Genomic DNA, 72,089 nt, shown 5'->3' with positions numbered 1-72,089 from the left:
ATAAACTTTGATATCAATCCCATCTTTTCTAGTTCACTCGTCTCTTCTACTTTGCCTTATTTTCTTTTGGTCAAATTCTCAAACTTCTTAGTTTCTAAGAATGGATAGGAATGCATTTACCAACTCAAACGCTCTTTGTATACAAACACAAAAATAACAAATTCTTATTCACTAAATTTGTATGTGGTTTAAGGTAGAGCCTATAATTAATTTTACTTTCCTCAAATTTCTATAATAGATAATGTATACCACAATTTTCTAGCAAATGGACAACAACATAAATTCCCTCAAACAATTGATCAAAAAGATTTAAAAAAAATATATTAGTTTTCAAATTCTCTCGTGTTACTCTTCACTTTTCTTAGGATCTCATAAATTTTTTTTTCTTATCCAAAGAAATATATTAATTAGAATTAATAGTTTTGGTTTTATTATTATTAGTGTATATAAAAAGTATATCAAAACTATGCGAACGGAAAAAGTTTTTCTTTTGTCATTTTTAGCAATATTGGTCGGTCGAGGCCTATCCATATCCAATTGGTCACTCGGGGCCTGTCCATTTCCAATCTTAATGGACAAACCCTTGATCCAATTTTCTCTCAATTCTTCACATGTCTTGTTACGTGATTTGATATAGACACACTTACCATATATATATATAGAACTAGCTCCATAGAATTTGTAATCTATTTTCTAAAATCAGCTCTAGAATCACCTTCATTCAATGATACTATCAATCGTCATTTGTGCCATATAAATGTATAGAATTGTATGTCATTGATTTTTTTAAAACCTCTATCGTGACTTAACTACAAAAGAAGGGTCTATTCTAATAATACGTGATTTCCTATTTGTTTTAAAATCTTTATAAGGAACTTCTCCAACGTCCTTTCTTCAGAGTTATTATGTAGTATTTTAGACGTTAATTTTTAAAGATTATATTCATTTTCTCACCATTTCTTTACCAACCTTTTTTATATTTCATAATTCATAATCAAATTCTAAAACAAAAACATAATTTTCTACCGTCTCCAAACTTTGCTTGATTTTAAAAATTCTTCTTTAATAAACAAAGAAACTCGTAAAGATAAATAGCTCTTATAAACTTAAATTTCAAAATCCAAAAACTATACTGTTAACCATTATCCGATTACAATAACTAAAATATATTTCATAACTAATTTATTATAATATATTCTTCAAATATTATATCTTAATAACTAGGTGAATATCACGACTCAAACTTCAAGATTTGAATCTTGAATCTTGCATAAAAAGATAAATATAAAAAATAAATTAATTAAAATATAAAGAATACAATCAATTTTAAATCAAACTAGAACAAAGATAATCTTCAATCTTGCCTAGGAAGATAAATATAAAAAATAAATAAATTAAAATATAAAGAATACAATCAATTTTAAATCAAACTAGAACAAAGATCACCATAATTAAATATTGAAACTCTTACAGGACTGCATTGTTCAAATTTATTACAAATAGGAAATCGGGTTTGAGATACAATTACATAACAAAAAATAAAGGACTTAAAATACAAAGATGGACAGATACTCTAGAACACACCATCTAATAGCAAAGCTCTAAAACGCTCTCCACCTCTACTGAAGTGTGAGAATACTGACAAAAAGGGAGAGGGGTGAGTATAAAAATACTCAATATGCTTGTTGGTTCTCGTTGCAGTAGGTATCTCTACTACTATCTGAGCATTTGGTGAGGCCTCAAAGTTTAAAGGTGTTCTTTAGATGTTCAAACATCCGCTCTAGGTTCGAAGGTGGTGGTTCACCTTTTTTTTTTTTTTTTTTTTGCATTATGGGTCTATTGGGTAACAAATCTCTATCTCTGGGGTGAACTATCTTTCTTTTCGGACTTAAACAACTTGCACATAGCTTGAACATTCAATATATTGGGTTGAGGCGCCACCACATAAAATCTATTAGGATATTATGACATCTAGTTGGTCTGAACATCATTATCATCCATGAAAGGTTAGTTGGTAACCCTTCCACATTGGGCATAGAGTCAATCTGAAACTAAGGGGAGTGACCACATGTGTCCGACAACTACTAGGTTATATGCTAGGTTATATGCATGGTCCTTTGTCCCCTCTCATAATAAGTATACAATGTAGAGGTCTTATTCTGGAGACCCCTAGACATTTCCACAAATGATAGTGGCACTTGGATGATCTTGACGTGCTACATTGTTTGACCTAGGCCTACCTCGATGGTACATGTACTTCAACCGTTAGGTAGGGTGTGTTAGAGGAGATAGGAGGTGGATACTGTAGTGATATCGTCACAATACTTCTGGTCATGTTAAGTTTCCTTAGTTGTCTTTTCCCTGGAAGTACTAGGTTCTCAGGGGCATATAGGCAGTTCAAATCTCATCTCACGTTTCTTGGACTCTCAAGATTAGCTCCTCTAGATTAATTCAATTTTTGGTTGCACAGAGGTTATGATCATAGAGTACATGGTCTACTGAAAACATACTAACCTAGGTCCACGTGTAAATTGCTTTAGATGTAGTGTCGTAATCTTAACTTGGTTCACTCATGCATGCCTATTATGGAGATGTTTATATCAATCACCGAAAGTACAAAACACATATTCTAAACTTCACCTTGGTCTTCCCTAGGTACTGAGGAGGTCTACTAGGTTCCTAGGGCAGTAGGTGGTTTAACGAGGACTTTCAACTCCAAGGTACTTTACCCTCTAGCTGCTCATGATTAAAAAATGCTTAGTCTACCTGAGGCATCCTGACTTAGATCATTGTCTAACCAATCTGGCTCTAGCGCCCTAGTTATAGCTTTGTGAAAATATACACGCTCTATAGGGAGAACACACAATCAACCACCTAGAGCTAAACAAACTATATCATGCATTCATACAAGCTCAACAAGATGTCATCTATCCATCGCATAGAGCGCATATCACAATATCTCATCCCTCATACTACCACAATGAAAACATTAAAATAGACATGCATCATAAATTTTCATCCTTGGGGCATTTCCATAAATTTCCTTAACATACATGCATTCTAGCCCAAAAATACTCAACTAAAGTCCTAATCATGATTTTCTATCCACCTATGGTAAGAAATGCTCAAATGCTAGCACGTTCGAACAGTCACTACAAATATTGCTTGAAAAAAGTTCAAATAGTTAATTACTTGGATGACGCATGCCTCCCCGATCTAGTTTTTCCTTATGTTAGAAGCTCTAAATTTCCTAAAATTTCTATGACAGGTCCTAACTCAAGCATCAAAATCAGGAGGAAAAACATTTGAATAGAGGTTGAACGGATAAACAAGAGGGAACTCACTCGCTCCTATGCGCGATTGGAAGGTTTCCACGCACAAGCTCATGCGCAAGTACAAACGTGTGTCTGGGAAGGAGACACATGCTCCCTATATGGCATGCATGGATGGCGCTTCTGTATTGGGTTGGTTGAGGTTGGTTGGGTGAGATCATAGGCATGCAGCTTTGATCACGGTCCTGGAAAGACGAGTCGGGTCGGATCTTCGTGACGTGTCCTCGCTAAGCATAGAACACGTGGCTCTAGTCCCTCTACAACCTGTGTCTTCTACATGGCTAGACGTGCTTGCTACTCCACCATCTAACACACGTTCCCCTTTCGTCTGCCCATTCAATTTTTCAGATTCAATTAGTTTTTCGATTCTTTTCCATTTTCGTTGGATTTTTGTATCTTATTATATAATATCTAGAGTATATATTATTTATAAAATATATCTTAGATATTATATCATAATATTCTTTATTTAAGAATATTATGATTTGATTTACAGTATATTTTATTTTATTCTTAATATTTAATTAGTATTTAATTATTTTATATGTTCCTAATTTGTACTTCTTGTATCCTATTTAAAGGATATCAATATCAATCATAATACAGACCTTTCCAATTCTATTTTCTATCTCATTCTTAACATGGTATCAGAGCACCGATCTTGGTATTCTTAAATATCAAAATTTTCTCTATGGCGGAATCAGCCAAATACAACTTCAAAAATTCGGATGTTGATTCAACGCATCCTTATTATATTCACCATTCTGATCAGCCAGGATATTCACTTGTTCCAATCAAATTAAATGGAACAAATTATCAATCCTGGAGTAAATAAGTTATGCATGCTCTCATTGCTAAAAAGAAAATTGGCTTCATTGATGGCACAATTGAAGAACCGTCTCAAGATGCAAATTCAATTGAATTTGAACTATGGAATCAGTGCAACAGTATGATAATATCTTGGTTAACTCATTCAGTTGAAGCAGATATCGCTGAGGGTATTATTTACGCCAAGACAGCTCGTCAAGTGTGGGTTGATCTTCACGATCAATTCTCACAAAAGAATGGTCCAGCAATTTTTCAGATACAAAGGTCTATAGGAATGATGTCACAGGGAACCATGACACTGTCAGTATATTTCACCAAGCTCAAAGCACTCTGGGATGAATTGGAAGCATACCGCACACCATTTACCTGTAATCAACGTCAAATACATATTGATCAACGCGAAGAAGAAAAGTTGATGCAACTACTCATGGGACTCAATGAATCTTATAAAACGGTGAGATCTAACATATTGATGATGACTTCATTACCTAATGTGAGGCAAGCCTATTCATTACTTGTACAAGAAGAGATGCAGCGTCAGGTGACTTCTGAACCTACTGAGAATTTCTCGATTGCATCAGCAGTGCAGAAGAAAACAACATATTCAAAACTCGCGAAGGATAAATCATGTGAACACTACAATAAAAGTGGTCATACAATTGATGAGTGTCGATTCCTTAAGTTTCACTGTAAATTTTGTGATAGAAGGGACATACAGAATATCAATGTCAACAGAAAAATAATTCTAGAAGGGCAGTATGATTCAATCAACACAACAATCGAGGATATCGATCATCTGCAAATATGGCTGATGTTTCTCAGTTGAATATAGAAGAACAGTCACCTAATTCCACCCCAAATTTTTCTTCTGGACAATTACAACAGATTGTACAAGTCTTATCTGCACTCAATCATCGTCCTTTTGGTAATTCTGATAATAACATCAATGTTGCAGGACTTGGCTTCTCCTTCTCGTTTTAAATTTCTAGCTGATCAATTGCATCTTAATAATGCTACTCTTTCTCATAATTGTAGTATTTGCCCATTAGCAAAACAAACTAGGTTGTCTTTTCTAGAAAGTTCAATAACAACCCATTCTACATTTGATATGTTACATTGTGATGTTTGGGGACCACATAAAATTCCAACCCATTCTGGTTTGCGTTTTTTTCTCACTGTTGTTGATGATTTTACCCGATGTACTTGGGTTTTTCTTATGCAACACAAATCAGAAGTACATCATTTGTTAGTAAACTTTGTTAAATTCGTTCAAACTCAATTTCATACTACTATCAAGATAGTTAGATCAGACAATGGGACTGAGTTCCTATCTTTGCAACCATTTTTTACTTCTTGTGGCATTCAATTTCAGCGCACCTGTGTCTATACTCCACAACAAAATGGAGTCGTAGAACGTAAGCATCGTCATATCCTAAATGTAGCTAGGTCTCTTCTTTTTCAGTCACAGGTTCCACTTAATTTTTGGAGAGAATGCATTTTAACGGCTGTTTATCTTATAAATAGAATACCATCACCATTGTTATCTAACAAGACACCCTTTGAAGCACTCTACAAACGACCACCTACATTTCACCATCTTAAAGTTTTTGGTTGTAAGTGTTATGCAACTGTAGTACATCCTAAGCAAAAATTTGAACCTCGGGCAATTCCTTGTGTTTTCATAGGATATCCTTGTGGTCACAAAGGTTACAAGTTGTATGACATGCAATCTAAAAAATTCTTTATTAGTCGTGATGTTAAATTTTGTGAAGATGATTTTCCTTTTTCATCAGCTTCACAGACTTTAACATTAGCTCCTTCAACTCCCATTTTACTATTTCATGATCCACCCTACTCAAACATCCATTATGATCCTTCGTCGTCTCCTCCGCCTCCTATTCCTTCTCCAAATTCATCAGTTCCAGATTCACCCACTAAATCTAATCTTATCCCACCTGATACATCAGTTCCACTCCGACGTTCTACTCGTACCAAACAACTTCCAGCTTATTATAATGATTACGAGATGTCTTCGAGAGTCAATCATTTAACCTCTAGCTCAAGTCCCAACGCTGGCACCAGGTATCCCCTTCATCATTATCTTTCATTCTCTCGTTTTTCTCCTACTCAACGTGCTTTTCTAGCTTTTATTACAGCCCAGACAGAACCTAAAACCTATGATGAGGCAGTTGGCAATCCACTATGGCAGTAGGCTATGAATGATGAAATTGCAGTTTTGGAACGTAATCATACTTGGTCTCTCGTTCCTCTACCACCTGGCCATAAACCTATTGGCTGTCGTTGGGTGTACAAGATTAAATACAACTCTGATGGTTCTGTTGAACGTTATAAAGCTCGATTGGTAGCAAAGGGATACACTCAGGTTGAAGGCGTTGATTACAAAGAGACATTTTCTCCTACAGCGAAACTTACTACACTTCGTCGCTTACTCACTATTGTCGCTGCTCGAAAATGGTTCACTCATCAGTTAGATGTTCAAAATGTCTTTCTCCATGGTAATCTAGACGAGGAAGTCTATATGTCTTTACCACCAGGTATTCGCCGACAGGGGGAGAATACAGTATGTCGGCTCCATAAATCTCTTTATGGTTTAAAACAGGCTTCTCGCAATTGGTTCTCCATATTCTCTACCACTATACAAAATGCAGGCTACACTCAGTCCAAAGCAGATTACTCTTTATTTACTAAGAGTAAAGGTACTTCTTTCACTGCAACTCTTATCTATGTTGATGATATTCTGTTGACAGGCAATGATCTCAAAGAAATTCAACATCTCAAGACTAGTTTACTCGATAAATTTCTTATCAAAGATTTAGGGAATTTGAAATATTTCCTAGGTATTGAATTTTCTAGGTCTAGAAAAGGAATCTTTATGTCTCAAAGGAAGTATGCTCTAGACATTCTTCAAGACACAGGTCTTACAGGAGCACGTCCAGAAAAATTTCCTATGGAGCAAAATCTGAAACTTTCTTCAAGAGAAGGAGAAAAGTTGAATGATCCAAGTAAATACAGACGGTTGGTTGGCAGATTAATATATTTAACCGTTACTAGGCCTGACATAGTGTATTCAGTTCGTATGCTTAGTCAATTTATGCATGAACCAAGAAAACCACATTGGGAGGCAGCTCTTCGAGTTCTGAGATACATCAAAGGTACTCCTGGTCAAGGACTTCTACTACCATCTGAAAATAACTTGAGATTACAAGCATATTGCGATTCAGACTGGGGTGGTTGTCGAACTTCCAGACAGTCTATTTCTGGGTTCTGCATTTTCCTTGGAAATTCAATTATTTCTTGGAAGTCAAAAAAGCAAACCAATGTGTCCAGATCATCAGCAGAAGCCGAATATCGAGCTATAGAAAATACTTGTTTAGAGTTAACTTGGTTAAGATACATTCTCCAAGACTTGAAAGTTTCACTGTCCGAACCAGCATTATTGTACTGTGATAATCAAGCAGCATTACACATAGCAGCCAATCCAGTTTTTCACGAACATACGAAACACATTGAAATAGATTGTCATATAGTTCGAGAAAAATTACAAGCTGGAATCATCAAACCGTGTTATGTTTCGACTAAAATGCAATTGGCAGATATTTTCACTAAAGCTTTTGGAAGACATCAATTTTATTTTTTGAAAGACAAGTTAGGTGTGATTGACATACACTCTCCAACTTGAGGGGGAATATTGAGATATAATATCTAGAGTATATATTATTTATAGAATATATCTCAGATATTATATCATAATATTCTTTATTTATGATTTGATTTACCGTATATTTTATTTTATTCTCAGTATTTAATTATTTTATATTTTCCTGATGTGTACTTATTGTATCCTATTTAAAGGATATGAATATCAATATCAATGATAACATAGACCTTCCCAATTCTATTTTCTATGTCATTCTTAACATATTTTATGTAAGTCGAATCAATTTGGTTTCTTCACCAAAATTGTAGTGTTTTAATCCATGTTTCTAACAAAATTATTTTCTTACTATTTGGGTAACTATGATGAGAAATAACCGCATTCAAAATTGGTCCAAAATACATAACTTATCGTTCTTGACAATCACTAGAACTCCAACTTCGATTCGATTCTCCTTTGAGTTTCTGTATGAAAATTTTACAAAATCCCCTCAAGAACGGCACACTAAAATATGAGAACCTAACTCTTCCTAAATCTTATAGATCTTAGGAAAAATCAAGATAAAAACTCAAAAATCTTACCTCTCATGCATTCTTCTTCTAGAATTTTTCTTAGCTTTTTTCTCTTCTACATCATTTTGATATTCAACTTCTAAGTCCGTCACTAAATCTTAGAAGTTCAAATTTAAAAGAAAAAACTGATATATTAATTTTCGTCGGGGCTTTGATGTTACAATGCGACAGAAACAAAAGAGAAACACGGAAAAGAAATCGAGGAGAAGGGATGCACCAAGCCATAAGGACCGAGTTGGAGGCAACTAGGGATTTCTATGTGAGGGGAAGCCAACCCAAGTTCGACATTTATAAACTCGAAGCCTTGACCTAATTTGATGAGACTCAAACTAAGTTTGACTTTGATCAAGTAAAAATCCTTAATCACCATCAAATATACGCTCGAATTTTTCCTTGACCTTGATTTGACGAGCCTCACAATTCCGATCAATCTTGATTAACAATATCAAGATAAAATATAGACTTAAATTCTAAAAGCTAAATTATAACACTATCAAATAATTGAGAGAAAAAATTAAAATAGTATCCGTACTTGAAACTCGAACATTATATAATAGAATTATCATTACAATCAATGCTCATTATGCACCTCTTCCATCCCAATTACTTTCAAATAATTGAAAAATGATTAAATTTCTCTTGAGAATGATATTTGAAAAGATAGAGATACAATAAGAATCTAAATTCTATAGTGTTTGTGAAATTTGAAATGAAAATACATATATATATTCTATTTCTAGACTTGAAATTATTTATTTAAATGTGCTAGTAGTTATATATATTCTAAAATTGAGAAATAAGTAAAATACAAGAAAACAAAAATGAAATTAAGTATCCACCCACTTGTTGACTATTTTTCTTTTATTTTATCTCTTAAAAATTTATTTTCCACCAACCAGGCACGAGTGTTCATGGGTTGAGTTATTCGAGTTGAAACATTTTTTAAACTTAATCTTTAAACTATGAATGATCGTGGGTTGAGTTGAGTCGAGGTGGAACATTTTTTAAACCCAATCTCTAAATCAGGAGTGTTAATAGGTTGAGTTGAATTGGAACATTTTTTAAACCTAATCTAATTGGTAAATTTTTTTGAATCTAAATAACTCTAGTTAAATAATGAACCCGACCTAACCTAACCACAAATTTTTTGAATTGGGTTGGTTCGGGTTAGATGTTTATTCAAATTTTATTTTTGAGTAAAAGTAAAATGGTAGCTCCTAAAACCCCTATTTATTTATTTATTTATTGTCAAACATGTAATTCATATTTACTCCTCAATTTCAATATATATTCAAAATATTTTTAAAAGTTATTGAAGAATAAATAATAAATAAATTTATGTATATATAATTGTATAATATATATATATATATTAGCAATAAATTTGAATTAGTTTGAGAAATTTATAAATAACCAAATTTGTAAAGTTTTTATTTATTTGAACTTAATCCAGATCAAATAAATTTATAATCCAACTCAAACCAAATTATTTTACTAAGTGATCGGACCTTTCGAATCATCAAATTTTTTTAACACGCCTATACGAGAATCACTTTTTGACAATTTGGTATAGTTGTACGTCAAAATCATGCCTAAAATAAAAACTCCGACCAATTGGATAATGACTAATTAATGATTAAATTATCATTTTTTTTTCTCTAAATGAGATGTTTATATATCAATTATATTTAGTTCATATGTAAGACTCTTTTAAAAAAAAAAATTAATTACGTCATTAAATTTTTATTTGTAATTTTATTAAGATTCAATTCCTAATATCCTTAAAAATCATTAAACATATATACTAATTTGACCATGGATAACACTAAAAAATTTGTAGATATAATAAACAATACAATATGATTTATATATTCTTGGTCACATCATGTCAAATCAGCATTTTTATGATGTCGAAAATAATGATGTTAATATCAACTCCATCCTATATTGTATATTCCAAGTCAATGAAGTACCAATATGGGTGAAGTTATTGTCCCCTACTTTCTCCAATTCTAATTCTTCAATCAAACTCCCAACACACAATAATTTAATATTATTATGCTTTGGCTGACCTCATTTGGCTCCAAATATAATATCAAACTTCTTAATCCAACACAGCTTGGGATGATTAGGATGATAACCTCTTTGTTTTTATAAGGTCAACTTTGTATCATCCTTTTTCTACACAAACTTGCAACCCTGTTGGAGATATAAACTATATTTTATGCATCCTATCTTACCCTTTCGTGTACCCTTAGAGTTCTTTCCACTATTTTTTTCTCGTCAAAAATATTATAATACACGGCTTTAAATTTTCATTGGATATAAGTTGAATTTAATGAAACGTTTCCTACCTTTCTCACCTTTTTAAATTCTACATGTTTGAAACAGTTTGATAAATAAAGGTCAACCGTATGAAAATGTTATAAGATCGATTATTGATCAATCAGCTGAAATTAATTTGCTGTGAAATCTACATTATATTTGTAAAAGTCGGTGGAGAATTTAACCCACTTTTGATAAGTGAGGAAAAAACCTATGAACTAAATTTCGGAACTGATATGATCAAATTTTACCCGAGTAAAGATTTTTTTTATTATTATTATATAGTTCGATACTATGGCCCATTATTAATTGTGACCTAATTGTAAGGATGAGTGATGACAAAATTCCCCCAAGTATAGGATAAGTACGGTTCACAAAAGCCAAAGCCATAACCCTATACATATTTTAATAACAATGCCATCAATAGGGCCACAAAATGGTTGTGGGCAATTCATTTTTTATGTGTACGGACAATATCAAAACTTTGATTTAAAAAAAGGGCTTAGCCCACAACATGATGAGACAATAAAAATTACAATATAATGTTTCACCATCTATGACTTTGAACGTAAAATTGATGACATTTGGAGTTCTAAGTCGAGCAAGCTATATGACCAATTTGTACGTTTACCTCGATCTTGCTTCTAATACATGATTGAACCATTACTACCTGGATAATATGGACCCGAGCACTATTGTGGCTTATGCAAAGGGAAGTGGTGGCAAGTCGACGAGAAAAAAAAAAAAAAAAAAAAAAACGAGGTAAATCGACATAATAACCCTCAAACATGCGACTAGTGAAGCTAAATAATGGTGTCGATGACCAGCATCTTAGGAATTAAGAACCTCTACAATGGTATGATATTATCCACTTTGAGTAGAAGTCCTCGTGGCTTTATTTTGGGCTTCCCTAAAGGCCTTATACCAATGGAGACGTATTCATTTACTTATAAATCTATAATTAGCTAATGTGTGACTCGTTCCCAACAATTCTCAACACTGCATGCGGTGGTTTGGACAAACACGAACAGCAGCTAAGGGCAAAAGTTCCATGTTTATAGAGTGACATGTTTAACTATGGTCAAACATGTCTGTGGTGCTAATAAGTGTAAGATGAGTGTCGAATAAGTAGAGTGTCCAAGTATCTAACATGTTCAAACAAACACATTAGCCAAGTGTTCGTGTCGATGACACAAAAACAGCGTAACTGACAAGATGCAGGTTATGTAAAAAGACAGAAAACGGTGTTTCACTAATGAACTGACCTCCCAGTTTTTGTTAAAATTTGGACTTGTGACATTGAAGTTTGTATGGTTCTTTATAACTAGGTAACCCACAAAAACACTTTTGACTGCACATTCTAAACAAACTTTGGATGTTTTTGAAGGGATGGCCAAAAAGAAGCTGTTCTACGGCTTGAGCAATGAGGCAATGAATGAGACTTATTGTCCGTTATTGTCTCCTAGAAGCATGTTAAGAGGCTAAATAACTCTTTTATGTCCCCTCATTGATATTTGAATATGATGTGATGTGACAAAGGGTTATATATGACTATTTAGTGAGCCTTAGCCTAGGGTCGGTTATGGTCCTTGAGCCACATCTAGAGTCAGTTATGGCTGCGTGGGTTGGCTAGTTTTGGTACAATCTCTGATCGTGAACTTATCTCGATTGGTGAGGGTCTACCTAGTACATAGGAATGCAACGTCACCCACTTATAGCCCATGACACACTAAAGGGTACGACTGAGGTAGCTCTGATTGCACGTAGGAGAGAGCGTGCCTTGGACTATCAAGATGAAATGACAAGGATAGGAACTTGTTAGGTACCATTAAGGGAGTTCTGATTAGCACTTGCTAGTAGGCACATAAAGAGTTGTAGGGAGACTGAAATGTTACCTATAGAGAGTGACGACTCCTCCATACTTGTTAGACTCACCCTAGAGCTTGTGACAAATGAGGGTACTCAACTTATGTGCAGGAAGTGCAATGACTAGATGGATCATGGAGAGTAGGAAACGAAAAGATAAGGGAACCTAGAACTCTGAGTAAACCCTAATGGGTGGTTTATACCCATAGAATATGAGTGAACGGGGTACATGAACTTAAGAGTCTGATGGACTAGAAATGAATTCAAACCATAGAATTGGTTAACCCTAGAACCTTGATAGACCACATAGCCTTAAGGAACATTGAATAAGAAGAGAATTGATAAGAACTTATTAATAGGTAGTTTGCTTACTCAAATATTTTATATTCATTCTTGCTATTCCGGATTATAGGAAGTTAGTTGTTGGCGGGAATGTTCGAGTTTCAAAAAAAGAATATGATGTTTGGATAAATGTCTATCATTGCACTCAGCTTGAAGGTAATAATAATAAGGAACATGCCATTTTAGGTTTGTGGCAGTACTTATGTTGTATTGCTTGAAAAACAAGACTGTCTTGTTTATTAAGGTATTAAAAATGTCTCCCAAATTGACCCTAAAATACAACAAGGATTCTGAAGTTGCCATCCATTCATCATATAGATGTTTATATACATCTAATTTCGTGAAGTGTGTGAAGAATATATAAATATATAGATTATGACATAAGAATGATATAAATGGTTGATAAATTTATATATGATGTATCGTTAAAATAATGCGTATGAGACGTATTTGATAGTTAATGGACTACAAATAACAACTTGGAATAGTAGCATACTGGTATTTGTAGGTTAACAACAAAGATATGCATGATATTTGTAGCTAGTAGACATAAATGTCATACTCATGTATACTTAGGTTGACTATTAGAGAGTTTCTAGCTAGTTAGAGTAATAGGCTGTCGAGCACGGCAAGAGTCACATACACCCTGAGGTTGAATGATAAATGAGGTAGCTCCTCATTTGATCATGAACGTTGGTCAGGAAGAGAATGATTGAGGACATAATAGAAATTCCTAAGTCTCGAGATCCTTTTTGTTAAGATGTGTTCGAGAGAGAAAGTTGGACTACTTAATTCTAATGATTTGAGGTCATTAATCAAAGTTGTTGATGAAGATTGATCATTTGAGAGAGTCACGAGAGTCTAATGTATGATGATCCTCTATTGATGAGTCATGTGATGTTGTATTATATAATTTTTTTTTTAACTTTGAATTGGTTGGTTGATTCACCTTATTCTAGTCATTTATTTAATTTTTTTTATTTATTTAAAAAATTAAATATCAAATAGTTCAAATAGAGAATGGTTGGAGAATAAATAATAAAAATAATTATAAAATAAAATAAATAAGTGTAAATATAATTGTATTGAAAAAAAAGTATATTTTAAAATAAATAATTAATTTGAGTTTGTTTTATTCAACCATTGCTCAATTTATAAAATTTTCAACAAGCTCAATTTATAAAATTTTCATTTATTTGAATTTAATTCAATCAAAAGTATAGTAATTAAATTAAATTGATTGAATTTTTCGAGTCAGAGTTTTTTTAAACCCCTACGTTAAGAAATGATTAAATTAATAAAAATATTCTTAAATTTTGTACTTCGTCTAATAAAATATTCCTAGATTTTTTGAAACGTGGTACTAATGATATATGTATTTTAATTTTTTTTTTTTTTTTTTTTAAAGTTTTGAGGTGTTTTTAAATTTTTTTAAAAGATTGAAAGCTATTAATGAAAATTTTAAAAAGCAACCGAAGATTATGGATATTCTAAAACAAAGTGGAGAGGTCTTGCACTTTAACGGACATCTAAAATTCAAATCCCTCTTCAATTCCAATAATCAAATGCGCACTTTTCCACCTTACTTTTATTAAATTCAAGGCGTTAAGTGTTGGGGAGCCCAAATCATAATGTCCGGATACAAAAAATGGAAGTATTTGGAATGAACAGAGAAAACCCCAAGACGACAAAAAGCAAAGAACAGAGCCAAACTGGAGTACACCCCCGCAAAAGCGCTTCTAAGGATCTACTTCTCTTTCTCTTTTCTCTGCTTCTTTTAAACAAACAACGAAGACACCCACTCTCTGTGTCTTTGAGCTTTGGATTGGATCCAGGTTCCTCTCTTTCTTTACCCTCTTCAAAGCATTCATTAATTTCACATTTCTGTGTTTTCTTTATGTGGGTTCTTATTCTGTTCATGGGTTTCACCACTCTGTTTCAAAGCTCAGAAATGAGTGTTTTTGAGCTCTGTTTCATGTCTAATGGGGTCTTTGTTTAGTGGGTTTTTGCTTCTTTTTATGTCTCTGTTCATGAATGGTTCCAGATTGTTTTCTCCTTTTCCTTTTGTCTGTTCTGCTTTTTTCTTCTTTTCTGATTGTTTTCTATGAAGGGTTGTTACTGAGAATGCTTGTGTTGAAGTTTTGGGAGGTGGGTATGTGTTCTTGGGCTATATGGTATTAGTTTGAGCGGTGGATTGAAGTTTTATTTGTTGGGTTGGTGGATTTCATCGTGACTTCAGCCCTCTTTTTTGGAAATGAATATCTGCTTGCCTTGAAGAGTATACACATAGTTCTACTAGGTCGAGAAGCTTGAGCTGGTTTGTGTTGAGGATTGTTGGGCGGGAGTTGTACATTGGCTAGTATAGGGAATGATCATGGGTTTATAAGTAAGGAATACACCTCCTTTGGTATGAGGCCTTTTGGGGAAGCTCAAAGTAAAGCCATGGAGCTTATGCTCAAAGTGGACAATATCATACCATTATGGAGATCTGTGATTCCTAACATGGTGTCAGAGTCATGCCCTTAACTTAGCCATATCAATACAATCCTCAAGTGTCAAACAAAGGGTATACTTTGTTCAAGGACTCGATTAAGGGGAGGCTGTTCGAGGGCTCCATAGGCCTCAGGAGGGAGGCTCTATAGTTTATTTTGTTCGAAGGGAGGATTGTTAAGGATTGTTGGGAGGGAGTCCCACATTGGCTAATTTAGGGAATAATCATGGGTTTATAAGTAAGGAATACATCTCCATTGGTACGAGGCCTTTTAAGGAAGCCCAAAGAAAACCACGAGAGCTTATGCTCAAAGTGGACAATATCATACCATTGTGGAGAGTCGTGATTCCTAACGGTTTAAAGTTTTATTTTTTGTTGGCTTTTGAATTTCATTGAAATGTAGTGTAATCCATTGAGATAAAGACATTATCCATAATGCAAGAGTACTATTCTTCATAAAATGTTTATTTTTCAACTCAAACAGTTGGAACTCTCTATTCAGGTGAAGAAATTTATTAGCTCACATTGTTCACTAGCTCTTCAATCAGATATGTCATTGTCAATATTAACTCGTATTCTATACAGTTTCTTGAAAAGAACGGCGTATGTCATGTTTCGTGATGCACGGTGTTCAGCATAACGAAGCAAAGCTATAATATTTTGTAAGAACGCATAATGCTTCGATTTCGGTAGAGTAGAGCAATTGGGATATGCTGTGGGAGGAGCCAATCTGTTGCAACATGTTTTCTCAAATCTGAAGCTTTAGTAATTGGAAGCATTATGGAGGAAATTCAGTCTCAATCAGATAATTATAGGTCTTCATCATCTTCAGCAAGTAGTCCAGTGAGTAGAGTACCCTCAAGTAACTTCTTTTACTTGCGAAAACCTGGTTCACTTCGACAGCCTATCTCCTTTGAGGATTCCCCGGACTGGGAGGAAACCGACGTCGATGTGAGGATGGAGGAAGGGGGTGACTCCATCAATGTTGCAACCACCCCTGCTTCACCCTCTCTCTCGAAACTTAACAGTTGTTCGTTGCCATCCCCTCCATTACCGGAGAGCTCCGGCGTTGCAAGAAAAGTCAATGGGGCATATATAGCATGGAAAGATTTGACTGTAACAATCAAAGGAAAAAGAAAGTATTCTGACAAGGTCGTGAAAAGTTCCAATGGTTACGCGTTGCCTGGAACGATGACAGTAATCATGGGTCCAGCAAAGTCGGGGAAGACTACACTGCTAAGGGCAATTGGAGGTATCCAGCTGACTGTGAATCATAACTAATCTTAAAATTTTCAGATTCTTTTTTCTCTCATATTAAATTTGGAGGGTTCTCTTTTTTGGTGGTCTATTGTAGGCAGATTAGATCGTTCAGCAAAAATATATGGCGAAGTGTTCGTTAATGGAGCGAAATCACGCATGCCGTATGGATCATATGTAAGTGAGATCACCTGCCACTGCATTTTTCATTCATATCTGTTAGTGAAAGAGTGAGTTATTGAATGATTGATGAGAAGATTGAATTATGAAGAGCAAGAATGCTCTTTATATATACCAGAGAATACAAAAAGATATTTAGAAAATCTACCTCAAAATCTGCAGAAAATCTGATAACAAACCCGTAAACAAATCTAATCTAATCAAATCAAATCAAAACAAAAGTAAATCTAACTCCTAACGGAGATTTAATTAGATACTAACTGACAGCAATCTAAACAAATACGTGATCTTTAACACTTCTCCTTGTTTAGATGCTGTGAACTCCAAGCTTTTTTCTGAACGCCCATCTTGCTCCAATTATCTTTCTGTTTAGAGGTCGATCAACCAACTCCCAGATTTTGTTTTTCTCGATCACTGAAAGCTCCTCCTCGAACAGGTGCATCATCAACCAAAGCATCTTGTCGTTCATATTCAGACTCTTCTAACATGCAAACTTCAAATGGTGTTAGGTCCTTCACAACTTTTGTTGAAATTCGATTTTGCAAACACATAATAGTGTTTGCTGCTTTTCCCCAAAAACGTTTTGGAAGATCCTTCTCATGAAGCATGCATCTCGTCATCTCCATTATGAATCTATTCCTCCTTTCATTGACGTCATTCTGTTGAGGAGTGTATGGTGCTGTCAATTGATGTTCAATTCCAGTCTCTTCACAAAACCTGCTAAAAGTTTCTGAAGTGTACTCCTTGCTATTATCTGATCTTATAGTTTGAATCAAGCATGCACCTTCATTCTCAACTTTGGCTTTGAATTTCCAAAATACACCCGCAACTTCTGACTTTTGCTTCAGCAAGAAGATCCAACACATTCTTATTAGATCATTAATAAAAGCAATGTAATAAAGATTACCATTTAATGATGGTGTTCGCTGAGGACCACAAAGATCAGTATGAACCAGTTGCAGCTTTTTCGAGCCTCTCCATGCCTGTTTAGGAAATGGTTGCCTATGTTGCTTCCCAAAATTACAAGTACGGCAAGGAGACATATCCTCATCAATGTTAGTGAGTTCTTCTACCAGCTTCTTTGGTTGAATCTGAAGCAAACCTCGATGATGAAAGTGTATAAGTCTTTTGTGCCAAATCTCAGTGGCACTAACTCTGGATATAAATGCCGTCGGATTTAGAGCAAAGCTTTTTCCTTCCATTTTGACATTGAACAAGTCTTTGCCACTAGCATCTTTGATCAAGCACTGCTTATTCTCAAACAACACTTTATAGCCTTTATCAAGTAACTAACCAACACTTAAGATATTTTGATCAATTTTAGGCACAAATAAAACATCTGGAATAAATTTTGTACCTTCATAACTTGTTATAGCTACGGTGCCTTTACCCTTGACTTCCAAGTGTTCACCATTGCCAATCCTCACTCTCTTATCTTCTTCGGTGTCTCTTAATTCCTCAAAAGACTCCTTGTCATATGTCATGTGATTTGTGCACCCACTGTCAATCAACCAGCTCTCGCTTGATTCTTTGCTTGAGGAAGAAGTGACCATACACAATTGATCTTCTTCTTCTTCTTCTTGATCAACTACCTGTGCATCTACTTCTTTCACCAGATCTTTGGCTTTGCAGATCACAACTTCATGTCCAAGTTGATTGCATTTGGAGCAGAAGGCGTCAGGTCTTCTCCAACACTTGTATGGTGGATAACCTTTCTTCTCACAATGGCGGCAAGGTGGATAGGATTTTTTGAAACCTCCTTCTTTTGTCTTCTGATAATTGGCAGATGAATCTCCATACGTCAATTGATTTTTGAAATTTTTATTGTTTTTATACCTGCTGCTGTCTTGATGCTTAACACGTAAGGCACCTTCAATCACCCCTTCTTGCCTCATAGACCTCCTTTGCTCTTGTGCTTGTAAATACAAGCATTCAAGAGCTTTGTAAGAGAAATCTTTGACAAGTCTTTGGTGTTCTCCAGAGTAGTAATGGTGGCTTCAAACTTCTCTGGAACAGTGACTAGCAGCTTTTCAACGATCCTTGAATCATTTAAAACAGAACCAAGCAATCTCACCTTGTTGGCAATGCTGAGAAGTCTGTCAGAGTACTCTTTCACCGACTCTGACTCCTTCATCTTCTGCAACTCGAAATCCCTAATCAAATTTAGGGCTTTCATTCCACGAATCCTCTCATCTCCTTCATATTCGGCCTTGAGATAATCCCAGATTTCCTTTGCTGTTTTAAGGGACATTATTCACATGAAGATCATTTGTGATACAGCGGCAAATAGGCAAGCTTTTGCCTTTGATTTCCTTGTCTTCTTTTCCTTCTGTAATTTGAGTTGTGCTACAGTAAGATTTGCTGGAAGCGGAGGGACCTCGTAATCCTCTTCTATTGCTTCCCAAAGATCCAAGGTCTCCAAATAAGTCTCCATACGAACTGCCCACATTTGATAATTGTCTCCATCGAAAACTGGTGGTGCAACAGCGGAAAAACTGAATTCTCCTCCCATTTTGATCTCACAGATCCCTTAAGAAGATAGCTCTGATACCAATTGTTAGTGAAAGAGTGAGTTATTGAATGATTGATGAGAAGATTGAATTATGAAGAGCAAGAATGCTCTCTATATATGCAAGAGAATACAAAAAGATATTTAGAAAATCTACCTAAAAATCTGCAGAAAATCTGATAACAAACCCGTAAACAAATCTAATCTAATCTAATCAAATCAAAACAAAAGTAAATCTAACTCCTAACAGAGATTTAATTAGATACTAACTGACAGCAATCTAAACAAATACGTGATCTTTAACAATATCTGTCAATTTATCTGTAATTTTGTATCTGCAATCTATCATTTTTAGTTGAGTATTAGTTATTTGGCGCCATGATAAGAAGTAACATGTTTTTTGGTGTTGGAAATGCATGTTAATCGTTTCGCCTTAATGTTCCAGGGTTTTGTTGAGAAAGAGACGACTTTGATTGGTTCACTCACGGTCCGGGAGTTTCTTTTCTACTCGGCATTGCTTCAACCACCTGGTTTCTTTTTTCGAAAAAAGAATGTGGTAGAGGAGGCCATCCATGCAATGTCATTAAGTGATTATGCGAATAAGCTAATAGGAGGTCACTGCTATATGAAGGGCCTTCCTAATGGTGAGAGAAGACGTGTTAGCATTGCTAGAGAACTCGTCATGAGACCGCAAATATTATTCATCGATGAGCCACTTTATCATCTTGACAGGTACTTCTGATATTGTTCTTAATTTCTATAGCAAAACGTGTAAATCTTCCATAGTCATAGATTGCACAATTTGTCTTACATATTCATTCAGCACAGTAATAGTCAATACACAGAGAAATCTTGTTATTGTTGGTGTGATGGTGTTTGTTTAGTGAGCACTTGTGAGATCCCACATCCGTTGGAGAGGAGAACGAAACATTCTTTATAAGGGTGTGGAAATCTCTCCCTAGTTGACGCGTTTTAAAAACCTTGAGGGAAAACTCAAAGAGGATAATATCTGCTAGCAGTGGGCTTGGACCGTTACAAATGGTATTAGAGCCAAACACCTAACGATGTGCCAGCGAGGAGGCTAAACTCCAAAGGGGGTGGACATGAGGCGGTGTGCTAGCAAGGACGTTGGGCACCAAAGGGGGGTGGATTGGGGGGTCCCACATCGATTGGAGAAGGGAACGAGTGCTAGCAAGGACGTTGGGCCCTTAAGGGCGGTGGATTGTGAGATCCCCACATCAGTTGGAGAGGGGAACAAAATATTTTTTATAAGGGTGTGGAAACCTCTCCTTAACAGACGCATTTTAAAAACCTTGAGGGGAAACCCGTAAGAAAAAGCCCAAAGAGGACAATATCTGCTAGGGGTGCTGAGTTCATTGATTTTGTTCTTTCAGTGTCTCTGCTCTTTTAATGATGGTCACGTTGAAGAAACTTGCAAGCACCGGATACACTCTTGTTTTTAGCATCAACCAGAGCAGCACGGAAGTGTTCGGCCTTTTTGATCGGATTTGTTTGCTTTCAAATGGAAATACTCTGTTTTTTGGAGAAACACTGGCTTGCTTGCAGGTAATATTAATGTGCATTGTGCAAGCATTCATCAGATATACAGTTTACCTTGGCTTGGTTAGTGGCTAATGTATCTCTTTTTCCTATGAAGCATTTCGCTAATGCTGGATTCCCTTGTCCAATCATGCAAAGTCCTTCTGATCACTTTTTACGAGCAGTAAATACAGATTTTGATAGAATCATTGCAATGTGCAAAACTTGGCAGGTAACTCATTCCAGTCTTGTTTTTGTTTATTTATCTGTTTTCTTTTAACAGGTTTGAATGGCTTGGTAAGTTACATGTTTTGTTTATCAACCCGTAAACGTAGCTTGTAAATACCGTTCGATTATGGCTATTGTCTTTCAAAGTAAAGGTTCAATGATTATTTATGTCTCTATAATCTATCATATCATAGACCGAGACGATATTTTCATTAGTTATTTTCAGAATCTAAAAACTCACGAGTCCATATTTACGCCATCAATGTAACGTCCTTTTAATTATTAGTAATGTGAGATCCCACATCGGTTGGGGTGGAGAACGAAACATTTTTTATAAGAGTGGACCTGGGCTGTTACAAATGATATCAGAGCCAGACACTAGACGGTATGCTAGTGAGGACACTGAGCCCGAAGAGAGGTGGACACCGGGCAGTGTGCCATAGTGAGGAGGCTGGCCTCGAAGGGGGATGGGTTGTGAAATCCCACATCGATTGGAGAGAGTAACAAGTGCCAACGAGGATGCTGGGGCCGAAGGGGGGTGGATTGTAAGACCCCACATCGGTTAGGGAGGGGAACGAAACATTCTTTATAAGGGCGTGGAAACCTCTCCCTAGCAGATAGCAGATAGCAGATAGCAGATGCATTTTAAAAACTTTGAGAGGAAGCCGGAAAGGGAAAGCCCAAAGAAGACAATATTTACTAACGGTGGGCTTGGGCTATTACAAATGGTATCAGAGCCAGACACCGGGCGGTGTGCCAGCGAGGAACTGAGCCCCGAAGGGGGGTGGATACCAGGTAGTGTGCCAGGGCCCCGAAGGGGGTGGATTGTGAGATCCCACGTCGATGGGAGAGAGTAACAAGTACCAGCGAGGACGTTGAGCCCAAAGGGGGTGGATGTGAGATCCCACATTGGTTGGGTAGAACAACGAAGCATTCTTTATAAGGGTGTGGAAATCTCTTCTTAGCAGACACGTTTTAAAAACTCTCGAGTGAAAACTCGAAACGGAAAACCCAAAGAGAACAACATCTGCTAGCGATGTGGTTGGGCTGTTCTAAACTTCTTATTTGAGGTTCATATCTATTTGACTGATATACTACCATACGTTTCTCATTAATAGTGGTTGCATTTGGTTCCCCCCGTCTGTTTGTAACAGGACGACCAGGGGGAGTTTTCATCAGTGAATATGGATACTGCTGTTGCAATCCGCACACTTGAAGCGACGTATAAATCATCAGCAGATGCTGCTGCAGTAGAAACTATGATATCGAGACTAACAGATAAGGTATGTCATCTTCTTATTATATGTAAATAACTGAGACGTCTGATACACGTACACATACTACTGTCTTCCATTACTCGGTTTCTTGGCATATAGGTCTTCTGAGATGAATTATTAAGTGTATGGCGGTCTTCATAGTACATTTTGATCTTGTTTAGTTCAGCTCGGGAGGCGAATGAATTAATATGCCACGTGCTGCTTATTCGACAGGAAGGCCCGTCTCTTAAACGCAAGGGAAAAGCGAGTAATTTAACAAGGATTGCAGTTTTGACTTGGAGGTCTTTGTTGGTTATGTCAAGAGAATGGAAGTATTATTGGCTTAGGCTTATTCTTTATATGCTACTTGCAGTTTGTATTGGTACAGTATTCTCTGGCTTAGGACATTCTTTGTCTTCAGTTGTGGTGAGTGTTTATGTTTGTGATACGGTTTATAAGAACAAATAACTAACGGCTCAAGCCCACCACTAGCAGATGCTGTCCTCTTTAGGCTTTCCCTCAAGGTTTTATAAGGGTGTTCAGAGATCCCCATCGATTAGAGAGAGGAACGAAACATTCTTTATAAGGGTGTGGAACCTCTCCTTAGCAGACGCGTTTTAAAACCTTGAGTGGAAACCCAGAAAGGAAAACCCAAAGAAAACAATATCGGCTAGCGGTCAGCTTGGGCTGTTACAACTGTATATCAAATTTATACGCTTTGTTTCTGTTGGAAAGAGGGATAGTGAAAGAGATAGGAATAGATAAAATAGATAGAAGCTGCAGTGCTTTATTAATGTCTACTGACTTGATGCTTAGAGGGTTACACAATTCCAGTATTTATAGCTAATACACTGAACCAGAAATAGTAAATCATGCAAATCTAGATAAATTCAAATCTACTAACAATCTCCTAAAATCTTGGTAGTTTGAATATTTGAATCATATCTCAACTACTTCAAATCATATCTTCATTTTGAATACTTTGAATCATATCTCAACAGTTTCTACATATTTTAATCCATTTTTCGTTATATTGTCTTAAGTGCAGACGAGAGTTGCAGCAGTTTTTGTATTCGTTTCATTCACTTCTCTCCTAAGTGTTACGGGAGTACCTGCTCTCATGAGAGAGGTTAAGGTAATACTACTGTTGGGTTATGGAGTCTGCTGCTTATTTATAGCTTACTCAATGGTTATACATATGAAAACTATATAGGGTTAGTAGTCATCTAGAGTGAAAAACTATGTATATAGGGAATATAGTTATATATATATATATATCGTAGATGGATATATCTGGTAAAGTTATATAATAATAATGTGAACCATATATACCCCTTATGCTTTGAAAATTCTCTCTGACTGTACATACCTGAAGTCATCAATATAAACTTCTAGCCAGTATTTCTCTTTGTATTTTCTCTCTCCTATTTTTTGTGTTCATCTAGATCGAGTGTGTACATTATTGTTCGATCCTAACATGTAACTACTATTCGGAAATGTTTAATCTCGATATTGATGTCATTCTCGCAGTTGGTCTATTTTCACTGAACTCGTCTCTATCACTTTTTGCAGATATATACTAGTGAAGAATCAAATTGTCATTCTGGGGCGTTCGTTTTCCTACTCGGGCAACTTCTCTCCAGCATACCCTTCCTCTTCCTCGTTTCCATCTCTTCAAGTCTCATCTTCTATTTCCTAGTAGGACTCCGAGACGAATTCAGTTTGTTGATGTACTTTGTGCTAAACTTCTTTATGTGCCTCTTAGTAAACGAAGGATTGATACTCGTTATGGCCTCGTTATGGAGAAATATCTTTTGGATCGTTTTGACACTCGTATCTGCACATGTACGTTCACTTATTCAAGCTCTTCCAATGTCACCGTCCTCGTCTCGTAACGAATGGTATATATGTCATTTCAGGTGCTAATGATGCTCTCAGCTGGTTATTTTCGGATTCGAAATGCTTTGCCAGGTCCTGTCTGGACATACCCATTGTCTTATATTGCTTTCCACACCTACTCCATCCAGGCAAGTTTACTTGTGACATTCACTCCTTACTTTCGTATATTCATACTGGTTTATGCTCTTTTTTCACGTACTAACACTAACATTATACTATAAAAAACCTTATATATACGTATAAGAAACAATTTCACATTGATGTATAAAAGTATAAAAGACGGGGGAAGGTAGGCCCCGACCTAATAGAGCTACACAAGACTTCTCCAATTAGACAAAAGAGATACAAAATTATAAGAACGAGCCCACTGCTAATAGATATTGTCCACTTTTGCTTGTTACCTATCGTCATTAGCCTCATGGTTTTAAAACGCGTCTGTTAGGGAGAGGTTTCCACTCCCTTCTAAGAATTGCTTTGTTCTCCTCTCCAACCGATGTGGGATCTCACAATCCCACCCCATTTGGGAGCCCAACATCCTCGTTAGCACACTGCTGGAGCCAACGTTAGCACACTGCTGGTGTCTGGCTCTGATACCATCTGTAACAGCTCAAACCCACTGCTAGCAGATATTGTTTGCTTTGGCCTGTTACCTATCGCCGTCAACATCACGGTTTTAAAACGCGTCTGTTAGGGAGAGGTTACCACACCCTTACAAGAAATGTTTCGTTTCCTCTCCAACCAATGTGGGATCCTGTAATCCACTCCCCTTTAGAGCCCAGCATCCTCGCTGGCACTCTGTTCGATGTCTGGCTTTGATATCATTTGTAACAACTCAAGCCTATCGCTAGCAAATATTGTCCGCTTTGACCCGTTACCTATCGCGTCAACCTCACGGTTTTAAAACGCGTATGTTAGGGAGAGGTTACCACACCTTTATAAAATCATCCTCGCTGGCACACCGTTGGTGTCTGGCTTTAATACCATTTGTAACTCTCCAATGTGCAATCCCCTCCCCCCCTTGGGGGCCAGAATCCTCATTGGCACACCCCTGGTGTCTGGCTCAGATATCATTTGTAACCACTCAAACCCACCGCTAGCAAATATTTTCTGCTTTGGCCCATTACCTATCGCCATCAGTTTCATAGTTTTAAAAACTTGAGGGGAAGCCCGGAAGAGAAAACTCGAAGAGGACAATATCTGCTAGCGGTGGGCTTGGTGTGTTACAAATTTACACCAAGAAATGACTAAGTAATGTTGTCAATAAGTCATTGAATGACCACTCCTTGCTCATAGAAAGCCTTAGGTTTCTCCCATTCCAAGTGACCCAAAAGAAAATGTCTAACAAGATTCAACCAAAGATTTTTCATAATGGGGTGAATCCACAAAGAACCATATAATAGGCCTTCCAAGAACACATCCCAGTTTGTGTAATCTCAATGGAAACCCCATGAGAAGCAAGATATCTTGTCAAATCAACATGATATTGTTTTAGGATTGTATAGATATCATCATTACATGGTTTTTGCCATCTTTCATGTATAGTGTACCATTTTTTACAGGGGCTATTGGAGAATGAGTATCTAGGGAGTACCCTTGCAGTTGGTGAGGTAAGAAACATAACTGGTTACCAGGCTATCCATAGTGCATACGATATCTCTTCTAATACTCACTCCAAATGGAAGAACTTGTTGGTGTTGTTTCTCATGGTATTGGCCTACCGCGTTCTAGCTCTCGTTCTCTTACATTTTCGTGTAGGTAAATTTACGAGTTGGCGTAAATTTTTTTGTTGTAATCGGCATTTGAAAGATTGATTTACGACATTAGTTTTATGTTCTTGTTGTGCACATTCAAGGAATGATGCAAGGTAGCCTCCTACCTCCCCTTAGCCGTACTAGCCGAGGTATTACTTGGTAAAGAAGAGTACGAAGAACGAGTATAAAACTATTTAGCTCTATTGTTGATGTCATCATGATCTATTCAATGATTGGTTTAACACGGTTTAGCTTTTCTGGGCTGTTTCCAACGATTGGTGTCATGTTTCTAACTCTTTCGTGTATATCAAAGTTCATAATTATGCTGTTGATTCAAGTTGCAATAGGTGAGGCGCTGCCTGTAGTATAATCCAACTACTGATATGACTCACGTCATATCAATCAACCTACTACTAGATATTAGTTGGTGGCTATCCGACGGTTATTCATTCTAGGGAGCAAAACTTGTGCTTGCCAATTCCTCTCAATATTATGGGACCCTTGTCTATCTTAATAGATTTATTATTAGAGGATAGTTCGAAAATATATATATATAGTTGTCATTTGTTTAAAAAACGCGACGTTTTTAAAAGTTACCTATTATTCTTGATTTCTCATAAATATTTCAAAACTACTATTTGAGTATTAAAAAAAAAAAAAAAAAAAAAAACTTGGAACGAGCGGTCACATAAAATGGTGGGTCTCATATAGCAATATCACGTAAAGTACATTTAACTATGAAGTTCTTAGAATTAAGCCATCGAAAAGGAAGGTAGCGACTTTCAATTCTTATAAGTCTTTTTTAGCTATTCTATCTTCTGGATCTATTTTATTGAGATGTTGTTTCGAACATTCATGTACTTCTATTTTATTCAGATGTCATATAATTTGCATATCAATATTTGGAATCTAGATTTGACACCTAATGGTTCAAGTCATCCCAGCAACATGGGCACGTTATTTACTCCATTGAAGATTATCCCCACAAAGCAACATGAGTCCTTCCAACATGTGTTGTCTTCATTCACATGCATCCTAGGACAATTCTAAGTAAAGTACGCTTAACTATAGAGTTCCTATGATTGAGCCGCCGAAAATAAAGGTGCATCTTATTGGTATAAGTAGCAACTTTCAATTCTTTGAAGCTTTTCTTAGCCATTTTATCCTTATGATAACTCTCATTTGGACGTGGTCTCAGTTCATTCATGTACTCCTCTTTTACTACGGTGCTACACAACCGTAACTACCCGCCCTCCAATTTTATTTCACCAATTCTTATAACCATTTAAATATTGTATTTTCAAATTTGTAGTAATTCTTATAACCATTATTATTATTCTTTTATAAAAAATCGAATCAAAATAAAATATCAATTTTTATTACGTAACAAATTAAAGTTTATAGTTTTTAAATAAATTGGATTATCTACCTGTTTATAAAATTAGGTTGGAGAAGGATTAAACCGTCAGCAAGTAGGGGCAAATTTGGAATTAGGCTAATTTTGATTTATAATCCTAAAAAATCTGACTTCAAATGGGAACGCGTGACCATGGAGAGAGAAAATTCCTGGAATATCTGATATTCGGGCGTGCCCCTCGCGCCAACGGGGTAGGAAATCTAGGTGCCTGCTGCGGTTGTGTATCAATCCAAGGAATTTCAGAACGATTGCTTGATTGCAGTTGTTGGGATTCAAGCCGGCTTGGTCTCAACAACTCCATGGATCTCAGATTCTGAGCAACGGGGATTTCTAAAGACTTGGTACCACAAGCGGCCTCACAGGACGATCAGCCGTTTTGAGTCTCATTTTGGGGATTATTTTGCTGGAAGATTTCGATTCCATCATTGAATTGGTTGGTATCTGGCCGGCGGTTCAGCCGCTGGAGTGGTTGTCGGCATTTTTTTTTTTGTTGTGTAGTTTTCTGGATTTACGATGGCTTTCTCGATGATCCCGTTGCTGAACGGAGAGAGAGCTGTGGTTCTATTCTTCATCACCAGCGTCTTGGTTTCTCTCCCGTTCTCCCTCCTCTATCATGGTCTTGCTCTCTCTCTGCTTACCCTGTCCGCTCTTTGCATCGAAATCCAAGCAGAGAGTTCCAATTCTCTTCATCAATTTAAGACCAGGTACCTTATTTTTCTTTTCTTTCTAATTCATCGAATTCTCGCTTTAGACTATAGGGTTGCTTGCACTTCTCTAATTTAGAACGTTTAATAACGTCTTTGGTCAGTTTTCCAGTTGTTGTCTTCTGATCTCTGGATGTTGCTTGGGAAATTTAGTAATATGAATGTGTTGGACCTCGAATTGTGAAAGCTTGAATACGAGAGAAGGGGTAAAACGTAGGATAGACTATACACGTATACAGTAGGTATGATGTAACTGTGAGGGTGTTGGATTTTGCAAGTGTTTTGAATGAGGGAGAAATGGCTGGCGTATATGAATCTTTCATGGCATGTTTGTCTCCTTTTATCTACTTAATAGAAGATTACCAATGTACCTATCAATTAGGTGTCTGAGCACGTTTTGAAATGGAAGAGAGAAATGACGTAGAGGAAGTCGAGGACCAGAAACCATGGGAGACGACGGAAAAGGAAATGGGAGAAGGGAACTGTGATGCCTTTCGGGACTACTGTGAACATTAAAACACCTAGTGCAAAATATATCAAGAGTTATTTCTATCTTGGATGACACACAAGACCATGGTGGCTATAGGCTCTGAACACTCTTTTGTGGTTTCACTTGTAGTGTCTTCTTTTGATGTTTGTTGGACCTTTCTCCCGATAGGGATTTTGTTTTTTCAAAGAAGGTTATGTTCTTTGTCTGGCAAGTTACCTATTGTTGTGTTAACACTTTAGATAGGATCCCGAGAAAGTGGCCTTTGTTGATTGGCCCATTTTGGTGTATTCTTTGTCGGAAGGTGGAGGAAGACTGGGATCCTTTCCTTTTGAGATGCGACTTTGTGCACTCTATGTGGTATTATTTTTTTTGGAGGCGTTTGGCTTTCAGTTAGCTCACCATAGAGACTTTAAGGGGATGATCAAAGAGTTTCTTCTTCGCCTTTTAGAGAAGGTCGTTTCTTGTGGCTTGACTGTGTACTTTACTATGGGACCTTTGGGGAGAGAGGAACAACAAATTTTTTAGGGGTTTGGACAGATATCCTAGTGATGTTTGGTCCCTTGTTAAATTTTATGTCTCTCTTTTGGCTTCCATTACGAAAGATTTTTGTAATTACTCGAAAAGCCTATCTTACAGGTTTGAAGACCTTTAGTGGCCTTCCATTTTGTGGGCTTCCTGTTTGGATGCTCGGTGTAATCTTGTATTTTTTTTTTTTTTTATCAATGAAAGGTTGCTTTTTATAAACAGTACACACACAAAGCTCAGGAGATAAAGGCACCAGTTATCATTCGAAAAGTTGATGGTTCGATCCTTTATTCCACAATTGTTGAACTAAAAAATTATATATCATTTTTATACAAAAAGCAATATTAAGATCAATAACCTTATGCTTAAAAGTCTAAAGACTTGGACTGAAAATTTATTGTTTTTTTTTTTTTCCTTTTTTAAAAAATAATTCAACAAGTGAGAGTGGGGGCATTTGAATCTTTGACCTCTTTGTCGAGGGGATATGTTTAAATCAGTTGAGTTACACTTATGTTAGCTTTTTTTTGTCATATAGTACTATGTATGTCTATTTATTCTGCTCAGTAATTGTTCAATACATGCCTAAGAAGTCTCAGCCTCATATTCAATTTATACAATTAGTTTCTAACACGTTGATTGTGCTAGCTAGTGTCTGACACATGTTCAACAAGTATCAAAGTGTTGGAATATCCAATCCATATTGGATAAGGACACTTTAACCTAACTAAAATATTTGTGCTTCTTGAACATGCAATATAATTCTATATTAACTAACTTTTGAGATTACATTTCTCCTTTTACCCCCTTATCTTGTAAATTTTCACTACGGGAGACCCAACCCATGTAAATGGATATTTTGTCATCTAGCTAAGTTTCAAGAGATCTTCTGTTATTCTTTTATTGCTCTTGTAGGTTTGAATTCCCAATACTATTAAATTTATTTTAACTTTTGCTGGAAGTGTGGTCTTTATGGTCAACGCAATGACTTTGTTCAATGATCTATTTTCTTATGTTGTCAATTTTGCTATATCAATGATTTTCAATTGCCATTTTCCGTAGGCCAGGTGCTTCATCAGGAATACTATTAGGAGCAATTACACTTCCTGCTGTAATGCTTGCTAAGATGATTCAGCTTACTAGAGCTTTCTCATCCAATCACACCGGACTTGAGGGTATGGAGTTTCTAAATAAACAGTGACTATGATTGGCATTATTTCTTAAAGCTCTCTTAATTTAGTTGTTGGTACTGGAACTAAGCCCTTTTGTTCTTATTATTGGTTAATGACCACCAGGACTTTTTTAATTTATGTATTCAGAGATCGAAACTTGGACTATGCACTTCTGGTCAACTTCAACCTGCTGTTTGAGTGTGCTTATGCTTCTCTGGAATGCTATGCATGAGTCTGATGTTGTTTCACAAACACGTTTCCATCATCTTTGGAGGTTGAAGCTTGGTTTGGGTTGTAAGATCCTATATGGTGTTGTGTGCTATAGTTCCTTAGCAACAATGTATCCGAATGGTAACTAAATTTGCTTCTAGTGAATTCTTTCATTTCTTTCTCATAAACTAAAATGATTTTTTTCCTTGTTTAGGTCAGAAATAGAATGGAGAAAAATCTGCAGATTTTTTTTGTTGAGTTTTTGAATTCATGTTTCAATACTTATTTTTGTTCTTTCTTCTGATTTCTCTTCAATCAGTTGTCCGCATGGCTCTTATGTCGTCGTGGATACTCTGTCATGGGTTGGTTGCTTCCAAATTGATTCAGCATCTTCTTAGTACCTTTCCATCTTGTGCTTCCATTGGTACGTGTTGTATGCCTCTTTTCTTTTTGTAGTAGATGGTTTTAATTTCTTTGGTATTTGAGAAAAACTAAAATCACTACATTGTAACTTGTTTTCATTAATTAAAATGATCAACCATGGCAAGGCAGAAATTATTCAGAAAATTTGATGTCATATTTATCTCCAATGGGAACAAATGTAAATGTTTTCAATGATTTGCTGGTTAATATCATTTCCTAAATATGCTGTGTTCTACTTCTAATTGACCTCCAGAAGCCCAATAAATTGCTTTAATTTTTCTGTGGTCCAGATTCCACTAGTAGTTAAGATCACAAGCCAAACTTATGATTTTTTAATGTTTAAATCAAATTTCTTTCACGGGCTTACTTCTTCAATGGTAGTGCCATCTTCTTATAGGGGAAGCGCTATTGATTACGGCTGGACTTGTTCTCTACTTTGGTGACATGCTAGGATGTACTATTGCTAAGGTTTGTAGGGTATATATTTTCCTTGGAATATAACTGTTGCATATATATTTAATAAGAGATTGGTTGGAGCAGATGCTTGGGGCTCTTAGTTCGTCAGAATTGGTTTCTTTTCAGTATATGATGAACAGAAGTGAGATTAGTCCCATAATTCAGGTTTACATCTTGTTTGCGGAAGCTGATTCACATTTTTTTGTCTCAGTAATTCACATGTTTTACTCTCTTTGGGGATTAACATGGTTATTCCAACATGTAGGGTCTGCTGCTTGGCCTTCTTCTGTGCCCAGTGGTCTTTAAACATCTCCACCGATGGGAATGCATTGTGAACACTGAAAACTCTGAAGCTAAGAAATACTTTGAGATTAGAAGATCTATGATATTTTTTGCCGTCCTCGGATTCATTTCGATCGTGGTCGTCCCATCATGGATGATGTTAGTTCATGAATTTGACACACATCCTTTCTTATGGTATGAAATCCATTGGAATTTTGAATTCAGCTTATTGAAAATTTTAGTTTTTTTACTTACTCTCATAAGTCTATAAAAATTGTTAAAGTTGATTCATTGACCTAATTGGAGCATATTTTGTCATGTCAACTCTTTATGCTTATCCATATAATTGACTTTCTGTCAGGGTCATATCCTTTACATTTTCAGAACCAGTTAAAAGACTATCTTTATGCGTCTACTGGTTGTCTCTTATATGTGCATCTATTCTGCGGTTCTACAATATCTCAAGAAGTAGCAAGATCGAGAGAATTCTTCTTCGTAAATACTATCATCTCATGGCTGTTTTGATGTTTCTTCCTGCACTTATCTTTCAGGTAAACTTGCTCTAATTATTGATGCTTAGTTGCTACGACAATTTCTTCTCTAGTCAAAACAATGCTGGCATTCTGGATTAGGTGTCTAGATTCTGAAAAGTATTTTGATTTTTTTTTTCAGCCAAGGTTTCTCAATCTAGCCTTTGGTGCAGCTTTGGCAGTTTTCTTGGCATTAGAAATTATTCGAGTAAGTTAATTACTTGAACGTATGGATATTCAATTTACACTTTCATTAGTTTTACGTTGCTGTATTGTCTACAATCATTTATTTGATAACTTTGGTGACTGTTATTTTCATTTTGGGAGATGTTATCAATTGATATGATTGCTGTTAGATAGAACACTTGCCCTCATAATTTGTCAAATAAACTATTGAACTCCATGAATTGTATATATGATAATAAATGGAGGGGAACTCAGACGAAAGGTATGTGGGAGGATGACTTGCTTCAATAAATTATAATAAGACTATGATTATCAAGAAATTAAAGTTGGAACAACGATTATATGTGCAAATGTGTGTGCAGTTAAGTGTAAATCATGAGACGAGGCTCAATATCATTATTATTATTATTATTCTCACACAAACCATTACTCTAGGTATGGAGGATTTGGCCTTTGGGCGAACCTGTGCATCAATTTATGAATGCTTTCACAGATCACCGTGACTCTGAATTTCTTATTGTGAGGTATTTTATCTTCTTTTTCATATATACTGTAAGGTATTGTTAACTTTAGGAGAATAAGTTTTATCTAACCCTTTTATCTGTTAATATCTTTTCTTAAGCCACTTCTCACTTTTATTGGGATGTGCGCTTCCTATTTGGATGTCCTCTGGTTACAATGACCGTCCACTTGCACCTTTTGCTGGAATACTGAGTCTTGGAATTGGAGATACAATGGTGAGTGGATTATACCCTCAACTCTGGTGGTGACTCTGAGATATCTGCTTGAATTTAAATGCTGAAATTCGAGTTTGTCCTGAAATATGTGCTATTTTTCTGATTTATTGTTTGTTCTATTGGTTAAACTAATCCTTTTCGCATTAACTGAAACAATGGGACTGATGAGTTGAAAATCTCAACATTTATGCTGGACTATTTTCTTGGCCGATAATTTATTTGTTTCTCAAAAGTAAATGGAGCATGCTCGTAAGCTCTACCATTGAAAAATCTATGATTCTTGATGTTTTTTGGCCCTCTAACATCAGCCGTTGACAGCTGTGGGAACTATCATGTTGTAGGTAGTTCATTTGAAACTATGAGTACTTAAGTTTGAACAACCTGAGGAACAAACCAAACCTAATATTAAACATATATTTGTTCTTTGGCAATTGATTTCTTGTTGTATTGATTTAATTTATGGTTGATAGGGCTGTTACTAAACCAGACATGCACAAATAGTTTTGAATTTAAGGATCTTCTACTTTAAAATGAGACAAAAATTAATTTCATTTCAACGGGCATTTGGTTGGAAAATGAAATTCTCAACTATAACTAAAATTTTCATAAAAAATACGGTGTTGAGAAATCTAGGAAGGAGGTTTGAGAGTTAGTGAGATTTATTGCTTATGTTTGGGCGTTAGTCTCTAGATCGTTTAGTAAATATAAGATCAATCTTGTTCTTTTGGACTGGATTCTTTATTGTTGTTAGTGTTGGACTACTTTTGTTTTGGGGCTTATGTTTTGTATGCCCTTTTTATTTCATAAACTTCAGTTTCTTACCAAAAAAAAAAAAAAAAGAAAGAAAAAAGAAAAAGAACTATAACATCAATATGAACATAATTTTTTAATGCCGAAGACTACTAGTGGTCAAACTACCATTTTTTTTAATAATAAAAATGATAGTTTTCTTCCTTCTCAGGCATCTGTTGTTGGTCACAAGTATGGTGTCCTGCGATGGAGCAAAACTGGAAGTGAGTATTCTTTTTGTTCATGCGCCCTATGATATAAGTTTTTGTGATTTAAACGTCTAATATTGGAATATTGCACTTTGTAGAGAAAACCATTGAAGGTACAGCTGCTGGTATCACATCTGTTCTAGCTGCTTGTTCTATTCTGCTTCCACTTCTAGCATCCACTGGATATATTTTGACAGAGGTTAGTCGATCTCTCTATCCTTCTGAACCACTAATCAGCAAAAGAAACTTCGGCAAAATGATGTTAATTAGAAAAGAAATGCAGCAAAATAGAATCTCGAATGATTTGGGGAACTTGAGTGTCTTTCTTGATCAAGCTTAATACTAGACAACTACAAAGTTGCTTGCTTCGACTTCCTCTACTCATTCTACTTATAAGCACGCCCATTAAAAAACCAGTAGCCATCTCATTTAGCTACTCTATAGTAAACGACCTATTTAATAATTAAATCCTAAATCTTTGGTAACTTTTCCTCTAAACCTCTTACCCCCAAAATCTGGGTCAATTAGGGGTGCTTGCAGTGATACTATGGATCCATTGGAGAAATTGAATCCCTTTCCTTAGCAGTCTTACTTGGCTTCAATACTCGTTACTTGGGGTGTGCTGGTCATCTTCTGGCATACAAGTCGAAGCCATGCAACCACAGTATGATCTTACCCAGACCGACATTGTGCTGCTAGCTTCAAAATGATCTTATCAGCCACTAGATGAATCACCATGAGCAATGCTTTTAGGAGTAGGACTGGTATGAACTAGAATAGGTGTTCCCTCAAGAGCCAATTGGTGACCATACCATGCCTGTCATCCAGCAATGTGAAACTTGAAGCCCGAATCAATTTCCTATTCTTTGTGATTATGCAAATACTCAACAATTCTTCCAGCCACTTTCATTTCCCCATAAATTGGAAAACTGAAACAAGTTTCTTTGGAACCTTTTTTTTTTTTTTTTTTTTTTTTGAACATGAGATAAAAAGTTTCTTTAAAACCTTAAAATCGACAAAAAGAACAGAGTGAGTGAAAGGAAAGTTTTGGGAACCAAACCTTACAAACCAATTACTTCACATCCTCTTTTCTATTAATTTTCCCAGGATTGTTTCAGTTGAATCCATTTTTTCTACCTATCTAGATGGAGGTCTGTTTGTAACTGAAATCATCCTCCCATCGTTCTTGATGCAGAAGGTTGGGAGAAGATGTTGACCGATGTTAGAGATAGAAAAGAGATGAGGTTGGGTGCGAGGAGAGATTGTAGGGAGAAAATGGAAACCGGACACACACACACACGCACACAAACAAACACACACAAAACAATATAAATTATTAATTGTTAATAATTCAAACATATTAAGTGTCATGCCACAGTCAAACAGGCAAAGCATGCAGATCAAATAAAACTGATTTCAAACTGCAGCACTAAATTGTAATTTGTCCAATAATTTACTTATCGATATTGATGTCTTTACAATTTTTGTATCTATATATTCCTGATACGGTTGATTACCCTTTCAGCGATGGCTGTCTCTTCTCCTAGCCGTCACAGTTAGTGGTTTGTTGGAGGCTTATACAGCACAGCTTGACAACGCTTTCATACCGCTTGTGTTCTTCAGCCTTCTTTGCTTGTAGAAGCGTTAAGATCTCCTTTCAGCCGACTCAGCTTGTTGCTGGCTTCTCAATCTCCAAATAAAACTTCAACTTAGCGTCTCATTAAATGCCTCAAGTCTTGCATTCTTCAGCAGATTGCACACTTTTGTACAAAGAGCTCATATTTACTGCTGGAAACCTCTAACATATGGTCTCTTCTTGTATCATATTTCGTTATCTAATTCAACTTCTATTCTTTTCAATTAAAAAAGGTATAATGTTAGCTGTAGAGAGGGGAGGGAGGGGTAGAGATTGTGTAATTTGCAATGCTGCGGCGAAGATTCCTAGAAGAGAGCGTTTAATTTTTGTAGCAACTTACCATTGGAACAAATTATACTTATAGAAATGCATACAACACATATCCTTGAAACCCCTCTCTTCCCAACTCTGCATAGTGTACGGACCACTTGGTAGCGGTTATTTTCTTTCTTGCCATTCTTTAACCTCATCTTATATTATTACGGTCAATACTTACCATGATTATTTTATTTTGACAGTGTTGTAAAATAGCTTACAGGGTGACTAGGAAGACTGAGTTTGTCGGTTGGAGAGGGGAACAAAAAATATTATTTATAAGGGTGTGGAAACCTCTTCAAAGCAGATGCGTTTTTAAAACTGTTAAGTTAATGGCGATACCTAACGAGCCAAAGCGGACAATATCGATTAGCGGTGGACTTGGGATGTTACGTTTTATTATGAGCTGACATGAAGGGTCACTAGAAATAGTTGTTGAGAGAGGGCTTGGGCTGTTACGTGTTCTTGTGAGCGGACATGAAAGGTCATTAGAAATAGTTGTTGGGAGAGTTATATGACCATGTAGTGTAGGCCAAAACTTCGTGCCATGTACGGTCCATACAATTTGGCACCATGGTCAAGCAAGGGGTGTCAAGCCAAGTGCTTGGAGCGCCTCAACCAACTTGAGATGATCGAGCTTTTAAAATCGACACATTCTTGTATTGTGTTACTTCCTTTACCGATTAACTAGGTAGAGATTTGAACTTCAACTTTTAAAGAGGTAAGTAATGTCTTGACTAGTAAAGATCCATCCGAGCTTTTGTTACAAGTGCCACGTGATTTTTCCCTAAAATGTGAGGGATCAAAAAAGTTATTGCTGTACTTTGGGAGTTGTTGGATTCAAGTTGGAGACTTATAATGCCTCTGATAACAAAACAAAGGTGTGAGGTGTTTTGAATAATGTCCAAAGAGCATATAAATGCATGTGGTTCTGCTTCCTCCCAATCAATGTGACACAGGACACATTTGTCCAAAATCTAGTTGCTGGATGAACAAACATTATATTATATTTAATTATAAATATCTACAACTGACAGCTGGATCTTAACCAGAGAGTAGAGGAACCCCAGGTGAAGGGGTAGCATTACGAACTTTTTGGTTCTTTTTCATTTCCATGGCGTATTACGTGGACCCTTTTGATGGCTGTTATTTTCCACTATTCTTTTCACTTTTTGGTGAGTGGGACTAGTTGATGATGACATGGCTTAGCTGTATTTGGAATAAGAGGCAGCATCTTACGTGGGACCTCCACAATTGTCCAAGTGGAAGTAAACTAAAAAAAGGGAAATCTTTTTGATATACATGTGGCTGCTGATTAGATTCTTCACATATCTCTTGGTCCCATTTCTTTCTATGGCTGTCTATCATATCAAATTTTCTATGTCCCTATGTGTACCAATTTAATCGTTCATTATTGGGACGTTCCCAATTTTTAACATTTTTAAAATAGAAATTTGTTAAAATGTTGGACAAAAAAAGTGTAACAATAAACTTGAATGAACACGGAGCATATCATTCTATGTCATCATCTCAAATTCCATCCAAAAGTTTAAAGAATTTCTACTTTTAAGTGTAACACGTGAACGTTAGGTAAGAGTAAAATGAAGATTTTTACTTGGAAGGTAACTGTGCAAAAAGGAGAAAACAACTCCCTCTCTATCTCCTACAGACTCTCGTCTCTCTCTCTCTTTCCTTTAACTATTCTTCACAGTGCTACCTCAACCACAGACATCGTCAATTACACTAGATTTTTCGTAGTGGTAACACGGTTGATAAGGTGATAGTGGTAACATTATTAATAAGGTGGGTATCTTAGAATGATAATACTATTGATACGACCAACTTTTTAATTGTTATAGATGATTTAATCCAAATCATTTTGGAAGACACATGTGAGTTAGGGTATGACCAAATTTTTAATTGCTATAGATGATTTAACTCAAACGATTCTTGTGGAGACATGTGAGTAGGGGTATTTTAGATAACTCCTGTAAAGACAGAGCCGTTGGAAAGTCACCGAAGAGTGGTCGGTCAACATCAGATCGATTTGAGTTATCAAATCGGTTCAAATAGAATTAGGTTTGGGTTACAGGTTGCGCATGGGTTTGGACTAACTTAAAAATTTGTTGGTTCAATTTAACAAAATTTAGTTTAAAAGAAACTCATAACCAACTCAATTCATCATGTTTTTATTTATTCAACATATAACATAGCTCTTTTACATATATTTTATTTAAAAAATTTCAAAAATACATTTATGTATGTACTAGACCGTTAGAAAAATTTGCAAGTAATTTTCACCCATTTAAAAATATAATATTGAATTAGCTCAGGCTAAATTGCAGGCTATAGTACTTCCGTTGGGACTAAAAATTTCTCTGTTATCCAACCATTATAATTCTACGTCCTTCCTCAGCATGAACGACGCACAGGACACCTTCTGATCGTTTGGACAATCTATTAACAAAAATATTGTCTCCATTGACAAAATCCACAACTGAACTTCTGTTGGGTCACCCACGGTTCCGTTGAAAGCGTGCGAGTCATACTGCTTGAAATTCTGTAAATATCTCGCTCCTCTAGTAGATTGCGAGTTGTTGGCCTACTGGGTGGCTACCATTGTATGATCATTGCTTGAAATGATTCACACATCAAGTTCGTAGTGGGATCTATTCCAGCCGCTAGCGCTACTCGAGGTGGCACAACTGCGTCTGTACGAGTTACTGAGCCCTCGCGAGGTGGGCTCTCTTCACCTCTACACCTTCCTCTAATAGTGGGCTTTTTCCTCGACGTCCTCTTTCATGTTCTCTAGGCAGCATGGTTCTAAAACTAACTTACAACTTTACTTACGTCTATTACTCGCTAACTCAATTTACATAATAAGCATACAATTAAATCAAATAACATGCTTCAGTAATAAAATAATCTAGGCTATCAAACTCGGGCATAAGTTATATGGATAATAAGCAAACAATAACAATATACACAATCAAAGACATTTTTTTTTTCTTATCTTATACATGTCATACCTAACGGTGACAGGAAATCTACGATGGGACCATGGAACATGTAAGCCTACCTTGTAGGTTAGTCTACAGAAGTTTGTGATGGATTTGGACCCAAAGATTCGTCGCAGAGAAGAAGTCATCGACACAACCACTTATGAGGCCGCACTAAGGACAACTAAGACTCCTTTTCTAATTCATTTTTCTGGGACAGAGAAAACCTCCTTCAGTCTCGGCCGAAACAAAAACAAAGATTCAAAAGGATTCAAAACACATTTTCAACTCCCTTTTGGTTCTCGTCTTCGAAGTAAAGGTGGCCACTTCGTGGAGCTTGTGACAAGTCTGTCACGAACTAAACAAAATTCCACTCTCCTCTGTCTCACTCAAGTGAATGGGTTAGAGGGAATATGTAAAAAAGGAAAGGTTGAGAAAGTCTAAATTTTCCATGGAAGTCGGCTCCTTCTCAGTCTCGATGCTTCTTTTGGGTGACAGCTCAATCAAGACTTGAGTCAAACACAAAAGCCAAAGTCTTTCATCAAATAGATTCTTATTCTCATACCTAATGATAATTCCTCTCATTTACAGTTGAGCTACTTTACACTTTTCCATACTTCGAATCGGTTTTCATTACGGCCATGGTATTAATTATATGACTGATATGAATTTTGTTCTTTCTTGCGCCATTTTAACCTTCCTTCTCATGAATGATTCAAGATAAGAAAAATGAAAAGGATTCCAATTTCACATGGATTTACTTGGTTGGAGTGAAGCTGATGGAACAAAACCAAAATTAGCAGACAATTATGACGAGATGTTCCTCATTTCCTCTAGGTGGTCGAGGGGGACCCAAAGAAATTTCAGATTAGATATTTGGGATGACGTTTACAAAGTCTCACAATAAAGAAAATGATCTTTTTTTAAAGAGAAATAGGTGCAAAAGTAGTCGTCATTGGATTTTCTCGAAGTTCAAACCAAGCCTATAGAGGTTGGCGTCTTAGCCCAAGAAGAAGCAAAGCCAGAATGATAAAACCTTCTCTAGTGAATACCTAGAATTCCTCCCAAAACTCGATTTACGACCGAATGAAAATGATATTTTTTTCTCGAAATATAGACAAATGCACTAATTCTATAAGAAAAATGGCTAGACATTTGTGAGGTCCTTCCCTCGTAAAAAAAAACAATGGTAATTTTCAAAGTTAGTTTTTCATTACTTTGCAAAATGAAACTTAGAACTTATTGGAGCAAATCAAAATAGAAGTTGGTTCGACGAGATCGATAGTCTTAAATGAATTTTCATGAAATAGGTCAATCAAGAGAGATTTGACAATTTCGAATGTTAGTTTTCTAGAATCGCCATGATGTTATGATACAGTAATGTGTACACCACAATACTATGCGACCTTTTTCCCTCCATGACTCCAGCAATGCAAGTGGGAACTAGCTGAAGGCAGGACCAAGAGTTACGTATATGCTCTACCTGGTGAGTCGATATGCGCGTACATATATGCACGCTATCAACACGTGGAGAACAAGGGGTGAACGGCGAGGGTTCCACTCGTAGGAGTGCCATGGATATCAAAACAATGCCTTAAATGGCCCATCATACATGACAACAAATGGTAACAAAAAAAAAAAAATGAACGAAGAAATCTTTTATTATTCTTGAAATCGATGAATATCTTATCTTATACATCTTCTTGCGAAGCTTCCCCAAAGCTCAAAGAGCTATTTATTTCAACAAAAATAGGCCCATTTTTTATGAACCCATAATCCTTGGGTCAATTTCACAATGTGATCAAGATTCTTGTTTTGGTTTTGTTACAAGAAATTATTTTTGAAATTGCAAGTAAGAGTCAAAACCCATGAAACTAATCAATAAAACTATCAAATTGTGGCTAACAATTTCAAAAACAAAGTATCTAAGTATATACCGAACAAAAATTGTGGTATTGAGCTAATAACATTAATGTAACAGATATATCGAAAAAAAATTGTGGTATTGATCTAATAACATTAATGTCGTGGGGCACTACTTAAGTAACAAAATTGTCGTTCGAAACTTGAGGAATTTGATATGACAATCGTGTTAAAGAAAACGACTTTTAAATCTAAAATATCCAAAAACCTAAAAAACGACGAGAAATCAACTTAATGGAAATTAGGATCTAGATTTATCTTGATGATTAATATCAAAAGTACAAAAATAAAAAAATAAAAAAAAGCTCGTATGAGTTTAGCACATAAATCTAAACACAAAAAATGTAAAGAAACAAGTTCATGGCTTAAGAAACATAGTATGCAAATTCCATTTTAATATCCAAAGTCTTTATTCTAAAGCATTAACATGAATGATTTTCTTCGGTCTTGAAAATAAATCTTAGAATAATATATGGTTAACCAAAACATTGTAACTCTGTCCGTAAATGCCACAAGCCGAATGGTAACAAAATAATACTCTCAAATTAAAAAATATAATGAAACCTCCCGAGACTAAGCATGTATGTGTACAATATTCTCATCCACTATGAAGTTCTTATACAAGGATTAAAACACTTTTATTTCATATCGTGTTCCTTTTTCCAAATGATTTAGACTTCACGAACACAAATCATCCTAAACAACACGACTCTAGTCAAAACAATAAGTAGTAAATGCATCGACACACTTTTAATTATATGCACGCAACATCAAGAACAGAAACTTGCACGTATATTTTTCGATAGGAAAGAATTCCTTCTAATGTCTTAAGATCATCCTAATTGTTCATACAATACTTCCTTTTGTGCTCGTGCCCGTAAATGCCACAAGCCAAATTGTGACAAAATAATACTCTCATATCGATATGGTTTTAATTATATGCACGCAACATGAAGAACAAAAACTTGCACGTATGTTTTTTCGATAGGAAAGAATTCCTTCTAATGTTCAAAGATCATCCTAAATGTTCACATGGAACTTTCGTACACCCATCTGTATCCATCTCCTGAATTTTGAAAAATATCGAATAGATCAGAGCTTTATTAGATACTAAAACCGAAAGTTTACTATACAAATTTAGAAGTTCATAAACTAAACTTGTAATTTAACTCAGAGAACAGCATCGTGGGGCCACTAGAATATGATAAAAGCAAAAGGTATAGGCAATATATGCTCAAGCTGTCTTCCTCCACAGACCCATTTGGTCAGCTACAACATTACATATCTTCTTCATTTTGTACTGCATATTTGATTCAAATTAATATGAAGTGGGGTATGAGTGAAAAGATGAGGCTGAGAAGCAATGGACGGTGGATGGGAATCCCACGTGTAATTGGAGCCAATCCCTTGCCACACGATGTTACCGAGGTACATTCTGGAAACTGCTCGCGTGCTCTAATTTGGTACCTTCACAGATTCTGCCATACCTTTCCCACAACATATTGGGTCAGTGTTTCAGAGATTTTAACTTCGGGCCAATAAATTATTGTTTTCCAATATTAAATTCGTTACGCGTTTTTTATTTATACCCGTATTCAATTCGTTAAGATATATACTTCTATTAATCTACACATCAATTAAATACTCGAAACGTTTAGAAACATGTGATTTAACCTATTCTAATTCTTGCCCGCTCTTCTCTTATTCCCATTAGTTTACTTTTTGCTCATTTAAGGTCGTTCATGGGTTGGATCGAGTCGGGTTAGGATGTTTTTAGACCTACCTCAATTATTCGGGTTATAAATTATTTCAACTGAAACAATCATTTTTAAATAATGAACTTAACTCAATCTAATGATAAATCTTGCCCCCTCTTCTCTTATTCTCATTAGTTTACTTTTCGCTCATTTAGGGGCGTTCATGGGTTTGACTTGATAAATCTTGCCCGCTCTTCTCTTATTCTCATTAGTTTACTTTTCGCTCATTTAGGGGCGTTCATGGGTCTGACTTGATAAATCTTGTCCGCTCTTCTCTTATTCTCATTAGTTTACTTTTCACTCATTTAGGGGCGTTCATGGGTTTGACTTGATAAATCTTGCCCGCTCTTCTCTTATTCTCATTAGTTTACTTTTCGCTCATTTAGGGGCGTTCATGGGTTTGACTTGATAAATCTTGTCCGCTCTTCTCTTATTCTCATTAGTTTACTTTTCACTCATTTAGGGGCGTTCATGGGTTGGATCGAGTCAGGTTTTGACGTTTTTAGACCTAGCTCAATTGTTCTGGTTATAAATTATTTCAACTGAAACAATCATTTTTAAATAATAAACTTAACTCAATCTAAATATAAATTTTTTTAGATTGTCGAGTCATTTATTGAAATTTTTATTTTAATAAAAATAAAATTTTAATTTATGAAACATATGATTATTTATTTTCAACATTTGTAACTCAATTACAATATATTTTTTTTGAAAATGATTAATAACAAAATAAGTATGAAATTAAATAAATACGTATATATAATTATATTATGAGTTATAAAGATATATTTTTAATTAATAATAACTTCGAGTTAGTTTAATTCAACTCAATCTGCATTAGAACCCGAGTGAGAATATATGCTAAAACCACCACATTTAAACCCGTATTGAGAGTTTACGGTATTAAATCAGATCAATTAAATTATAACGAAAACAGAGAACAATAAATGGATACAAGATATTAGCTTATAATGTGACCATAATTTTCCCAAACTAACTCAAATATTTTATTTGAATGTAACACGATCCACATAAGTTCATAGTTATGTTCGGTTAATTGGGTTGATCGAGTTTTATTTATGTAATAAATGAATTATTAATATTACAATATTGAGGATTTTGGCACTAATTTTAATATTATTATTTTGTCATTATTCTTGTCCCACTCTTATCAACTCCCTGTACCGATAAGTGTGGATGTTTTATTGTCGCTTAGCTTTCATGTCTCCAATATTAATGCATTTGGTATTGTCATAATGTATTAATTTATCATTTCTACCATATTATTACACTTATATAGCCTTTGTAAATTACCATATAAACTCATTAAATTTTATAAAGTTTTGGTTAGATATTTTTTTGAAAGCCCAATCATTGCAATCTAGATCAAATCAAATAATTCAACCAATATTATATGATTCATTCATTATGCTTATCAATTATCAAGAATACATTTTTGTTTGAGGTATATCCTCTAAGAGGATAGACACTACGCGTATACTCGTAAGAGATCATAAACCTTTGGAAATAAAGTTTTCAAATGGGTTATTTTTTGAGATCTCACGTTGGTCGGAGAGGAAAATAAAACATTCCTTATAAGAGTGTGGAAACCTCTAGTAGATGCGTTTTAAACCCGTGAGGGCGATACGTAATGGGCTAAAGTGAACATATATGCTAGTTGTGGGCTTGGACTATTGCAAATGGTATCAAAGCCAGACACCGGGCTGTGTGCCAGCAAGGACGTTGGGTCCCCACGAGGGGTGGATTATGAGATCTCACATCTGTTGAAGAGGAGAACGAAGCATTCCTTATAAGAGGGTAGAAACCTCTCCCTAGTTGACACGTTCTAAAATTGTAAAGTTGACGCCAATACGTAACTTGCCAAAGTGGACAATATCTGCTAGCAGTGGACTTGTGTTGTCACATATTTGGACGGGTATATTCATATTTTGTAAATGGTCTCTTACGATTATGGGTGTATACGCGTTGAGTTGAATTAGGTTGGAAACATCTTTCTAGACCAACTCGAAATTTCGTGATGGTTGGGTTGATGACCTCAACAATTTGAATTGAGTTCCCCGACCCTTTATTTGTCGGGCTAGATTGCCAGATTGTTCTTTTATTATTTTATTATTATTATTTCAAAAACAAATCTTAATCTACTATACAAGTTACATTGGTAATTAAATTTTTATAAAAGTAATTATCAAACATTCACGAGCCACAACGCATCACTTACATCAGCTACAAATGTCAAATATTCTTAATTTGCATAATAATTTTAAAAGTACACTAAAGTTTTTGTTGTAATCCTATTTTTTGGTTGGTTAGGTTAACCTGACAAGAAAAAATGTTAACTAGTAAACCGATTCAAATTTTTTGTTTTCAAAAACTCGACCCAATCCAAATGAAAAAAAAAAATCTAACTCAACCTAATCTTGAATTAGTCGAATTCTCAAACTTAGAGCAGATATTTCTAATGACTACAAAAAAAATTTTTTTTGCATAATACTTGTGTTAATGAAGTGGATTATATACTTGATTTGATCAAATAAAATGGGTTTAAGCTTAAACTAGAAATGACTAAACGAGTGCAGTGAATCTCAAATACTACCCACAAACTAACTCGAGCTCTTTTAACATGCTTTATTTTCACACGTTATCTTCGAATGTCTATGCCAACAAAGTGTATTTTTTGTGGGTCAATCATAGAAATTTCAAAATTGAATGTTATTGGTTTTGAGTAATCTTATGGGTGATCTCTTAGAAATTTTTCCAAGAACCAATGAAGACAAAATATACTAAAAATACTTGGATTGATTTGTGGGAATAATCTTAAGTCAAACCAGTAGCGTGTCCAAATTGTATGGGAACAGAAGCAAAGATAAACACTTTTACGATATTAGATGAATATTGTTATAAGTGAAACTTAGTCTAGTTTGAATGACAAAACTTCGATCCGAGATTAAACAAAGGGAAGTTCATGGTTAGCCTTAAACATGTCACTAGGCCCTAGGTCAAGCCACCATACCTTCTTTTTTCGAAGTAAGTTAGTGACTAGATTAAAATGAAACCATACATCGAATTGAAGATCCAACGAAGAAAAAAGGTAGCAATGAAACCATACATCGAATTGAGTGGGAGTCGCTAATTGCAACGGGGTGAGGCCGAATATCTAATTGCTTTTCATGAATATCCATCGGTTTTGGTATTTTACCATACTTCTTTCTGCATTTTCATACAATTTAGACACCACATTTTTGTCGACGTGCAACTCAAACAGGCCAATACTCTAGTTTATGGTGGGGATCAAACAATCAACATTTAGAAGGGTAGTTGGTGTCTTTATTCATTGCTCGTTTCTACCAGAATACACCATAAATTTTCAATTTCATCAAACTAAACCATAAAACTTAAATAACTGTCAGCAATTTTTATCATTGGTTCAATTTACGCTAATTCCCCCATTAATTTTAACATAAGATTAGACCTGCATAAACTCAATAATTTAAATAAAACAAACTTTTACACAAAAATAAGCTCAACCATGCCCTAATTAACCATTGTACAACTTTACCAGAGTTATTTTCAATTTAAAAATTTGAGTCGGCATCAGAAGCGGATATTCAAAAGAATTAGGTTAGAGATGGAGAGTGCCTCCTCGACCAGCCAAACCCGGGTATTATCTCTTACATTAGACGACATAATTCATAGACGAACTTTCCATTTTCGGTAGCGTTTCAATAATCTAGAAGTGTGAAGAAGTAACCATAATCTAAGAATGAAGTGATTATATGGGCTTAGAATTGCTTCATTCCATGAGAACCACTTCAATAATTTGGAGGCAGAAATGACAGTTCTAAAAGTGACACTTCATAGAACTTTGAATGCATGGACTCATTTACTCACATGCTATGGTCTCCTCTTAACTTAACTTCACATACTTCAGTCCAAAACCTTGCATGCCATTTCCTCTCTCTATTTCACCTTTTTGACCTCTTCAAATCTTATCTCTCACTCCACATTAACACTATATATACACCTAATTTCATAAATTTTTGAGCAACCCATCAAATTAAAACTCCAAAAAAGGGATCTTTTCTCTATTTTATACTCAAATGGCCAAGTCTAGAAGCATGAAGAGAAAGAACGGTATCAAGGTCGTCGTTGAGAAGTTGCAAAAGAGTCTATCTCGAGGTCGAAAACCGAGTAGTGAGAATAGTTATGAGGATTTCGATGAAGTTGTGGACTCGACTTCGGTACCAGAGGACGTGAAAGAAGGGCATTTTGCAGTGGTGGCGGTGGACGGGGAGGAGCCGAAACGATTCGTTGTTCCGTTGAGTTGTTTGACACATCCTATGTTCTTGAGGCTGTTGGAGCAAGCAGCTGAGGAGTATGGGTTTGATCATGAAGGTGCATTGACAATCCCATGTCAGCCATGTGAGGTTGAGAATATTTTGGCTGAGCAATGGAAGTTAGAGTCTAAAAGAGATTCTAGAGATGCATTTACTTGGGGAACTTTGTGTAAAGCCATTATTCAAAGTTATTGAAACTCAAACTATTTAAAAGGTTTACTTTTTTCTTAATTAATAGGTTAATTCCTCTTGTCCAAAAAATTCAATAAGTTTTTCGGTTATTTATGAACGTGTGTCTATTCCGATGTACTTTCTTTCAGCTTCACACCATTGTCGTTATATTTAAAATAATAATAATAATAAAGAGTATCAATGAGTTTCATACCCATAGTTTTAGTTTAAGTTCGAAGGAGAGGTCAACCCTAGGAAGAAACGAACGAGAAAGATGACATGATAACTAGCACAGTCGGATCAGTTGAATCGACATTCAAAAGTTCATCACACGTATTGTTGTGAAGATCTAAGGCTGAGTCAAACTTAGACTTTCAATAGGATGATCGAGTATAAGGATATCATAAGTAGAGGAAACCGATAAAGCAAAATTCGAATAAGAGCAATCACGAGAGAACGGTAGAACGGTGGAGGATCACATTTCGATTACAAAAAACAACACTTCATTGGATTCTCATTTGGGCCTCCTTTTCTTAGCCCATTTACTTTTCTCATTCAAGCCCATTAGAGACATCAATGCTTAGGGCTAGTACAAAGGAGAGATCAAATTATAGAACAAAATTATTGTTTTTTTTTTTTTAATTATTTTTTAAAAAATCATACGTATCTACCGTATATGTTACATTAATAATCAAAATCTTACAAATCTCAAATATCAAACGTTCACAAGTCATCATACATCAATGACATCAGTAACAAAAATCAAATATTCTCAATCTTTATAATAATCTTAAAAGTACAGCTGGATTGGGTTGTAACCCAAAAAAAATCGACCCACGTACATTTAAGATTTTCGATTTTTCAAAATTTTAACTCAGCCTAAACTGGAAAAAAGATCTAACCCAACTCAATTATTATAATTTAGGTTGAGTAGTTTAGGTTGGTCGAGTTCTCAAATCATATGCTATTAGTATCCAATAGTGCTTGGAATCGAAAGTGATAGTGACGGGATCATAATTACGTTTGAAATTCTGCTCCCAAAAGGTTAATATTTGAGTAATCACTAATATTGATTTTTAGAGTGTTCCAATATTAGTACCATAAACATATACTTTAATGATTCATTGCACTCTTTTCCTTTTGGAAATTATTGCTCTAATTCTAAGTATTTCGAACATTATGGAATTATTTCTTATTCATTTTATGGGTATATGACTCAAAAAATTCGATCAATCCAATCCAACTTTTATTGTTTAAATTGAGTTATAAATTTATTCGGGTTACGTTTAATTTAAATAAATAAAAAAATTTATAAATCAGGTTTCTCCCAAGGTTCCTTAAAAGTAATTGGGTTGAATCGAGATATTATATGTCATATGCATCGGGATATTTTTCTGTTATACTATATTAGTACATATACGTACCTTCGATATTTATGTTCATCATGATATCATGCAGGCTTATCCCTCCATGGTGTCCAACGACGTGTTAGCATGTTTAGCCCAACAAAGCTAGGCCTAGGAGGTACATATACGACCAACCTGGTGGACCCATGTGTGCGTGGGTAAGTCGTGTGTGGAGAAGCACCACACATTCAACCCTCCATGGACTAGAAAGAGCTCAAGGTCATGACTATGGTATTTTAAAAGATAGGTCACATCATGCATGTGTGTGTTTGAATTACGTGACCCCAACCAACAGTACAGTTACTTAATATTTCTTAAAATACTCAAGACATTGCTGAGATGTTAAGTTTTGTTTTTTTTGTTTTTTTTTTTTTTTTTTTGCGATGTTATTTTTATTTCTTGTTTTAAATTAAACATATAAGTCCATGATTTCTTTTGAAATGTTTCATAAAATTTATGCATATGTTATTAAAGGCATGCATGCACGCAGTAATGTCTTGGATCTAGGTAATAAAGTCAGGGGCATTACAAAACTGCTCCAAATTTAGACACTAAAAAGGAATGTGCACCTTGTTAGTATAGATAGTAATTTCAATTCTTTTAAGTTTTTCTTAGTCATTCTACCATGCTCTCATTCAGCTTGATTCTATTGAATTGGTGATAATATTTTAACAGTATATAAGTACATACCTATACTGTGTTTAAACGAGATACACGAGTAAAAATTGGTGTATTAAAAGAAAAAAAGAAATAGAAAAAGGCTTAAAAGTTAAATAAATTTATATTATTTTTGAAGAGGGCCTACTAAATCCCACATGGGACTGAGCTCACGCAATCATCATATCTAAATACAAAAAAGTATTTATTTATTTATTTATTTATTTAAAAAAAATACAAAAATTTAAATAACCCTTTAGAAAGAAGGCAAAAGCATATAATAAAAAGCATATCCTTTAATCACATGCGGTTTGAGAATCTCAACTCTTCGTCTCACTTTCCTTCCGTACACCCATTTCAATATTAAATATATCAAAAATTAGTTAGCCATTATTAGCATTCATATAACCCAAAAATCTGATCAAATCGAACTACTCACCCTATACCGTAAAATTTAGGTTGAATTAGGATTGGGTTGAATTCTTTGAAAGTCGAAAATTTGGATCGGTTTGTGGGTTGACCCGAAAATAGGGTTACAATCCTACGTTACCCTACGTTGTAACATGTGAATGTTTCTCGTAATCCAAGAATCTGACCAACTCGAGCTACTCATCCCTTGTTCTCGGGGGGGATTGGGTTGAATTCTTTGAAAGTCAAATTCAGGCAATTGCAGATTATATAACTAGCAAATACGTTCCTCCTCACATCAACATATTTTATTGTCTAGGAGGAATTACACTTACTTATTTTTAAGTACAAGTAGTTACGGGGTTTGCTATGACCTTTTACTATTGTCCAACCGTTACCTTTTGCTTCTTTTGAATATATAGTGACAGAAACTAACTTTAGTTGGTTAATACGATCAGTTCATAGATGGTCGGCAAGTATGATGGGTTGACTCGAAAATAGAGTTACAACTTGAACTGACCCTATTTTTTATGATGATTAAAAAAATTTGACATCTATAGCTAATATTAGTGATACGTTGTTAGTTATGAATGTATGTCTAATATTTGTAAGACACCGAGTAGATGAGTATAATTTTTTAAATTAATTAAACAAACAAATTGACAATCCAACCCAATAATTCAAATTGGGCTGTGAACTTTTCGAGTTGTTCGAGTCATCAAATCAACCAATCTAAAAGTTCAAGTTAGTTTAAAAGATTCTCGTAACCTAACCTAATCCATATTGGGTTGAGATTACACGGAGTATTTTCTTTTTTTTTTCTTTTTTTTTTTTTTTTTTCCTTTGTTTGAAAAGAAGGAAAAAAGAAAAAGTTTATTGTTGTGAAAAGTAAAAGAAAAAAGAAAAAAAAAAAAAAAAGGAAAAAGGGGATGGTGGGCATGATGATGAAGGTAACACAAGAGATAGCAATGTGCATCCCAACTAGGATTTTTATGATATTGCTACTCTAATCTCCTCTCTATTACCCTTCTTTCTTATATTTCAATTACAATCTCGTTACAATAATATCAACCCAATTCAGGCAACGAACATGGGAAGAAATTACGTACATCACACGTATTATAGGTTAACAGACAAAAAGAAGTTATTGGTCATACTCTAGTCGGTAGTAGGATTACAGAGGGAGATGTGAGGGAGGCCAAAATACTCCCCGTCAAATTTTGGGAGCAACTTTAGGCTCGAAGGTGTGAGAGTTTCATTTGAATAGATTTGAACGAGAGCTTTGTTGAACAAATTTCGACAAAAGAGTACAGGAAGGCAGAAATTAAGTTCGGGTCTCGATGGTGAGTAATAATTAGACATGTCCATGGGGCGAGGATAGGGAAGCTCATCCCCACCACCTATTTCATCCTCTGTCCCGATCTCATTTCTCTAACGGAGAAAAAATGTTTTCCCAGTTCCTCCTCCACTGTGCCGCTAAACGAAGATTTCTCTCGGGAGAGGTGGTAGTGGGTAAAATGTACCGTGTCTAGTAATAATAGGGTTAAAAAAAAGTAAGAAAAAGGGGGAATGATAATAAAAGAGAAAAGGAAAAAGAAAGGGAGGGATCTTTTGGTAGAGAGGAACGGACAGAAGGGCTTAGTGAAGTAAAAAGGACAAAGTTAACCATTTTAATTTCATTTTATTAATTATTTGGTTTTTTTTTTTTTTTTTTTTTTTTTTTTTTTTTTTTTTGTAATAATAATAAAAATTAAAATATTATTTATAAAATGGAACGTGCAGCAAATAATCAGAGTAGTGGAGTGGGGCCCACTCTCAGTCATTCAGTAATTCTCTCTCTCTCTCTCTCTCTCTCTCTTCCAACAACTTTTTCAGACCCATTTGTAGAGAGAGAGAGAAAGAGACAAATGGAAAATTATGAAAAATCGTTTACCCAAATAAGAATCTTTTTATTTATTTATTTATTTTTTTTCTTTTTATATTTTCTATCCCATAATTGCCCCTACCTTCTTTCTCCTTTTCTTCCTCCCAATCATTTTTTTTCTTTTTTTTACTTTTCTATTTAATATATTTTTTTTCTTTACTTTTAATATTAAATCTTTTATTATTCACCAAAATGTTTATTCTTTTTATAATAATATTCAAAACACTCAAATTACTCATATAATTCCTTTCATTCTTCTTCAACAACTCTTATTTTCCATCTTTTTCTTTTTAATATTTATTTATTTCAATCAATTAAGATTTATATGAAGAAAAAAAAATATATTTATGATAAAAGAAAAGGGCAAAATGGAGAGAATTTTTTGTTTCCTATATTACCCTTATGCACAAATTGGGTCCATAAACCTTTTAGACTAACTTGAGATTTCGAGTTGGTTGGTTGAGTTCATTACTCGAGCAACCTCAAATAGAGTTCACAACCCAATTCTCTATTGTACCCAATTCTCTATTGTTTGGGGTCAATAGAGTTCAAGTTCACAACCCAATTCTCTACTTTCTAAGGTCAACGGCCTTACTGGCACAGCGTCTCGTTTAGGGAATAGCCTTCTCGCTGGCACATAGTATGATGTCTAGCTCTAATACCATTTGTAATGCCTAGATCCAATGCTAGGGTTTTCCCTTTTGGACTTCCCCTCAAGGCTTTTAAAACATATCTACTAAAGGAGGATTTCCACACATGTAACCCATCCTAAACCTAAAAAAAATATATAATATAGATTGATCAAATTCTCGAACCACGGTAAGATTAACGACCAAGTGGGGGGTAAAAGTGCAAAAATGGGCACAAATTAAGAGCCAAGATATTAAAAAACAAACACATCATGATAGACCAAAGGGAATCAATTCCCCTCTTCATCCAATATTAACCAACAAAATAACAACAAAAACCTTCCTTCCTTCCTTCATTCCTCCTCCCCTACCAAAAACTAACCAAATTACCAACTAGACATTGGATTCGTCTTCTAAATTTTTACATTTTCTAATCCTTACATGATCCAGCAAGCATTCGGATTCTCATCGCTAAACAACTGCGGTGCGTGTAAATTCTCCCCCACGACCCCTCCCGCTCCATACCCGTACCCGAGACCAGTACTCATCCCGTACCCGTTCAACCCGTATCCATATCCTATTCCTCCTCCCATTCCCATGTACTCCATTTTGTACCCTTCCATTTTCCCACCTCCACCACCCTCTTCCATGCCCGTTGCTCCTCCGTCTCCTCCACCGTTACCGCCTTTCTTCTTCTTCTTTCCTCCTCCATTCTCATTGCTATTGCTGTCGCCGTCGCCGGCTGCAGGAGGTTCTTTCTTGGTGCCGCCACCACCTTCGTTTTTGTTGTGGTTGTTGTTGTTATTGTCCTTGTCTTTCTCCTTCTTCGTTGGGACAATCTCCACCGCTCGTTTTAGTCTCTCGGTTAAGCAACCACTCAAGGCCTTAACATCCATTGTGCCTTTCACGGTCACCAACTCCTTCTGCTTATCCAATGACATCTCTTGAACGCCTGACATTATTTCAAATCAAAATCAAAATCAAATATCAAATCAATTAAGAACCCATTTCTTGTTCATCATCTCTTACCTTTGAATTTGGTTGTAATCCTTTGAATCTTCTCTATACACCCCTGGCAATGTAGCGCCACCTTCAGCACCGCCGTCGTCACCGGCGGCTGTTTCAAAAACAGAGAAGAAAACAGAATCAAACAACGGAATCTCAGAGGGGACCAACAAGGGTTTCTTGTTTTTTTCTTTACCTCTTTGGGTTTCTTCTTGTTCTCCTCTGTTTTCTTGTCGGATTTGTTGTTATTAGAAGAGGTCTGGTCTTCATCGCCCTTAACTTTGGGCTTCGAGTCCTTTTCTTTCTTGCTCTGTGGTGAAATCAAATCCACTTTCTTCTTCGTCTTGTTTGAAAGCTTCTCAAGGAGTTTCGATGCGTCTATTTTTTCCCCCGTTACTGTCAGTTTGTTTCCTTCAATCTCAGCTTTCACAGTCTGCACACCTGAAGAACAAACAAACAAACAAAACAGAGCGCCTCCATTAATGGTGTCAGATTTCTTCATTGCCGAATAACAGAAAGGTAACATACACAAATGGAAACCCGATTTGGGTACTTTTTTGTTCTTCCTGTTAACAGTTCAAAAAACAGAGCATTATCGATTCACTGCGCTCAATAATGGCGGAAAGCGGAAAATCGAAAACAGAGCATGTTTATATCTGAAACTGACAGTAAAATCATAACGATGACAGAACAGAGGAAAAATATACACATGGAACCCGATTTAGGTCCTCTTTTGTTCTTCCTGTTAACAGTTCAAAAAACAGAGCATTATCGATTCACTGCTCAGTAATGGCGGAAAGCAGAAAATCGAAAACAGAGCATATTTATATCTGAAACTGACAGTAAAATAACAGAACAGGGGACAAACAGAGGAAAAGAAAAAACAGGAATCCGCCATGGCCGTCGTGATCATACCTTCAAATCCCTTAACGCATTTGGTGATTTTGTTGGCACAGCCTTCACAATGCATATCGACTTTAAGAACCACAGTGAATGGATTCTCTTCCTTCTTCTTCCCTCCGCCTCCATCGCCGTTTTTCTCATTCTCATTTTTCGTCTTCTTCTGTACAACAAAACCCTAAAGAATTAACCCTAAAAAACACAGAGAAGAACAGAAACAGAGCAAAAATCCGAGTCGACTCACCTCGCCCATTGCAACACAGGTAGTTTTTTCCTCTGAAATTCAAAACGAAATCGAAATTAGAGAGATGGGAAACCGTTTAGAGAGGGAGAGTATTTATAGCGAGAGAATAGAGAGGGAGAGAAATTTCAGAGGAAGCGGTTTCGTTCGTGACGATGAAGACGTGCCATACTCCATGGATGAATGTATGTATGTATGCATGTATGTATGGATGATATAAAATTACAAATTAGTCCCTCACTTTTATGTTTATTATTATTATTTGATTTTTAAAATTTAAAGTAGGATTAAATAAATACATTATGAATAATTAAATATAAAAAAGTTAATTTTTGGTTAAATTATTGTTTAATTTATTTATTTAGACATAAGTTTGCGGTTATGATAATTAAAGAGCGAAGACATTTTGACCAATTTAATTTAAAACGTTATGTCGAATTATGTTTTTTTTTATATATATATATATTAAATATTTAAGGCATTTATGGAAAATTAAAAAATGGAAAATATAATTATTTATGGTTTTATTTTTCTCGGGAAATTCTTATAAAGTGGAAAAGTATATTTGTCAGAGAAAAGGCAAAAATATTATTTAAAATTTTGACAATAATATATATATATATATATATATATATATATATATATATATATATTTTTTTTTTTTTTTTTTTTTTTTTTTTTTTTTTTTTTTTTTTTTTGCTTACATATAAAAATACTAAAAGTGTATCTTTGTTCTCCAAAATGTGTCCAGTGTCCCTTTTGTGTTCGTGAATTGGATTGGGTCGAGTTTGTGATTTTTTAAATTTAACTGAGTTGTTCGAGTGTTAAATTTTTTAATTCAGTTGGGTAATTTTTTTTTTTTAATGGGGTTGATTTGTATTGATCAAGGTAATTTATCTAAAATTTTATTTTTAATAAAGGTAAAATGTTAACATATAAAATATATATTTACTTATTTTTAAATATTTAATTAAAATTTGCCGACATCTTCGTGATTCTCGGTCTGAGCCCCTTTAGCCCACTCTCTTTTTACATAGCCAACGAGTTGGTGTACTCTTCCTTGATGCTGACCCGATAGAAGTCAAGCCCTTTGTCTAAAAAAGAATGGTCTCGATCTTCTTCTTTCTTAGCATTATTGTAATCCATTTGATCCTAGTCGTCTTGCGTGGAAGGAGACAAATGACAGAGATTTAACTTTCCTCAAACCGTAAATATATACTACTATTAGATTGCATCCGACCACCCGATCAATTCAGACTCGAACCTAACCACCCCGCTTTTGGAGATGACGGAGACTTTACTCGACGTCTTGACCCATCCATAGTCCGCTAATCTAATCCCTCTTTAGGTTTTGAAAAAAATTATTTTTAAAATAGGTAAAAATTATTTTTAAAAGTTGTGGAATAATAAATAATGAAAAAATAACAATTATGAAGTTAAATAAAAATAAAATGAGTATATATTTTATCGTAATTTTAAAAGAACGCATGAACCAATCTAATTTATAAAGTTTTAGTTATTTAAACTTAACTCAACTCAAACGGTACGAGATGAGTAAGGTTGATCGATTTTTTTCTTTAGATTATCGAGTTTTTTGAACAACCCTAATAAACAATGGGGGATGAGGGCGACTCTGACTGTCCATAGGTTAGACCATACCAGAGGCTGAAGTCTTTTCATGATGGGAATAGGACATACCAACATTCTCGTTGTCGGATCGAAACAAGAAAGGGTAGGAAGCTGGTTGTTAGAGAGAAGACAAGACGCATGGAATGTAACTGCACGGAAGAGCATTAACTTTATACGCAAAGGCACGGGAACACTGCAACTAGCACTTAAAGCCACGTAAAAACAAACAAATGTACAGACGATTCTCAATCTAACCCACTTTAACATCATCGTTCTTAAACAAACTTGATCTTCTTTAGGTGTCTCTCGTTAATTTTTTTCAAACAAAAAACTTTAATAACAAAGTTCTCGTTCAACTACAACTAGGGCCCTCTATAATACATTAACTTTGAAAAGAGTTTCTTTTGTTAAAAGATGATTTTTCCTTTATCTTTTGTAACCTTCCAAGAATTTTCATATCTATAGTTGAGTTATTAAAGGTTTCACGACCCTACTTTTTTCTCTTTCTCAAACCTGTATAGCTTTTGACATTCTCACGTAAAGTCATCGAAATTATTTCGAGCACCAAGAACAAGCAAAGGTAAAACAATGTTTTTAAGATTATGAACAAAAGTCGTTAACTGCATACCTAAATAAAACCGAACAAAAATCCTTACTGTTGGCTTGTTCGATCATATTATACCTCGGTCTTATAAATGGCTTGTTCGATCATATCACCTTCCCGACAATCATTTTCATCTGCAAGGGAGAGAAAACAGAAAGATGAAAAGGGTTTCGAGTACGAACTAATTTAATCTCGAAACTATAATTATTATCCCTCGTGAATCTATTTATCGTAGAGATAGGGATGAATAAGCATTGTCAACTCTCGTGAAAAGCATACCCGACCTCTTTCCTTAGTTATATGATGCTTTTATGCACTTAAAAAGGGAACACACATGATGCTCCTCAACACATTTGTCAATAAAATATATTTCTAAATTACATCAAAAGTGTTTTATTATTAACTACTTTTTCATAAAGGCACTTCTTTTTAAAGCATTTCTGAAATGCAACCTTTTATTAAAGCATTCTCAATTACAATGGGTGATTTTTCACAACAGTAAAAAATGTATTTTTAATTACTCGAAACACTTTGTGTATAGTAAAATAATAAAGAAATATTCTCAAAAATTCTAAAAATACTCGAGATAAGATCGAGGGTGCTTTCAAAACATCTTACTTACAATGATAACTAAATTGAAATATCAAAAATCTTATAATAGAAATAAAACCCTCGAGTATATCGTATATTGTTAATGTTTGAGCTACTTGGCTCGAGAGGAGCTTATTTCTACCTGGCGTACGAAACGAAAGTCGAGGAAAGCTTGAAAAGCTTGTTGATTCATGATATGCTTCCTAGGGAAAGAGACGAACCCAATAGATTAAAGTTGGGTAAGGTGGATTATGTTCGGTTTCTCTTTTCTCGATCATGGTAAGTCAAGTTAAAATTGAATTGTCGAGTTCGTACCGCTCAACGAGAGAAAGGGTTCGATCAGGTCTCTCAGTTCCATAGACCCTAAAGCAAATCAATATCAATGATTGGAGAGATTTTAAGGTTAAAAAACATGTATTGAAGTATTAAATTTTTAGGTGTGAAATGAAGAAGAATTGAATGATTTAAGTATTGAGACGTGTCAGCTTTTACCATTACCGTTAAATTTACAGCACCTTTACAAATTCCCTACTAAACAACAATTTTACCTCTCATTAAATTTACTGTTTAACTCCATAATTTTCGACCTGAGTTTGGGTTGAGTTAATTTTTTAAAAATTAAAAATTTGGTTCCATTTGTAGGTTGACATTTTTAAGTTGAGTCAACTCGACTAACGTAAAAATAGGGTTATTGTAAATATTTGATAGTTGATATTTTAGCTATTAATATAACATGTACAGTGGATAAATATGAATTTTAAAAATAATTATATATAAAAAAAAGAACAACCTGACCAACTAACCCAACTCAAGGGTTGAGTTGGTTTGTAAACTGTATTTGAATTGTTTTGGTCACCAACCCTTTTAAGTTAGTTCAAAAGACTTTTCTAACACAACTTTAGAATTTAGTTGGTCTTTTTATTGGAATGTTTGAAGTGAAACAAGCTCGTTAGACCTCGTTCGTTCCAGCAATTGTTTCAGATCCCACCTGCTCTGTACCTGTACCCTTAGGTGGGATATGAAACAACTGTTGTAACACGATGAGCTAATATGTTGTAACACAATGTCGTGGAACTCCTTAGATGAAATTGAGATTCAAGGAGCCGAACGACTTTAGTTACCTTAGTTTAGACCAACCATGTACGTGACCTCGTGACCTTACTGTTGGATTTGTTGGATGAATTGATGGTTGTATGAACAATGTCATGTGGCTTTGCACATGTCATATTTTATGATTGTATGTCATGCTATGATATGAGTCATGTTATCATTGATACATGATGCATAACCCTTGAAGCCCGGTATGTTAATTATGGAAAATGTGATAACAATAATGTATGCATAATTCATAGGCATGTTATGTCATGAATGAAAGGAGGTACGTATGCCATAATTTTAAGCTATGAGGATATCATGCATTTATGCATGTCATGTGCATTGGGATACTTCCCCGTTATGATTAGTACGGACGCATACCTTATAATATTTATGTTCGCCATGATATTATGCAGACTCATTCTCTCCATATTGTTCGACAACACAGAGCGCGCTAACCCAACGAGCCAGATCCAAGGGGTATGTATACGAGCCCACCTAGTGGGTCCATGTGCGCATGTGTGGGTTATGTGTTAAAATACCACGCATCCAACCCTCCTCCAACGAGAAAGCAGAACCCAAAGCCATATTATGATATTTTATAAAAAGATAAGTCCCACCATGATTACTTGTGTATGCATTTTTCGACTACAATAGTGAGATTACTTACTAAATATTTCTTAAAATACTCGAGTCACATGCTACTCTTATTTTTAAGGTAAAGGTAAGATATCCATGTACGAATCACAATGCTACACGGGAGGCCGTGAGATCAAAACTAGGGTAAACACAAACACAATTTAAATGATTGTTTAAAAAATAAGCTCTAAAGTATGAATTTTTGAAATAAGAGGAAAGCCCAAACATTGGCAAAATAGAAAGTAAGATGGGCCTGTAGCCCAAAACAGAACGACAAATTAAATTAAAAAATAAAAAGAGGAAAAATAGATATTATTATTTGATAAAAATTATTCTTATTATTTTAAATTTATTAGGCAGATTTCAATTTTTTTTTAATAAAAAAATACATTTAAATTTAAACTAATACTAAGCTCTAAATTATTAATTTTTAAAATGATATCGCGAGAAAATCAGAGGAAAGCCCAATGGCAAAAAAACATGCTATATATATATATATATATATATAGCGGCATGTGTAATACGGGAATGAAACAATAGATTCAAAGTAATGAAAACGATATGATCTAACATAAGGTCTACAACTTTTAAAGAATACAACTTCACTTTTTGAGTATTTTAAGAGTAGGACACGACTTGAATACTCTGTAAGTAACTTCACTCTTTTAGTCAAAAAATGCATACATAAGTAATCATGACTATCATTTCATAAAAGTATCAAGGCATGGTCTTGAGCTTAGCTTTCTCGTTTGGGCAAGGTTAGATGTATAGCACTTCTTCACACATAGCCCAGAGGAACTTACCAGGCAGGCTTGTATGTACCTCCTAGGTCTGGCTCATTGGCTACTGCACGCTCAGAGAGTACCATCAAAAGTTTGCTAGGGCAAAGGAAGACTACAAATTCATAAAATTCGAGAGTAAAAACTCAACAAGTAAATAGACCAAAGTTAAATGACATCGACAAAATAGACCAAAAAAATAGGTCCAAAGTAAATGAGTCCATCAAATTTATAGGAAAAAAATTCGTGGAAAACGTAAACCCTAGCTAATTTTTATTATAAATATATTATTATAACTCTATTGGAAATAACTTTAATTTTCACGTGAACTTCAATCTCTTCAACTTCTCTGAATTATCTAACCTTAATCATCGATGTTGGTATGACAAAGATCTCATCGGTATGCAGTTTCTCTTTGTTTTATCTGTTTTGCAAGCCACTTCTTTACTAAATTACAAATTTACTGAGACCGTGAGTGTTAGGTAAAAATTTTCTCGACCCAATTTTAGCATTAACTATAATATTCTACTCTACACTTTGGAAGATATAATTTTAATTCATAGAGTTTAGATTATAAAATAATTTTAATCTTTATTATTACATATCAAATAGAAAACCTAATATAAATGTATACTTTATTCATTCATTTGATCAATAAATCTTTATGTGGACAAAGTCTTCATTATTATTAAAGTCACACCTGATAAGCTAAAAATAAAAAATAAATAATGAAAATAAGTAAAATAAAACACATGGGAAAGTTTAAAATTAAAATTAAAATAAATACAAGTTATTAAATTTTTATAAAAGTAGATGACAAAATAAAGAAACTCGAGTCGAAAACAAAACTTACCTCTAGATTCTACCGACCACGCTTCTCTATCTACCATGATGTCTGTTAACACTCATTTCTCCGCCGTACCTCCAGCCAAGACAACCATTTAGAACGCCGTTGGTGAGTCGGGGCGGGGACGGTGATGGTGACCGTGTTGAGTTTATGAGTGAAAAGAGGCGTAGAAGAAAGGGGAGATTATGGGGTTTCCAAGATGGCATTCAGCTGCAAATGCACCAGCACCTTACACCTTCTCTTATTCTTCTTCTTCTTAAAAAGAGGTTTAACAAAGAGAGAGAGAGGTTAAGGTGCAGGTGCAAATGCAGATGAAGGCACCAAACTTGAGCTATGGAAACAATAGCTTGTGGATGGAAAGCCTATCTGATTAACCTTATTTATACACAGATACAAGCTTGCGTGCCAACTTGGTGGAGCTCATTCTCTTCCACTCAAATCAATCTTTTATGTCTCCGTCTCCGTTTTGTGACATTTCATATCGGTTGAGGATAACAAAAAACTTTACATACACGTTTTAAAAACCTTGAAAGTTAGTCTAAAGAGGATAATGTCAGCGAGCGGTGGGGTTAGACTGTTACAAATGGTATTAGAGCCTGACGCGAGGTGATGTGCTAGCGAGTAGGCTGAGCCCTAAAGAGGGTGGACACCGTACGCCCTGAAAAGGGGTGGATTGGGGGGTCCCACATCAATTGGAGAAGGGAACGGGCCTTGAAGGAGGTGGATTATGAGATCTCATATTGGTTGGGGAGAAGAACGAGACACTTATAAGAGCGTGGAAATCTCTCTTTCGCAAACGCTTTTGAAAAACCTTGAGGGAAAGCTCAAAGAAGACAATATCGGCTAGCGGTGGGCTTGAGTTGTTTTTAACCCTTGTGTCTATATGTTCGTGCGATTGGGTTGAATTAGAACATTTTTTAGACTTTTATTAATTGCTCGAGTTGTGAATTTTTTCAACTAAAACGTTTCTCATTAAATAACGAGCACAACCATAACTAATTGTGAAATCACGATTAAAATGGGAATGCAAGTAAAAGAGTTTGGAATGAGAATGCACCATAGACAATATATTCTTCACACATATGACTGATATTTAACAACCTATTGTACGAGTTGTTTATCGTTATATTATTATTATTATTATTTGGTGGAAATTTTGTACTTTATATTTAAAAAAAAAAGTTTAAATAAATCCAAAATACTTGAGATTTTAATTATTAAAGAGCGAATAAAATATAACAAAAAAAAAAGGAAAATTGGATAAAGTTAGATTTTAGATAGATTTGGTGACTTTATATCTGGAATATTTGGATATGAAATACTTGAAATAATTGAAATAATTGAAATACTTTATGAAAATAAATAAAATACCCTAAGCCCTTTTAAGTATCTTTCCAAATAAATATATTTGGAAATAAATGTTGTTACAAAAAATACTTTGACTTATAAACCATACGATTAAAAAAAATGATGTTTGGTTGTAACTGAATTGTTTGGTTGTCAATTGAGACAATCTTTATTAAATAATGAACTCAATTCAACTCAACTATAAATTTTTTGGTTTGGGTTGATTCGAGTTGTTCCGATTATTTGTTCAAAATTTTATTTTTTTAAAGATATTTAGTACTAAATTATAGTTTACCATATATATTATATTTGATATTTTATTACAAGGCAAATATCTAGAAATTTGCCTTTTTTTTTATTTTTTTTATTTTTTATTTTTTAATATAGGCATCTTTTCAATATTCTTGTAATTTGTTTGATTATAAATAGATAACTTTCACACCATTTAAATAGGGTGGATTAAACAAACATTCGTATGTAAAACATCTATTCATTTATTTTAAAACATTCGATTAAGATAAACAACTCAATTTCAATATATATTTTTAAATATTACTACCAATAAATGTCAATTCATTCAGTTTAACCTAATTTAATCGTAGAAAAACTCATGATCCAACTCAATTCATAAAATTTTGATTTATTTAACGTACCACGTCACTTTTTTACCTATTTTATTTAAAAACTTTAGAAATTCATTTGTTTACGTACTAAAACGTTCAAAAAATTTAAAAATAATGTTCACCCATTTTAAAATATAGTACAAATTATTTGATGAAACTGAAACTAGTGAACGTTTAAAAACTTAAGAATAGATTTTGAATGTGTCATGTGCTCCTAATCTCATGATCGAAAGTATATACATCGAGTAATTATTTAAGTACGGTCAAATCGAGTGAGAGTGTAGCGGTATTTAAATAACTTATGTTGTATGTATAAGGCCATAAGAGGAATTATGGGAAGGCGAGAGATAAGGATTTGAAGGTCCCATCGCATCAGAGACAGAGGAAGACATTGAGGAGGCTGGGCTGTCCCTGTAGTGTGTGTGTGTAGTTGTGTTTTGGAGGTTGGAGTTTGGTTTGAGCTAAAAGCCACGTGATGGGAAGCTGCTTAGCCACGTGGGATTTGATTGCTCAACTAATCATATCCTGCCACGTATGCTCCTTCATCTGCTAAATTTGAAATGCTTAACCCTATGTGTGCTCTTTGGGAGACATCCATCCCGTGGCCCTCCATATCCTAATTCTTGACTTTAGATGCTTATTTGCTTACTTTGAAATCTATGGAGTGAGAGAGAGAGAGAGAGAGAGGGAGAATTATTGTAACTATTCAAAATAATTCTTTTAAATTTAAATTAGGGGTGTACATTCAACCCGAGAACCTAAGAATCCAACTCGAACTAACTTGAACGATAAGAGTTCGGTTGGGTTGTGTTCTTTTTGGACTCGATCCGATTCGGGTTCCGTACAAGTTGAGAATATTAGCTAATGTTGTCATACGTGAATGATGGTGAAAGTTCTCTATTTATAATCATTTACATAATTAAATAGATTATAAATGAAATGGAAATAGTAATAAATGGATAGACGATGTTAGTCTATGATCAAGCGCAATAAATGGATACACGATATTAGTGTATGATCAAGGGTCAAATATGATACTTATGTTAAACTATAATGGAAGACTAATTATCCTCAATAATACTAGATATTAACCTATTGTCAAGGGTCAAATATGATGCATATGGTAAATCGGGATGGAAAACTAATTATCCTCAATAATACAAGATATTAGCCTATAATCAATTCAGAAAGCTAAGCATCAGATTTGAACGAATGTGAAGCTTGGAGTTGACAAATTAAAAAAGAAATCGAGGAACACTTTTAGTGAAGATGTCAGCAACCTGTAGATGGTAAGATACATACTGTCTGCGAAGTTCGCCAGCAACAGAAAGTTTCCAAAGGAGATGATAATATAATTAAACATGTTTGGCTCGCTTGTGAGAGATGAGATTGAGCTAAAAAAAATAGCAAGGGTTGTTGTGTAATAGGGATCTTGAGGTCATGCAAAAGATGTGTAAGCCAAAAAAGTTCACCAGTAGTCTTAAAAATATAATCTTTGGCTCGTGTGATCATAAGATCAGAACCCAAAGAAGAGGAGGAACCAGCAACATGTTCAATAGAGGGCGGATCAGAAGCTGAAGGTGGCAAAGAGGAACCTACAACAGAAATATCAATATGCACATACTCATCCACAAGATCAGAATAAATATCACACAAGGAGGAGTTGGATCGAGGAATGTGCGGTGAAGAAGGGGTAGGGGGATGAATCAATATGGTAAAGACGCAGTTCCAAGAAATTTGAAACGGGAAGAGAGAAAAAATGTTGGGCCTGGGAGCTAGTGACAACATGAAAGTGAGTTTCATCAAATTAAGCGTGACGGGTAATGTATAACCTAGTGGTGGTGGGATCAAGACAACGAAACTCTTTGTGAGAGGGACTTTAACCCAAAAAAGAGTTTCAAAAGGTTGTTTGACATATAATCACGCAAGCAAGGATAAACACGACAACCCAAAACCCAAGGGATGAAAATTGTTATAATGTAGCCATAGAGAATTTCAAAAGGTGACTTACCACTCAGAAGTGGAGTGGGCAACCAGTTGATGATATAAGTTGCAGTGCTGAAATCATCAACTTAGAAACGAGAAGAAAGATGGGAATGGAAGAGAATGACCAAGTCAGTCTCAGTCACATGACGTTGTTTTCTCTCAACACGACCATTTTAAGCAGGTGTATATGCGCAACCAAGTTGATGATGAATGCTAGAAGTACGTAAGCAAATCACCCAAGTTGCAGGTCGATGACCAAACCAACTAGAATCGAGAGCCCAACCCAACCCTGTCACTCCAACTTGTGCAGCCTAACTCGCGACAACACTTGGCCCAGAAACAACATAGGGAGTAGCTCAGCTTCTAGGCGACCTAGTCCAGACACCCATGACTCGCTCGTGTCTTGTTAGGAACCCAACTCGAACCACAACCCACATTTATGATGCTATGGTGTGTTAAGTATGATGTGATATGTTATGATCATGTTCTATTATAGTACGTTATGATATGAATATTATATCATGCATGTATTTCCGCTATGTCACATCAGGTATGTTATGATAGCATGTTCATATTATGCCTATGAGACATTAATGAGCCATGTATGCTAACCATGGTAGATATGTCGACATATACACATGTCTCATAGAGACGTTATGCCAGAAAAGAATGAAAGTATGATTGCATCATAACAATGTACCATGATTTGAAACTATAGAACTTCATGCATGTTGTATGTCATAAACATTGTCCTAATATGATTAATAAGGACGCATACACCATTATATCATACGCGCTCCTTTGCTTCCATGACTTTCGGCAGCATGAGCCTAAGCTAGTTTGTAATCATGTACAGGGAGTATGTATACGAGCTCGCCTGATAGGTTCATATGTGGATGTATGAACCTTGTATAGAGAAGTACTACACATCCAACTCTACTCGGACTAGAAAGTAGAGTCTTAAGAACAACTTACGAAAAGATAGGCTCCATCATGAACCATGATTCCATTTCCCGATCCCAACAAACGAACTACTTACGGAGTATTTTTAAATACTTGAAACATGTTTTCAAATTTTTTTTCTATATAAAGGAAAAACACTCATGTACAGATAATGGTATCGCTACAGAGATCATTGAAATAAAGTTAGGCAAGCCACAAGAATACCAAAAGTTAGGCAAGTCACGCGAGCTTATGGCTCAAGTGAAATTTTATTTGGTGATAAATGAAAATGTGAGTCATTAAGCTTAACTTAACCATAATAAAAAGAAAATTAACTGATAGTAATTTTAAAATAATTCTTAATAATTATTAATTTGAAATAGTCAACCAACTTGACTGATTCCCAAGAAAAGGAATTAAGAGGTTGGAAAAGGATGGGAAAAGAAAAAATAAGGATAAAGGACGCAAAGGTCATTTTTCTAATTTGTAAGGAAGGTTTGAATTTTTTATTCTTTATTGAAGAGGAATTTCAAAGTGTTAAAAAGGGAAAAATGATCGAGAAATGCCCCTGAAGTTCCTCCTAATTACGAAAATGTCATTCAAGAAAATCTAGTATTAGATTTGGTTCCAAAATTGTCCCCCATTACAATATTGTCTATATCTTCACATACAACAGTTGGATTGAGTTGAATTTTGAATATGTTCATCAAAATTTGACGTTTTTTGAATCTAACGTTTGAAATTCAAAACTAATGTCGGCAGGATCCTCATCGCATCGGAGAAAATATTTTCGATGAGTATTTTAGAAAGTTTAAAATAAAAGGAGAAAATTCAAATTCTGCAACAATCAATAACTGTGCAATTTTCATCTATAAATAAGAAATTATGGTCATTGTTTCTGAACAAGAGTCGAGTAATGAGGTGAAAATGTTTGCTGAAACCACCCTACCTAAACGGTGGTGAAAGTTCTCTATTTATAATCATTTGAAGTAGAGAGAATTATGGTAAATATGGAAATAACAATAAAAGGAAAGAATAATAAATGAATACAATATATTTGTCTTTAATAAAATGGAAAATATGGTAAGCCGTAATTTAAGACAAATAATAAATAATAAACTATCCTTAACACCCCCGCAAGCTGAACGTCGGATTTGAACAAACGTGAAGCTTGGATCTGAAAAATTCGAAGAGAGGTCGAGAAATACTTTTCGTGAAGATGTCAACAACTTGGAGATGGGAAGGTACATATTGTGTGCGAAGTTTGCCAGCGATAACAAGTTCTCGAAGGAAATGATAATCTAGTTCAACATGTTTGGCCCGCTTGTGAGAAACGGGATTAGAGCTAAAAAAAATAGCACTTTTGTTGTCACATAAGAATAAGGGCTACTGCGAAATAGGGATCTTGAGGTCATGCAAAAGATGCGTAACCCAAAGATGTTCAACAACAGTTGTGGCAAGAGCACGATACTCAGATTTACAGCTGGAGCGTGAGACATTAGGTTGCCTTTTGGCACTCCAAGAAACGAGATTGTGACCAAGATAAATAGAATAGCCGGATGTAGAACGACGAGTATCGGGACAACCAGCCCAGTCAGCATCTGAATAAGCGACTAGCGTACTAGGAACAGTGGATGGACGAAAGGTAAGACCAAAGTGGAGTGTTCCTTTGACATAGCGAAGAATATGTTTGACAACAAGAAAGTGATCTGCAGTAGGGGCAAGCAAGAATTGACTGACAAAATTGACAGCATATGCAATATCTGGACGCATAATAGTCAAGCACTGAAGTGCACCAACAAGAGATCTATGGAGAGTAGGATCAGAGAAAAGAGAACCATCAGCAGTCAGGTGTTGAGAAACAACCATGGGAGTGTCGACTGGTTTGCTATCGAGCAACTGAGCATGAGTAAGAATATCTCGAACATATTTTAAATGACTAATAAAGAGATCATGAGGAGTGGGTGAAGCTTCAAGACCAAGAAAGTAACTGAGAGAACCCAAATCTTTGGTAGCAAACTCAGAATGAAGCTTGTGAGTAAAGCTATCAATAAGAGATGAGTTGTTGCCGGTAACAATAATGTCATCAACATAAAGAAGTAAATAGATAAGGTTAGATTGTTGATGAAAGACAAAAAGGGACGTGTCAGCGCGACTGCAAGAAAAACCAAGTGTGAGAAGAAATTAGCTAAAACGTTGAAACCAGGAGGAACTTGCTTTAAGCCATAGAGGGCTTTCTTTAATAGACAAACCTGAGTGGGAAATCGAGGATCAATATAGCCAGGAGGTTGTTCCATATGAACACGTTCAATAAGAGTTCCATTGAGAAAAGCATTCTTGACATCAAGTTGTTGAAGAGGCCATTTATTTGTGACTGCAATAGAAAGCACAACACGGACAGTGGTAGCTTTGACAACCGGACTGAAAGTGTCAATGTAATCAAGAGCATGTCACAATATCTCACGCTCAAAGGTGTGAATAAATATGAAATTATTATTACTCAAAGAAGATAATACAGGGACAACTGAAATAATGAACTGCTTTACTGTGGCTTGTGTTTTACTAAGTCGAGGGCTTCTATTTAAACTGAAATAAATCTTATAAATAGCTCCTACAAAGACTCTACTAAATAAACTATTCAGGTTGACTCCTAATAAAGATGAATAGCTTAACAACTTGACTAATTCCATCTAACAATAAGTTGCACTAATTTTGACAATCTCCCTTAGTGCAAGCTTATTTCTCAATAACTCCGAGAGCTTTATGAAAAAATTCAACTTGGTGCAACCGTATGTCTGCCTATGGACTTCCATTATCTCACTGGATCCTTGACTAGGGACATATATGACCCTCAACAATTTGATATACCTGACTCCATCAAATTTTCTGATCTAAGTGCCACACTCGTTCACAGGTTGCCATACAAGGGCATCGCATGCCACTCGCTTTCTCTTTTCAGGGGGACCTGTGCAAATGGGAGCAAGAATGGCAAGAAACAACCTCAAGTCCACGTAATGTCCACCCAAATTATACAAAGCATCTACAATCACAGTGAGCATCAGCATAATCTGGTTTCATGAGTATGCCATCTTCTAAAGCCTTAACGGCAGCCCTATATCCCCTACTTCAAATAAAGCACTCCCAGCAGTTTCAAAGTTCTAAAATGGGTAGGACAAAGAATCTTCACCGCCTCCAATACCAACAGGAAACTCTTCCTTTGCCTCTTTGTATCTTCCAAGAACATACAAGCAGTTCCTAGCTCTAAAATGCGGCCTCTAGGTTGCAGCTCACAAGCCCCTTGAAGCTAACAAGAGCCTCCTTGAAGAGTTAGTGCTCATATAAAACCCTACCAATTTTCATATGCCCATCAAAAGCCTCCTCTCTGAATCGCGCTCGATCTGCTTGGGTTCTCAAAACTCCTAATTCCTGAGAAACGAAGCATAGTCATGGCCGGACTCTTCCCAGAAAACCCTCTTCTCATAAAGCTTCTTAGATTGCCAAATATGATTGTATAATCTATCACCAACAAATGCTAACGTGCCAGGAACTCCTTCAACGTTGCCAAATATGTCATTCACTACTGGGACTAGACCACCAAAAAGCATAATAAAGAACAACAGACTCAGAAAATTAATACTGGAAACCTTCTTAGTTCTTCCCACAACCTTCTTACTCTCATTCTTTTTACTCCTAGGAGGAGGAGACTGACACATACCACTGCCACTCGGCTGCTGTCTCAAGCCTGCATTCTCAGTCATCACATATGATATCTTACTATTCAATTCAGCAATGGTTGAATGCATACTTCTCAATTTATCCTCCAACTCCTCCACATGATGCTTTTTCCTCTACTTGGAAAGTTGCGCACTCTCTCTATTCCTCATCAACCACGCCTTCCTCTTCTCTTCATCCTCATTTAGAGCACAGGAACTCAATTGGGGATTGATACTTTCTAATCTCAAATCCGGGTTTCCTTCATCCAGGTCTTTCTTCCTCTTCGTCATGCAAATTTTCCCTATTTCCTCAGATTTAATCTTCTGATCGACAATGACATCGTAATACTCCGCATTAGAAGATGGGAAATTCATTCCCTCAGAGACACCAGAACCGAAATTTCCAAAACCCAAGCCGTGAGACGACGCTGGCTCGCCTGAGAATTCATGATCACTACCACTGCCACCATGCTCTGGGGAAGAACAATTTACAATCCTCTGACTCTTGAGTCCCATCCAACAGAATGGGTTGAAAAACACTCGCTACCTGCGGTTCTTAATTCAGAAGATTGATAGTTTAGAAACTCACCTTCATTAGGGGTCTGCTTGCATGAAACTGCAGAGCTTCCGAATCTTGGAGAGCATGCTAAGCTGCAAGCACGAACAGCAGTGCCCCCAGAAGCTTCTCGGTCAGCCTGCAAGTCCAACGAATTGGTAGTTTGATCCAAATCTTCGGAGATGAGGAAATCGTCACCTTTAGAGGAAAGGAAAAGACCGTCAAGATCGCCAAAGGTTAGCTCGAAATCTTCATTTTCGTCGAATCCCAAATCCAAGGCCGTGGAATAAACAGGAGGGTCACTACGAGCGACAGAGTTGGCATCAGAGAAAAAAAAGAGAGTCTAGAGGCAGAATTTGGAGGGAATCAAATTTAGAAGCGTAAGTAGTGGAGTTAGGATTTTGATCATCTAGAGAGACATCATCTTGATGTACGGCTGAAGTCACTTTGTTGGCTGATCAAGAACCTCTGTGGTTATGCAGTATTCCCAAATTGGATTTGAAGAATTTTTTCTTACATGTACAGCATTTGCTTCTGATTCCTGCATTTTGACTCGACAATTTGGCTTAATATGGCCTGGATTTCCGCAACGATCACACACCACTTTCACCTAACAATCTCGTTTAAAATGGCCAGGTTTTCCACACCTGTAGCAAGCTTTAAATGGCTTCTTTGACGACTCTTCACTTCTGAATTGATTTGCATTGCTTGATGAAGCCTTTGAATGAAAGTTCTGTCTCCTTTGATCTTTGAAATACGACATATCTTCTGACTTTGGGGAAAACTCGTTGCTGCTAGTCATTTGCTCCAAGGCTTCTTGATTGGAAAGAAGATTCTCCAGTTCAATTAATGTAGGCTGATTTGCCCACCCTTGTATTGAGGAAACAAAGGGCATAAATTCTTTTCGTAATCCATGAATAAGATAACGTCGTAATCGAGCATCACTCACTGGCTCCTCAACATCTAATTCTGAAATTTCAGAACATAGATTTTTCACTTTCAAGAAATATTCTTCAATAGAAAAATTACCTTGAGTTATCACAGCCAGTTCATTCTCTAGAAATTGCAATTGAGCTGTATTTTTCTTAGTGAAGAACTTTTGAAGGGTTTCCCACACTTGCTTTGGTGACTTTAAATCACGAACATGATCAATATATTCCTTGCTTATAAGAGTTCGCAAGGTAAATAAGGCTTTTCCACATTTGATCTTCCATTTTCGGCGTAATTCAGCATTCTGTGGAGTGTCTGCTGTCATCACCTTCAATAAAATCCCACAAATCTTGTCCCTATAGATAAGCTTCCATACATAACTTCCAATAATTCTAATTATTGCCAACCAACTTTTTCATAACTATACCCATAGAAGCACTTCCACCATTCATCTGGTTGAGTAATAATTTCAACCGTATCAACTTGGCTCTGATACCAACTGCCACAATATCTCACGCTCAAAGATGTGAATAAATATGAAATTATTATTACTCAAAGAAGATAATACAGGGACAACTGAAATAATGAACTGCTTTACTGTGGCTTGTGTTTTACTAAGCTGAGGGCTTCTATTTAAGCTGAAATAAATCCTATAAATAGCTCCTACAAAGACTCTACTAAAATAAACTATTCAGGTTGACTCCTAATAAGGATGAATAGCTTAACAACTTGACTAATTCCATCTAACAATAAGTTGCACTAATTTTGACAGACCAGGAACCTGAGTATAACCTTTGGCAACAAGACGAGCCTTGAAACGCTTGACAGATCCATTAGGAAAATATTTAATATGAAAAACCCATAAGAGACCACGATGTTGGTGTTGGCAGGGCGAGAAACCAAAGTCCAAGTATCATTTTGTTGTAAAGCTCGAATTTCTTCATCCATGACAGCAACCCAAGCAAGATTCTTAGCCGCATATTTGAATCCTTTTGGCTCAGTGGATGCAAGAAGAGCAGAAAGAAGTCTAGATGAGCCAAAAATACCAATATTTGCTGGATGACGAGTCTTAAATATACCAGCTTTGGCTCGTGTGATCATAGGATGAGAGCCCAAAGAAGAGGAATCAACAGTAGGTTCAATAGAGGTCGGATCAGAAGTCGAGGGTGGCAAAGCAGAACCTGCACGAGAAGTATCAACCTGCACAGACTCATCCACAAGGTCATAACAAATATCACACGGGGATGAACTGGATCGAGGAATGTGCGATAATAAAGTGGTAGGGGAATGAATCAATATGA

The 72,089-nt window shown here is 35.5% G+C and overlaps 4 protein-coding genes and 1 long non-coding RNA gene across 10 annotated transcripts; 3 read left to right on the top strand and 2 right to left on the bottom strand.

Moving 5' to 3' along the window:
* Window positions 1-14,578: 14,578 nt before the first annotated feature.
* LOC111782846 (ABC transporter G family member 3) lies at window positions 14,579-26,295 on the top strand. 3 transcript variants are annotated; one of them, XM_023663664.2, is made up of 12 exons: window positions 14,580-14,776; window positions 16,018-16,684; window positions 16,787-16,866; window positions 19,824-20,110; window positions 20,773-20,944; window positions 21,036-21,149; window positions 22,300-22,428; window positions 22,636-22,827; window positions 23,450-23,536; window positions 23,974-24,246; window positions 24,321-24,428; window positions 25,860-26,295. In XM_023663664.2, the coding sequence occupies exons 2-12, from the start codon at window positions 16,213-16,215 to the stop codon at window positions 26,109-26,111; spliced, it is 2,166 nt and encodes a 721-aa protein (XP_023519432.2). In that variant the 5' UTR covers window positions 14,580-14,776; window positions 16,018-16,212; the 3' UTR covers window positions 26,112-26,295. The 3 variants fall into 3 exon arrangements, with proteins under 3 accessions (XP_023519433.2, XP_023519434.2, XP_023519432.2); XM_023663665.2 differs by lacking the exon at window positions 22,636-22,827 and having other exon boundaries at window positions 14,579-14,776; XM_023663666.2 differs by lacking the exons at window positions 22,300-22,428; window positions 22,636-22,827 and having other exon boundaries at window positions 14,579-14,776.
* Window positions 26,296-27,580: 1,285 nt separating this feature from the next.
* Window positions 27,581-36,205, top strand: LOC111782845 (phosphatidate cytidylyltransferase family protein). Of its 3 annotated transcripts, none has more exons than XM_087120681.1 (14): window positions 27,581-28,172; window positions 30,247-30,359; window positions 30,504-30,707; window positions 30,886-30,990; window positions 31,387-31,457; window positions 31,530-31,610; window positions 31,711-31,922; window positions 32,089-32,278; window positions 32,400-32,465; window positions 32,879-32,967; window positions 33,066-33,180; window positions 34,142-34,193; window positions 34,277-34,377; window positions 35,557-35,616. In XM_087120681.1, exons 1-14 carry the CDS (start codon window positions 27,982-27,984, stop codon window positions 35,584-35,586), a joined length of 1,620 nt encoding a protein of 539 aa, XP_086976807.1. In that variant the 5' UTR covers window positions 27,581-27,981; the 3' UTR covers window positions 35,587-35,616. The 3 variants fall into 3 exon arrangements, with proteins under 3 accessions (XP_086976807.1, XP_023519431.2, XP_023519430.2); XM_023663663.2 differs by lacking the exon at window positions 35,557-35,616 and adding an exon at window positions 35,704-36,205 and having other exon boundaries at window positions 27,582-28,172; window positions 30,252-30,359; XM_023663662.2 differs by lacking the exon at window positions 35,557-35,616 and adding an exon at window positions 35,704-36,205 and having other exon boundaries at window positions 27,582-28,172.
* Window positions 36,206-46,857: 10,652 nt separating this feature from the next.
* On the top strand, window positions 46,858-47,385 carry LOC111783652 (protein SMALL AUXIN UP-REGULATED RNA 54-like). The gene has a single exon (XM_023664570.2). The coding sequence runs from the start codon at window positions 46,930-46,932 to the stop codon at window positions 47,359-47,361; it is 432 nt and encodes a 143-aa protein (XP_023520338.1). The 5' UTR covers window positions 46,858-46,929; the 3' UTR covers window positions 47,362-47,385.
* Window positions 47,386-52,637: 5,252 nt separating this feature from the next.
* LOC111782604 (heavy metal-associated isoprenylated plant protein 3) lies at window positions 52,638-54,654 on the bottom strand. 2 transcript variants are annotated; one of them, XM_023663389.2, is made up of 5 exons: window positions 54,511-54,653; window positions 54,282-54,429; window positions 53,563-53,807; window positions 53,391-53,478; window positions 52,638-53,313 (listed from the first exon to the last, which is right to left on the bottom strand). In XM_023663389.2, the coding sequence occupies exons 1-5, from the start codon at window positions 54,517-54,519 to the stop codon at window positions 52,799-52,801; spliced, it is 1,005 nt and encodes a 334-aa protein (XP_023519157.2). In that variant the 5' UTR covers window positions 54,520-54,653; the 3' UTR covers window positions 52,638-52,798. The 2 variants fall into 2 exon arrangements, with proteins under 2 accessions (XP_023519157.2, XP_086976545.1); XM_087120419.1 differs by having other exon boundaries at window positions 53,391-53,807; window positions 54,511-54,654.
* A 5,046-nt stretch (window positions 54,655-59,700) lies between these two features.
* LOC111783716 (uncharacterized) lies at window positions 59,701-61,040 on the bottom strand. The gene is made up of 2 exons (XR_002813403.2): window positions 60,698-61,040; window positions 59,701-59,959 (listed from the first exon to the last, which is right to left on the bottom strand). It is a non-coding gene; the product is annotated as an uncharacterized LOC111783716 (long non-coding RNA).
* Between the last annotated feature and the right edge of the window lie 11,049 nt (window positions 61,041-72,089).

The sequence above is a fragment of the Cucurbita pepo genome, chromosome 20 (assembly GCF_057944985.1).
Source record: "Cucurbita pepo subsp. pepo isolate OVF chromosome 20, ASM5794498v1, whole genome shotgun sequence".
Classification (NCBI taxonomy): Eukaryota; Viridiplantae; Streptophyta; class Magnoliopsida; order Cucurbitales; family Cucurbitaceae; genus Cucurbita; species Cucurbita pepo.
The sequence above is the reverse complement of the archived record's forward strand: the minus strand, read 5'-3'. Positions and strand labels throughout refer to the sequence as shown.

What these genes read in the sequence shown, in the direction of transcription:
- LOC111782846 (XM_023663664.2), top strand. Translation starts at nt 16,213, where the DNA reads ATGGAGGAAATTCAGTCTCAATCAGATAATTATAGGTCTTCATCATCT. An exon ending in CCACTTTATCATCTTGACAG is followed by an intron (nt 20,111 to 20,772) that starts GTACTTCTGATA and finishes TTGTTCTTTCAG; the next exon opens with TGTCTCTGCTCTTTTAATGA. An exon ending in TGACACTCGTATCTGCACAT is followed by an intron (nt 24,247 to 24,320) that starts GTACGTTCACTT and finishes ATGTCATTTCAG; the next exon opens with GTGCTAATGATGCTCTCAGC.
- LOC111782845 (XM_023663662.2), top strand. Translation starts at nt 27,982, where the DNA reads ATGGCTTTCTCGATGATCCCGTTGCTGAACGGAGAGAGAGCTGTGGTT. An exon ending in CAATCACACCGGACTTGAGG is followed by an intron (nt 30,360 to 30,503) that starts GTATGGAGTTTC and finishes TTATGTATTCAG; the next exon opens with AGATCGAAACTTGGACTATG. An exon ending in GCGATGGAGCAAAACTGGAA is followed by an intron (nt 34,194 to 34,276) that starts GTGAGTATTCTT and finishes TGCACTTTGTAG; the next exon opens with AGAAAACCATTGAAGGTACA.
- LOC111783652 (XM_023664570.2), top strand. Translation starts at nt 46,930, where the DNA reads ATGGCCAAGTCTAGAAGCATGAAGAGAAAGAACGGTATCAAGGTCGTC.
- LOC111782604 (XM_087120419.1), bottom strand. An exon ending in ATGCGTTAAGGGATTTGAAG is followed by an intron (nt 53,808 to 54,281) that starts GTATGATCACGA and finishes TTTGTTCTTCAG; the next exon opens with GTGTGCAGACTGTGAAAGCT. An exon ending in GATTACAACCAAATTCAAAG is followed by an intron (nt 53,314 to 53,390) that starts GTAAGAGATGAT and finishes AAATAATGTCAG; the next exon opens with GCGTTCAAGAGATGTCATTG.